The sequence below is a fragment of the Zingiber officinale genome, chromosome 4B (assembly GCF_018446385.1).
Source record: "Zingiber officinale cultivar Zhangliang chromosome 4B, Zo_v1.1, whole genome shotgun sequence".
Taxonomy (NCBI): Eukaryota; Viridiplantae; Streptophyta; class Magnoliopsida; order Zingiberales; family Zingiberaceae; genus Zingiber; species Zingiber officinale.
Genome location: NC_055993.1, coordinates 25,074,549 through 25,146,637, shown reverse-complemented (window position 1 = coordinate 25,146,637; position 72,089 = coordinate 25,074,549).

Below are 72,089 nucleotides of genomic sequence, written 5' to 3'. Positions count from 1 at the left end.
TTAATAAGGAAAAGTTTTATTTTCTTTTCCTTTTTTCCTTTTCTTTTTCTTTATATTTTCTTTATTTTCTTTAAATCCTTCGTTTCTCTCCCTCCTCGCACCCGAGCCCTCCCGACGCCGCCTTCCTTTCTCCTCCTTGCCCTAACCGCCGGCGGCGGTTACTCCTCGAGCGTACAACCCTAGCGCCGGCCACCGCGTGCCCTCGCCGAGCCCTAGGAGCCGACGCCCTTTTCGCACTCCTCACATCAGAGCCGAACCCTCCTTTTTCCCTCATCCCTCGCGACGCCGACCCTCTACACGCCGAGCTCTGCACAGAGCCACCGCCGACCGAGCCCATTCCTGTCCTCTCCTCCGCGCGGGCTGCGCCCCTTACTCCTCTGCCCTAGAACTCGAGCCGCTGCTGTCGACCGAGACTGTTCTGCCCTAGCGCCGGTTGCCACCACCTCTGTGCCAGCCACTGAGCGCCGACGTCTCTGGATCTAGCACCGCCGCTGAGTTTGCTTCGCCGACGCTGTGCCCTAGCATTATCGCCGGCCACAGGTTCGATCCATCACAGAGTGTAGGCTATGTACCCTAGCTTTGATTGGAGTTGGGGTTGTATGATCCGTGATCTTCATTGCTTGAGCTTCTATTTGATCTGTTTTGTTCCAGCAACAATTTATCTTTGCTGGCCGTAAACAACCCTAGTTGGACAGCAACTTTGTGACTTCCAGTAGCGGCTGACTTGAGGTAAGTTTGGGATTGTTGATTTTGTTAGGAAGAGATGTTTTTGAAGGTTGATTAGGATCTTACCCTAGTGGTCGTTGAGATTTTATTTAGCTATTCATTGAGTTCTAGCTAAATAAATGTATGTGTATCAACTGACGCAGGACTTTGACGCGAGACGAGTATCTCGACGTCGGATTGGACCTTTCTATTTTCGGAGGCGGGTACTTTGACTTATGTCTTTTGATATGCATAATAAAGTGTTTAACATATAGCAAGAATTGTGTTTCCATTCGGTTGGTCACTACATGATCTGTTACATGTTGTTTGTTTATTTATTATGCACTGCATGTTATTATTTATCTGACCATACATGCTTTCGGTAGTGACCCAACCATGTGATACATCATGTTTAGGACCTAGGGTTTATATGATACCCTATCTGTTTGTGTACCTTCCATCTGATACATTGACTTGTGGTACACCTTTTATTTATGTATGGATCTTGCTATGCTATTCATGAGATTGCCATGCTTAGTATCATGCATCATGTTTGCATGCTGTGCGATTGTCGGCTCCACTATGGTAGAGCCCATCGCCAGTTACATGTACTGCACACACCACCACCACCCATGGATTAGTGGTATATCAGGCAGGTGTGTGGCGGTTCTGCTGTTTGGCTCCGTTGGTCAGGTGACTCAGCGTGGTAGCCGGCAGTCAGTTCCGCTCTGTTTGGCTCTGTTGGCATTTAGTGTAGCAGCGTGGTAGCCGGCAGATGGTGGACTCTGTTTGGCTCTGTTGGTCAGGAGACTCAGCGTGGTAGCCGGCAGAGATTTTTTTCCTCCCCGTCATTGTGTACCGGGAGATGAGAGCATTGAGCTCCCCCATTTATGATTTGGGGCCAGAGGACAGGAGTACTCTGACAGCATTCCGTCCACTCAGTCACTATCAGGAGCAGTGATGTCCGAGTGCACGATCACCATATGCATTTATTGTATTTTATTGTTTGTGATTGCTGCACTTATATGCTACATTTGTATGGATGCATTTGATTGACATGCATACAGGATTATGATTTCTTCGGTCTGACGACCTGTTACCTTTGTACCTTGATCCCGGTTAGTACAGTTATCTCCTGATTTCGTTTCAGTTGCATTTATTCCTTCTCGTATTCAGGAGACTGTACGCATGATTAGTGTTGTCTGTTATTTGTTTTATTATGCATATCAGTTGTACCTGCTGAGTGTTGGACTCACCCCGCCTCCATTGTTGATATTTTCAGGTTGAGGCTGTCCGGAGCAGTTCCAGTCGCTGGCCCCCATCTGCACGTAGAGCCAGTTCTCTACTAGTTCGTTATTTGTTTTATTTTGGCCTTTTTCTATATCAGACTTTGTTTTAGTATTGTCTTTGGATTTTTCCTATGGATATTGTATGGAGTGATACCTTTTGATGGATTTTTGATATGATATTGGATTTCATTCTACTACGTGCCTGCCTGGACGGCAGAAGAGGTGAGTTCGTTGGATTTGAGCTTTACGAGTGTAGTGGAGTAGGGTGGATTTCGAGTCAGAGTCCTATTGTTATTGATTACTATTATTAACTGCGTGGTTGTGACAGCCAGAGGCTGAATATCTTTATAAACTGCGTGGTGTTTGTTTTTATTTTTGTTATCATTCCAGCCGCCTGTGGCTGATGTATATGTGATATGTAGAAAGTTTCATATTGTCCGCCGGACAGGGGAGATGCTGCCGAAATTTCTTTGGACAGAGACTCCTTTGGGCGTGACAACCGATGTATTGGGGATATAATTCTATCCCACTCCAGGTGCCTGCAACCCTTCCAAGCGCCCCGATCAAGGCTATAAATACAGCCTTGGTCCAGAAGCTAAAGAACAACAAGCATCTTGAGTAACAACACTTGTACGCTTTCAGTTTGCATTTAGCTTCTTCTTTTATGAGCTTTCACTGCTGTAAAGAGGCTTCTCCGTCTGAAGGAGATATTAGTGCATTCCACTTCCTTGGATTAACAATCTCCTTGGTTGTAATCAAGTAAAACTTCCGCTCACCTGAACCCATTTTCCGACCTTCTCCTCGAGCAGGCTTCCGCTTTGGCTTCTCATCCCTTGGATCAACGCGTGCGTCCTTCTCGCACATCGGTGTACTCTTCCACAGTACCTCATCCCTCGAACGCACCGAACCCATTGGCTCTCTCCCGTACCTTCCTTTTCGCTAACTGCGTCTTCCGCTCGACTTCCTGTGCTTCTAAGCTCCTGTACACTTAGACACAGGGTTAAACACCAACAGGACCTAACCATGGGGTTACAACAATCTTCCCCTTTTTAATGTGATCAAACCCAAGTTTAAGTTAGGGTAAAAAAAATTTCTAATTTTTTCAAGTAAAAAAAAATTTACAAGCAAGAATATTTTTCTAAGTAAAAACAATTTAACAAAGAAAATTTTCAAGTAAATAAGTAAAAACAATTTTACAAAGAAAAATTTCAAGCAAAAATGTTTAACCTCTTTGAAAAAAAAATTTCTAAGTAAAATTTTCTAGAGTAATTTTAAAAGATTTTACAAAAAAATTTCAAGTAAAAAATAATTTTAACTTTTCTACAAAAAAAAGTTTTGCCACCCTCTACACTCCCTTCTCCCCCTTTTGATCATATTAAAAATGGGGTTCATTTAAAAGTCTAAGAGTAAAATTAATAAAACCAAAAAGAGATTTCTAACTGTTTTAAAAAGATAAGAAAAAAATATTCAATTAATTTTTAAGGCATTTTTCTAAATTCTTAACAGTTACTCAATTTAATATTTATTTCAATAATTAACTTCCAGGCTGTAGCGAGACACTAGACTTTCTTGGTTATTGGAACAACAACCACTTTCTATACAAAGTCTCTTAAAGAAATTTATTATTTAATTTACTCTGAAAGCCATAATTTAAAGACATTCAATCCAAATATGATTTCGGGACCCAATATAAGTTCCTTCCTATAGGGTTAATTCGAAATTTCTTTGGTATGTATTTCTTTAAAATTTTCCTAATCTGGCCTTTATGGTATTTAATGTACTAATTTAATCCACTATATTTTCTAGTATATTGAATATTTGAGCATGCATGATTTTTCAAATTTTCTATTTCATTTTTCAAACTTTCATTTTCATTTTTTATTTTATCAAAATCTTCTAATAGACAAGATTTAGCTAAAATTGATTTTAATTCCTTAACTTCTTTTTCTAATTTATAGTAATTTTTTGTTAATAATTTAACAAACTAAAATAATTAATCAGGAGAAAGAGACTATACTTGACTTACCTTATTGATCCCGTGATCCGAAGCTCCCCCTGAAGTACTACTTTCTTCCGATATCGCTCCCCCTTCATTGATGCATTCGATGCTCATTTCGGATGAGCTTGCTTCGTCTCCTTCTTCTTGGTGACTTGCCATTAGCGCAAGTCTAGTGATGACTTCAATTTTTGATTCGGACGATGTTTCGTCCCACGCTGCCTTCATATTCTGTACTTGTTCGCTTGGGTCGGCTTCTTGTTCTTGCTTTTTTCCTTGTGTTTCAATTTAGGGCAGTTATCTTTCACATGCCCTTCTTCATCGCAGTGGTAGCATCTTATCTTTCTTTTTCTACCCTGCATTTGATTAAATCTTTTAGTTTTAAATAATTTTTTAAATTTACGTACCATCAATGTTGTTTCACTATCATCAAGAGAAGACTCTGAATCATGTTTGCCCGCCTTTGCCTTTAAGGCAATGTTATGCTCCTTCTTCGGACCTGCACATCTCATTTCATGGACTTCAAAAGCTAAAAATAATTCTTCTAAAGTAGTTGAATCTAGATCCTTAGATATATAATCAACATCTACTAATGATGCCCATTCAGGATTTTTAGGGAATGCATTAAGTGTGTACCTTAGCGAATCTTGGTTGCTTACCTTTTCTCTGAGATTCGTGAGTCCAGTGATGAGCTCCTTGATCCTTGAGTGAAGATATGCAATAGTTTAGCCTTCTTCCAATTTGATATTGCTGATCTAGTTTATGATCAGATCCTATCTTACAAGTTTCACCTCCGAGGTTCCTTCGTGTAGTTCCAGGAATTTCTCCCAGAGCTCCTTCGCAGACTCGTAGGCTCTGATCCAGTTGACTCCTTGTGGCAGTAAAACGCTTAGTAGATGGAATTTTGCTTTGTCGTTTGCCACAGAGTCGATTTGCTCCTTTTTGATCCAGTGGTATTTTTCTTTACCTTCGGGCGTTACAAAATCAAATTTCATTATTAAAATTAATTCAAAATTAGTTTTGAAAAATGCCTCCATCTTCTTCTTCCAGTTGGCGAATTCCCTCTTGAACTTTGGTGGGTGGATGCTTGATCTGACCATCTCGTGTGCTTCGTTCGACGGTTAGTCCTCCTGAAGTGAACCTCGCTTTGATACCACTTGTTGGCCCCGGTAGTAGCCGGCTAAATAGGAGATGAATGACCCTGCAATCAGAGTTGAACCTTCCTTAAACTTTTATAGCAAAATTAAATTAACACTTGCATAAACAAAATTAATAGACTAAATAAAGAAAGAAAGAGGCACAAAGAGTTTATTTGGTTACAACCGAGGAGGTTGTTAATCCAAGGAAGTTGAAAGCGCACTAAAACTCTCCTTTAGGTGGAGAAGCCTCTTTATAGCAATTAACACACTCAATTATAGAATAGAACTCAAGAAGATTTAATTACAAGTGTTGTCTTCTATTTCCTAGGTCTAGGGGTCATTTTATAGCTCCTGGAAAATTTTATCATCGGCTAGAAGGCGCCTTCCATAAGGCTGGAAGGCGCCTCTAACGAGGCGCCAAGGGATAAAATTTTTGTTTGTCCCTTTGGAGGCCGGCAAGAGGGGAGGGGTGAATTGCCTTACAAAAATTAAACCAAAAAACCTTTCTCGGATATTCAACTAATTAATAGACACTTGTAATAAAAAAGAAGAGACTAAATTAAAAGATCAGACACAAGAGGGTTTACTTGGTTTGCAATCAGAGGATTGCTAATCCAAGGCAAAGATGGCGCACTATCTGATTCTCCTCTGGGCGGAGTAGCCTCTTACAGCGTTGACAGTACCAAAGAATAGAAAGCACAGAAAGAAATGAATTATAAGTTAGTTGAATGATCTGTGCAAACCAGTGCTATATTTATAACACTGGTCGGGGCGCCCCGAAGGGGTTCTGGGCGCCCTGGGGGGAAAAAACTTTATCCCCCAACGTTCAGATCGAGTTTGACTCAATCTGGTCAACATCTTCGGTCCGGCCGCCCCGGAGGGGTCCGGGTGCCCCGATCAGCTCTGGGCGCCTCGGACCCCAAAAGTCAACTCTGGTTGACTTTTTCCGTCCGGTCGCTCTGCTTCGGTTCAGCTCGTCTCGGTCCGAGTCTTCAACTCCGGCTCCACTAGTTTGGGTGATCTCGGCCATCTGGAATAGGGCTCACCCTGTAACACCCCACCCTCCTGTCTACTAGTCTGTGAGGGTGGGACGTTACTGTACTATTAACTTTACTTAACTAGTGTTGCTCACATGTTGATAGTTATACTTATAACTCTTTACAAACTCGAAGCATGCAATTTAGTAGCAGCTAAAAATATAAATAACTCATCTAATACATTCTACTCAATTATTTGTTTTCAACTAAAACTATATATATTAATCTGAACATGCTAAAACTATATATTAATCTGAACAAATATGCAACAATAATACAACTCAGATGGCGGGAACTAATGTGCATAGCAAATAAAAGGAAGAATTCTAAAACTTAAAATATTCAATGAACAAATCCAGCAACATAAAAGAATAATCCCAACAGTCTAAATACAAAATCTTAATGAATTCTTAAGCAAAAATCCCAAGGCTTCCATAGTCCAGACATCACACATCCATCTCACATCTCCTTGTTGCCTTCCTTCACTATAGCTTTCCCTTCCCTTTATCTGCAGTAAGAGGAAAATGCAACTATAAGCAGAATGTTTAGTAAGCGCTATCTAACTCACAAAACTCGGATATGCATATGAACAGGAAGAAATCTAAGAACTGAATGCTTTAAAAGAAATACTACTCATGCTCATCTAATAGCAAGGAAATCAAAACAGACTGAAATGCTAAACATGTAAAACTGCTCATGCTCATCTAATAGCAATAAGAAAATCTAAACATGTAAGAATAAAAGAAACTAAGCTTGCTGATTTTTTTAAACTTATGGGAAGCTTATTCCATTCGTTCAAAACTTATACTTTTATACTCAAAATAATAATCTCTTGGGCCCAGGGTTAGTACCATTGCATGCTCCCTAATAGAAATTGAGGTAGCGAGCCACCAGTCCTACGAGGGAAAAGGCCTTGGTCTTACCAGGGTCGAGACCTCGGAACCGGTCACCTGGATTTGTTTAACAACAACCTCGGAAGTCAGGTACTAGCCTTCTCAAATAAAATACTTATTACTTGTTAATACTTATGATAAAAGACTGCCTCATACAAAACTGCAATACTTAAACAAATTCTAAAACTACCACGCTTAAACAATTCTAAAACTGTAATACTTAACAAAATCTGCACTATGATACTTAACAAAAATCTACACCATGATACTTAACAAAATCTACACTGTAAGCTTAACAAAATCTGCACTATAATACTTAACAAAATCTGCACTGTAAGCTTAACAAAAATCTGCACTATAAGCTTAACAAAAATCTACACTATAAGCTCTAAAGGGGCTGTTCGTGCCCCTTTTACAGCACAAAACAAAATTGAAACTTGTTGGAATTAAAGCCTATGTGAAGCTTGCTGCAATTTTAAACAAAACCCATGTAAAACTTGTTCAAAGCTTTACAGAGCAACAGAAATCCTTTAGCATGCTACAGCAGGAATGCTAGGAGAAAGCAAATCTCGGATCTACTCTAAAATCCCTAGCAACCACAATTCTTTACAACATAATCCGAAAGCCAAAAGAAGACCATTCATACTAAGCAAATCAACAACAAGTTTTAAAGCGGATACGAAATTCATGGCTATTCTAGTTCAAATTTAATAGGTAATCTGTGGCAGGAATACTATACTACATACAATGAATCCAAAATTTCATGTATAAGAAAACTAATAACAAAAGATCCATAACGAAAACTTAAACAAACTGGAATGCTAAACCACATGCCCAATCTAAACAATTCCCTTTTCATTTTCTTCATGAGACTCACGACAACAAGCTACAAAACACCAATCTTTACAGCATGCTTCGAAACCAAGAAGAAACAAGGTCCAAAACTACTCCTACTGCAGGTGAGAAGCACTTACCTTCTTCTTGGACTTACAACCGAACAAAAAAAATGACTTCTAGGGTTTCAAAGATTGCAAGTTTCGGCCTCTTCTTCGTGCCCTCGGGTTCTCCTCGACGAGAGAATCGTGAGGATGTGAAGAACTCATGGAATCGAACCTTGGCCGGCCACCAGAGAGGAACCCTAGTTCCGGCTTTGTTTCCGCCCGAGCAGAGACGCCGTCGCATGCGAGAGAGGAGAGAAAAGTTTAGGTCACGAAAATAAATCTCATTCCTCTCTTAACTCATCCCTTTTAATACCTAATATTTCTGTTAACTACTATTGCATAAATTAATTTCGCTATCTATTTGATCAGCACGACGCTGCTGGGTTCCTGGTCATCAGAAACAACTTAAGGCTTTGCTTAACCAGAGGTCTCCGGTTCGAACCTTGACTCAACCTCTTTATTTTTTTGCAACTTGTTTCTTTTGGTAAAAATATCAAACGAACTCCGAAAATTACATAAAAATACTATAAAAATTTCTAAAAATCTCTAGAATATTTCTAAAGCATTTCTAAATATTTTTAAATACTATTAGGACTCTAAATGAGGAAATTTGGGTTGTTACAATTTTCCATACCTTATAAAAAATTTGTCCTCGAACTTAGAATAATTCTGGATACCTCTGTCTCATACTGTCCTCACACTCCCAAGTAGTTTACTCGCACTTCTGATTTTGCCAAATGACCTTCACTAGTGGTACTTCTTTGTTACTTAGTCTCTTAATTTCTCTATCCACTATCTGTGTAGGTCTGCTCTCATAGCTAAGATCCTCCTGGATCTGCACTGACTGAGGTTGAATCACTTGGCTGGGTCGTGAAGACACTTCTTTAGCATGGAGACATGAAATACGTTATATATTGCTGACATGTCTTGTGGTAAGTCTATCTTGTAAGCTACTTTCCCAATCCTCTCTGTGATCGGGTAGGGTCCTACGTAGTGAGGACTTAACTTGCCCTTTTTGCCAAATCTCATCACTCCCTTCATAGGAGCAACTTTGAGAAAAACTGAATCCCCTACTTGGAATTCAAGTGACCTACGTCGTGTGTCAACATAACTTTTCTGTCTGCTCTGGGCAGTCTCAATTCTCTGTCTGATCTTCTGGATAGCCTGAGTGGTCTCATCTATCATCTCTGTCTGAATGCCCAACTCCACTTCCATTTCTTTCCTTTCACCTGCTTCTTGCCAGTAAATGGGTGATCTACACTTTCGACCAAACAATGCCTCGTAAGGTGCCATCTTGATAGTGGCCTGGTAGTTATAGTTGTAGGCGAATTCAGCTAAGTACAGATACTTGCACCAACTATCCTTAAAATCTAATGCACAAGCCCTGAGCATGTCTTCTAAAATCTGATTTACTCGTTCTATCTGTCCATCAGTCTAGGGATGGAAGGCTATGCTGAACTTGAGTTTGGTGCCCAATGCATTCTGAACACACTCCTAAAAATGAGAGGTGAAGCGCCCATCCCTATCGGAAACAATCAACTTCGGGACTCCATGAAGTTTGATCACCTCCTTAACATATAGCTGTGCCAACTGCTCTATAGAGTGAGACACCTTGATGGCTAGAAAATGGGCAGACTTGGTCAATCTATCCACTATTACCCATATCGCATCATATCCATTTGTAGTTCTTGGAAGACCTATTATAAAGTCCATGGATATTTCTTCCCACTTCCACTCTGGTATTGGAAGGGGTTGTAGGACTCCTCTTGGTATCTGGTACTCCGCTTTGACTCTCTGGCATGTCAGGTAGGTACTAACATATTTTGCAACATCTCTCTTGAGTCCAGACCACCAGAATCTCTGTTTCAAATCTTGATACATCTTGGTGGAACCAGGATGCATGGAGTATGGTGTACTATGAGCCTCTTCTAGAATCTTCTTTCTCAATTCCTCATCATTGGGAACACAAAGACGGCTCCCCTGATAGAGGATTCCACTGTCTGATACCCGAACTCTGAATTTTCTTCTTTTTGTATCCCTTGCTTGATCTTCTGGATATCTGGATCTTCACTTTGCTTTCTCTGTATATCCTCAAGCAGGGTTGACTCTAAGGTCAATGCAGAGAGTTGCCCATCAATAATTTCAACTCCAAAGTCAGACAATTCCTTTTGCAGTGGCAGTGCTAATGATGCCAAGTGTATCAGGGTTGCACTGGATTTTCGGCTTAGTGTGTCCGCCACTTTGTTAGCTTTACCTAGGTGGTAGAGGATTTTATAGTCATAATCTTTAACCAACTCAGCCACCTGCGCTGTCTCATGTTTAAGTCTTTCTGGGTAAAGAAATACTTCAAGCTCTGATGGTCTGTGAAGATTCTGCACTGGACTCCATACAAATAATGTCGCCAGAGTTTTAGTGCAAAGACTATGACTGCCAGCTCTAGATCATGAGTGGGGTAGTTCTTCTCATAATCCTTGAGTTGTCTGGAAGCATAAGCTATAACTTTCCCCTCTTGCATGAGAACAACTCCGAGACCCATCTTGGAAGCATCACTGTATATGTCAAAACTCTTGTCGCCCTCTGGAACAGTCAAAATAGGAGCACTGGGCAGTCTTTTCTTCAATGCTTGGAAACTTTGCTCACATTTGTCTGACCATTCAAACTTCTTATTCTTCCTAGTTAGGGCTGTTAGTGGAGAGGCTATCCTGGAAAAGTCCTCCACGAACTTTCTGTAATATCCATCTAAACCAAGGAAGCTTCTGATTTCCCTGGCGTTCTTGGGTCTACTCCAGTTGTTAACCGCTTCTATTTTGGCAGGATCCACCTGGATACCTTCTTTAGAAATGATGTGACCTAGAAACGCCACCTGCTCTAACTAGAACTCGCACTTTGAGAATTTGGCATAAAGCTGCTTTTGCCGAAGGGTCTGCAGTACTATTCTCAAGTGCGTGTCATGCTCCTCTGGGGTTCTTGAATAGATCAAAATGTCGTCGATGAACACGATGACAAATTTGTCAAGGTATTCTCTGAACACTTTGTTCATTAAGTCCATGAAAACCGCAGGTGCATTAGTCACACCAAAAGGAATGACTACAAACTCGTAGTGTCCATATCTGGTCCTGAAAGCTGTTCTGGATATATTACTTTCTTTCACTTTCAACTGATGGTATCCAGAGCGCAGGTCTATCTCAGAGAACACTGTTGCCCCCTTTAACTGATCAAATAGATCATCTATTCTGGGAAGAGGGTACTTGTTCTTAATTGTCACTTTGTTCAACGCTCTGTAATCTATGCACATTCGCATAGATCCATCTTTCTTCTTAACGAACAACACTGGAGCTCCCCATGGTGAATGACTAGGGCGAATGAAACCTTTGTCAAGCAGCTCCTGGAGTTGTTCTTGTAGCTCTTTTAGCTCTGCTGGAGACATCCGGTACGGAGCTTTTGAAATTGGACTGGTGCCAGGAACCAACTCAATTTCAAACTCCACTTCTCGGTTGGGAGGTAGTCCAGGTAGCTCTTCTGGAAATACCTCCGGATACTCACAGACTACCCGAACATCTTCCTACTTGGGTCCTTTTTGTTCTTCTGTATTCACAATGTGTGCAAGAAAACTAGCACACCCTTTAGCTAACATTTGTTGAGCTGTTAGGGAAGAGAGGAATTTCTGGGTCTTCCTCTTCGGCACTCTCGTAAACTCAAAGGATGGTTCACCTTCTGAGCTGAAAATCACTTTCCTTCTGCGGCAGTCCACCGAAGCACTGTACTTACTGAGGAAATCCATACCCAAAATAACGTCAAAATCCTGCATCGCAAGGACTACTAAATTAACATATAGCTCTCTGTTTGAAATTTTGATTGGTACAGCCCGAAGCCACTTATCGGATTCCATGACTTCCCCGGAAGGTAGGGTTGTCAAGAACTTGGAGTTCATGATCTCTGTAGGCACCTGAAATTCCTTGGCAAAGGGTACTAATACAAAAGAATGGGTCGCCCCAGTATCAAATAGTACAGTAGCTACATGCTGAAAAATAACTACTTGACCTATTATGACCGTGGAGGCACTAGCAGCTTCCTCTTTAGTGAGGGAGAATACTCTGGCACTGGCTGAAACTGGTGGGGCTTCCAATCTCCCTTGACTGAGCTGAGGTCCGTCCAGAGTTGCAGGCATGTAGTGTAACTGAGGCTTGTTCCCGTATTGCGCTGTCTGTTGCTGAGGTGCTTTGAGCTTGTTAGGACATGCCTTAGCTATATTCCCTTCTTGACCACATGAATAACATCCAGTCATACACAAAAGACAGGCTCCTGGATGTACTCTCCCATATTTAGGATAGGGAGGGAACTTGGCCTGCTTGTTTGTTGAACCTCCCTTTTGGTTGCCTCCTGTATTCCATCGTTTCCTTTTGTTATCTTTGCCCTTCCAGTTCTGCTTGCTTGCCTGGGGTTTCTGACTCCCTGCTATCATGTCCTCTATCTTGACCGGCTTGAGTTGCGTTTGTTGTGCCTTGATGCTATTCAAATAGTGCTCAGCGACTAATGCCCTGCTGACTAGCTCTTCACCAGTCTGGGGTCGGTGAGTTCCACTACTCACGTTAAGTGCTATTTCTGGCCTCAGCATTCGGAGCATCAGTCTGACTCGTTCTTTCTCTGTACTTACTAGCTCTGGGCAGAGACGAGCTAGCCTGTTGAATCTCTTGACTGCTTCTTCTACTGGTAGGTCACCCTGTCTGAATTCTATAAACTCCTCATAATGTTTATTAGTGATCCGTTGATGGAAGAATTCTTCGTAAAACTCTGTCTCGAAGTCAGCCCAGCTCATCTGGTTGGCTGCTCTCTTGCTCTTCACTCTTTCCCACCACATACGAGCATCTCCAGATAGGCAGAAAGAGGCACACTTGACCTTCTCAACTTCTGGCCAGTCAAGAAGATCCATTGTGCTCTCCAGTGTCTTGAACCAAGCCTGGGCATCCCAGGGCTCAGTCGTGCCTGAAAAACTTTCTAGCTTCAGGTGCTGTGGCGACTTCCAGGGCAGCTGGTGGAACTTCAGTCACCACTGGGGTCTCTACATTGATAGTTGGGGGAGTGGGAGGGACTGGCTGCCGATTAGCCATCAGATTGACAATCACTTGTTGCTGCTCCGCCACTTATCTCTGGAGTTGAGCAACAACTTCAGAAAGATTTGGTTCAGTTGCTCTGGGCTCTTCGTTCTCCTATGCTTGGCCCTCAGTACGAGCGGTACGGGGACGTCCTCTTCTTGACATCTAGTCATGTACAGAGAGAAAACCTAAAATTATCTCTATACTCTCTAGACATATATATAAAACATAGAAAGACAAACAAGAACTTTTATCTAGCTTAAGCACATATAAGCAAATATTTCTAAGGATTTCTCTATACTACAAATAACAAGGAAAAGCATACTAAATAAAAGAATTTAAGTACATTCCTACTTGAAGACGGCAAGGCTGATGCTGATGTGTGTGTGATGCTGGAGAATGGGGACTGCTCTGATACCAACATGTAACACCCCACCCTCCTCTCTACTAGTCTGTGAGGGTGGGACGTTACTGTACTATTAACTTTACTAGTCTTCTCAAATAAAATACTCATTACTTGTTAATACTTATGATAAAAGACTGCCTCATACAAAACTGCAATACTTAAACAAATTCTAAAACTGCCACGCTTAAACAATTCTAAAACTGTAATACTTAACAAAATCTGCACTATGATACTTAAAAAAAATCTGCACCATGATACTTAACAAAATCTACACTGTAAGCTTAACAAAATATGCACTATAATACTTAATAAAATTTGCACTGTAAGCTTAACAAAAATCTGCACTATAAGCTTAACAAAAATTTGCACTATAAGCTCTAAAGGGGCTGTTCGTGCCCCTTTTACAGCACAAAACAAAATTGAAACTTGTTGGAATTAAAACCTATGTGAAGCTTGCTGGAATTTTAAACAAAACCCATGTAAAACTTGTTCAAAGCTTATATCTTTACAGAGCAACAGAAATCCTTTAGCATGCTACAGCAGGAATGCTAGGAGAAAGCAAATCTCGGATCTACTCTAAAATCCCTAGCAACCACAATTCTTTACAACATAATCCGAAAGCCAAAAGAAGACCATTCATACTAAGCAAATCAACAACAAGTTTTAAAGCGGATATGAAATTCATGGCTGTTCTGGTTCGGATTTAACAGGTAATCTGTGGCAGGAATACTATACTACATACAATGAATCCAAAATTTCATGTATAAGAAAACTAATAACAAAAGATCCATAACAAAAACTTAAACAAACTGGAATGCTAAACCACATGCCCAATCTAAACAATTCCCTTTTCATTTTCTTCATGAGACTCACGGCAGCAAGCTACAAAACACCAATCTTTACAGCATGCTTCAAAATCAAGAAGAAACAAGGTCCGAAACTACTCCTACTGCAGGTGAGAAGCACTTACCTTCTTCTTGGACTTACAACCGAACAAAAAAAAGGACTTCTAGGGTTTCGGCCTCTTCTTCGTGCCCTCGGGTTCTCCTCGATGAGAGAATCGTGAGGATGTGAAGAACTCACGGAATCGAACCTTGGCCGGCCACCGGAGAGGAACCCTAGTTCCGGATTTGTTTCCGCCCGAGCAGAGACGCCGTCGCACGCGAGAGAGGAGAGAAAAGTTTAGGTCACGAAAATAAATCTCATTCCTCTCTTAACTCATCCCTTTTAATACCTAATATTTCTGTTAACTACTATTGCTTAAATTAATTTCGCTATCTATTTTATCAGCACGGCCCTGCTGGTTCCTGGTCATCAGAAACAACTTAAGGCTTTGCTTAACTAGAGGTCTCCGGTTCGAACCTCGGCTCAACCTCTTTATTTTTTTGCAACTTGTTTCTTTTGGTAAAAATACCAAACGAACTCCAAAAATTACAAAAAAATACTCTAAAAATTTCTAAAAATCTCTAGAATATTTCTAAATCATTTCTAAATATTTTTAAATACTATTAGGACTCTAAATGAGGAAATTTGGGTTGTTACACACCCGAACCCAAGTTTCGGCCTTCTCCTCGAGCAGCCTTCCTTCCCGGTTTCTCGTCCCTTGAACACCGCGCACGTTCTTCTCGTCCACCGGTGTACTCTTCTGCGGTCACCTCGTCCCTCGGACGCACCGAGCCCGTCGGCTCTCTCCCTGTGTCGTCCTTTTCGCTAGCCGCGTGTTCCGCTCGACTTTTTGTGTTCCTAAGCTCCTGCACACTTAGACACAAGGGTTAAACAAACGCAGGACCTAACTTAGCTTGTTTGATCACATCAAAATATCTTGGGGTTCCAACAATCTCCCTCTTTTTGATGTGAGCAATCCAAGTTAAGTTAGGGTAAACATATGCAATAAAAATAATTTATATTCAAATAAGTCCAAATATTTTTCAATTGAAAAATTATATTACCTCCCCCTAGAGTTAACATACTTCTCCCCCTTTGATCACATAAAATTGGGGTAATAAACAAGTTTAAGGTAAAAAAAATTGAGTGTAAAAATTTTTAAAAATGTCTAAGTAAAAACACTCTTCAGAATTTTTCTTTCGAAGAAAAAAAAAATTTAAGTAAAACATTTTTCAAAAAAAAAAAACAGTCATAAGTGTTAACAAAAATTTTCTAAAATTTTAAGTTAGAAACTTATTTCAATATTTCCTAAAAAATTTTTTTTCTAATTTTTAGAAAAAATTTTCTAAGTTAATATTTATAAGAAACAATTCTAAGTCAATTTTTTTAAAAAAATTCTAAGGCAATATTATCATAAAAATTCTTAGTCAAAATTTTTAAAAAAATCTTATGGCAAAAAAAAATATATTCTAAGTTAACTTTCATAAACAATTTCTAAGGTAATTTTAAAAAAATTTCTAACTCAAGTTAAAAAAAAATTTAAATATTTTCTAACACAAATTGAATAACTCTTTTAAAGCATTAAGTAATTTAAATTAATGCTTTTTTAGTTAGTCAATTAAACTTTTCATTTCGATACTTGGCTTCCAGGTCGTGGCGAGGCACTAGGCCTTCTTGGTTATTGGAGCAACAACCACTTCCTTAGACAAAGCCTCATAATGAAATTAGTTGTTTAATTTCCTTGCTGAAAATGCTAAGTCTAATTTTAATTTTAAATTAAACAGGTTTTTGGAACCCAGTAGAGGTTCCTACCTACAGGATTAACCAAGTATTTCCTAGGTACATAGATTTTTGATATATTTCTAATTTGACTTTGATGAAATCTATAATACCAATTTAAACCTCTATAATTTCTAAAAGTAGAAATATTTGGACCATTAGATTTTTTCAATCTTTCTATTTCTTCTTTTAGTTTTTCATTTTCAATTTTTAATTTTTCAAAATCCTCTATAAGACATGATTTTGCCAAAATTCTTTTTATTTCTAAAATTTCATTTTCTAATTTGGTATTTTTATTTTCTAATTTATACATGGATTTTGCCATTGCCTTAATACCAAAGTAAAGTTCATCAGGGGGTAAGAGGCATACCTCACTTACCATATCAATCTTGAAGCCAGAATCTCCCCCTGCTTCGCTACTTCCATCTGAGGTTGCTCCCCCTTCATCGATGCTGGGTTCTGATGTACTCTGTCCTTCGTAGCTTGCCATCAGTGTTATCCCGACATATTCTTGAATCTCGGACTCAAATAAAGAAGTGTCGTCCCAAGTAGCTTTTAGGTTCTTGTGCTTCTTAGGAATCTTGCCTTTGTCCTTCTTTAGTTCTGGGTAGTCTTCTTTTAGGTGTCCTTCCTTTTGACACTGGTAGCAACGCATCCTTCTTCTATTTCTTGGATTCTTTTTATTATGCATTTCTTTAAATTTATTAGCTCTAAACTTTTTTTTAAAGTTTCTTACCATGTACGCTTCCTAATCATCCTCTGAGTCTGACTCGGGTTCATCCCTTTTGGTTGCGTTTAGCGCAATCATCTGGCTTGATTCCTTTGTTCCTGTACACTTGGTTTCATGCAAATCAAGATTGGAGAACAGTTCTTCCAAACTACTTACCTCCAGGTCTTTCGAAATGTAGTAGGCGTCGATGATTGATGTCCATTATGAAGTTCTGGGAAACATATTGAGTGCGTAGCGTATTGTGTCCCGATTTGTAACCGTTTCTCCGAGGTTCTCGAGACCAGTAACTAGTTCTTTTACCTTTGCGTGTAAATTGGCTACCTTCTCACCTTTTTCCAGACGTATGTTCATCAGCTTGTTCCGGAGGATGTCTCTTCTAGCGAGCTTTGCTTCAGACGTGCCTTTGTGGAGTTCCAGGAACTTCTCCCAGAGTTCTTTAGTGGATGAATAGCTTCCGATGCTTCAAGTCTGCGAAGTCCCCCTCGAATTTTGGTGGAACGATGCTTGGTCCGACCATCTTGTTGCTTCGATCGACGATTAGTCCTCCTGAAGCGCCTTGCTCTGATACCACTTGTTGGTCCCTTTGGAGGCCGGCAAGAGGGGAGGGGTGAATTGCCCTACAAAAATTAAATCAAAAAACCTTTCTCGGATATTCAACTAATTAACAGACACTTGTAATAAAAAAGAAGAGACTAAATTAAAAGATCAGACATAAGAGGGTTTACTTGGTTTGCAATCAGAGGATTGCTAATCCAAGGCAAAGATGGCGCACTATCTGATTCTCCTCTGGGCAGAGTAGCCTCTTACAGCGTTGACAGTACAAAAGAATAGAAAGCACAGAAAGAAATGAATTACAAGTTAGTTGAATGATCTATGCAAACCAGTGCTATATTTATAACACTGGTTGGGGCGCACTGGGGGGATAAAACTTTATCCCCCAACGTTCAGATCGAGTTTGACTCGATCTGGTCAACATCTTCGGTCCGGGCGCCCAGGAGGGTTCCGGGCGCCCCGGAGGGTTCCGGGCGCCCCGAAGGGGTCTGGGCGCCTCGGTCAGCTTCGGGCGCCCCGGACCCCAAAAGTCAACTCTGGTTGACTTTTTCCGTCCTATCGCTCTGCTTCGGTTCAGCTCGTCTCGGTCCGGGTCTTCAACTCCGGCTTCGCTAGCTTGGGTGATCTCGGCCATCCGGAATAGGGCTCACCCGAACCCAAGTTCCGGCCTTCTCCTTGAGCATCCTTCCTTCCCGGTTTCTCGTCCCTCGAACGCCGCGCACGTTCTTCTCGTCCACTGGTGTACTCTTCCGCGGTCACCTCGTCCCTCGGACGCACCGAGCCCGTCGGCTCTCTCCCCGTGTCGTCCTTCTCGCTAGCCGCGTCTTCCGCTCGACTTCCTGTGTTCCTAAGCTCCTGCACACTTAGACACAAGGGTTAAACAAACGCAGGACCTAACTTAGCTTGTTTGATCGCATCAAAACACCTTGGGGTTCCAACAATTTTATGCCTTGGTAACGAAAAACTTTGTCTGTCGAAGGCGCCTTCCATAAGGTTGGAAGGTACCTTCGTACTGTTCATCAAAGGCACCTTCTGCAGTGATGTGCAGAGGCACAACGTAGATGCCTTGGAGGTGCCTTCAATTCCCTTTGAAGGCACCTCCAGTAGCATATATAGCCTCCTTTCGCTTTTCTACTGCTCCAATCGCATACATTAGGCTCCCTACAACCGAAGCATAAGGAACTGCCTTCATGTCCTCTATCTTCTTTGATGTCTTAGGAGACATCTCTTATAGATAAAGGTACACCATGCCGAAAAGGTATAAAACCTTTTTTGGAGTTTTGCATGCTAAAACGAGCAATGATAGTATTGATATACGAAGCTTGGGATAAGCACAACATCTTTTTCTTGTGATCTCTTATTACCTTGATCCCAAGAATATGTCCACATTCTCCCAAGTCCTTCATATCAAATTGCTTAGACAACCATACCCTTGTTAGAGTGTATACTAAAAGTCAAGCTTTTGTATAAATATTTATTTAGAAATAAAGAATCACAGTGGTCAATATCTACATTTATTTGTTAAATGTAATTTGTTCAATTAATTTATATAGTAGACAACATGGTGTGTGGTGTCACACACAGAAGATCATGTTGTCGGTTCTTTATAAATTATAAATAGTTGCTCGCGAGTAAGATGGAAAGGAACAAACCGTTGAAGTAGTCGTAGTGTAATTAAGTATTAGTTTATCTTAACTAATAAATTACACTGATACACTCCAAGTGTATTGAGTATGACCATTTTAGGTAAGTACTTTTGTACTGACTTTATAAAAGAACTAAACCTTAGTTATTATGGAAGTGTGTGCTCTTAATCCTAATATAATAATAAACACATATATTTAGTATTTATTTCTTTGACTTATCAATGGGTGAGATTTAACTCGATAAGTCAATAAGCCCGATAAGTTGAGAAATGATATTACTTATAGTGTGTGTTGTTGATTATAGAAATAAACTGTGTCCTAGTTATCTAGGTTGAGAATGTCCCCAAGAGGTGCTCATAAGGATTGTTATGTTAAACCCTGCAGGTGAACTTAGTCTGACATGATAATGAAGTTGAGTGGTACTACTCTCGGAGATAGATATTAATTAAGTGAGTTGTCAGTAACTTACTTAATTAGTGGACATTCGTTATCTTAAACACAGGAAGACTAACACACTCATGATAAAAAGGAGCCCATAATGTAATTTGGGATTGGTGCGGTAGTACGATAATAACTCTCTAGTGGAATGAGTTATTGTCGATGAACTTGAGTTGTGTGTTCGGGGCGAACACGGGATACTCAAGCTCATCAGAAGGCCAAAACTAATTTCTCCTCTAGGTCCCTATCGTAACCTCATTAAAGCCTCAAGTCCATCCAAATATAAGCCCATCTTGGTGTCCAAGAAGGGGGCCGACTCAATGCTTGGTGACCAAGAAAGGGCCGGCCACATTGTCCTCTTAAGGGGCCGGCCCCTTGCTTGGTGCCCAAGCAAGAGGGGGCCGGCCACAATAATTCAAACAAGGAGGGGTGTTTTTAAATTTTTAAATTCTTCTCTTTGTAGAAAACTACAAGTTTTAAAAGAGAGATTTTAAATTTAAAAACATTCCTTATTTGAATTTGGCCACATGTTTTAAAAGAAAGTTTAAAAGTTTTAAAACTTTCCTTTTTTAAACCATCCTCATGGTTTAAAAAAAAAAGGAAGAGAAGTTTTAAAATTTAAATTTTCTATCACCATGTTAAAAAAGGAAATTTTATAAGAGCAGTTTTAAATTTTAAAACATGATTTTAATTTTTAAAACTTTCTTTTTTTAACTCCTACTTTAGGAAATTGAAAGAGAGCTTGTAAAATTTTATAAGAGGATTTTTTCTTGTAAAATTTTATAAAAAAAAAATATATTTTCTTCCTTATAGGGGCCGGCCACCCTTGCTTGGTGCCCAAGCAAGGGGCCGGCCAATAGGATTAAATCATCATCCAATCAAATTAAACCTAATTTATGATTGGTGATTGATTCAATCAAGAGGAAAGAAAAGGAAAAATAAAAAGGGAAAAGGAAAAACATGAAGAAGATTTTAATTTTTGTAAAATTTTTTTCCTTATTTGCCTTGGGCAAGTATATAAAAGAAGGGGAGGAGAGGCTTCATGGGTTAATGAATTCTTTTTCTCTCTTCTCTCTAGTCTCCTCCTTAGGGCCGGCCCCTAGCTCTTTATCATGCTAGGGCTGGCCACACATATTGCTTGTGGTTCCTTTAAGTGGCCGGATACAAGAAGAAGGAGAAGAAGAAGAAGAAGAAGAAGAAGAAGAAGGAGGCATCTAATTCTAGTCTCTTGCTTGTGCTCTCTCATGATGACCGGATCTCTCCCCTTCCCTTTCCCTTGCTCTCTTTGGTTCCTAAATTGGTGGGGGTGGCCGAATTTTAGAAGAGGAAGAAGAAAGCTCTTTGGGTGATGTTCATCTTGGAGGATCGTCGCCCACACGACGTCCAAGGCGAGGCGAGGAATACGACAGAAGATCTCGAGGTCATTGTTTACAATGAGAAGGTATAATTAGCAATTGTTTTCTGCATCATGCTAGTTATTTCTTTTTGTAAGAATTCCAAACACAAGAGGCATTATATCTAGTTTTTCGAGTTTGTGTTTTCTTTGTTTTTCGAATTTGTGATTCGATTGTTCTTTTTGGTTAACCTAGAGTTATTTAAGGAAATTAAATATTAGCTTTCCTTAAAAGGCTTTGTCTAGGCGGTGGTGGTTGCTCCCATATCCAAGAAGGTCATGTGCCTCGCCATGCAGTCCTGGAAGCTAATTTTGAAAATTAATATTTAATGGAATTAATAACATAGGCGGATTTTAATCAATAGTGTTAAGTTACACTTGCAATTCAAATCTAAACCATTAAGAACAGATAAGTTAAATTTGGAATCAATGATGTTAAGTTCCGTCTGTGATTCCTAATTTAATTTCTAAAGAACATAATAGGTTATTTAAGGAAAGGTTTGATACTTATACAAAAAAATTTTGTACAGTGGAACCGGTATGTTTTCCTAGGACTAACCAATAATTGGTATCAGAGTGAGGTTTGCCTCTGTGTGTTTAGAATTCAAATAGGTTATGCACATGTCATACATAATTTAGGCAGGATAATAGTAGGATGTGCTAACTTTTTAGTTGCAGGCTCCAACTATTATGGCTTATAGATGTTGTGTGTGATTGGACCCTTGGACATGTCAAGGGCATTATTGTGTGTGTGCATGATTGTATGTAACTAATACAGTAGGAGCTGTATTAGCCCTAGGATTTTAGAATTTTATTTTCGATCTAGATTTCATGTACATTCCCTCGTGGAATATAGGATCGACACATGTAACATTCTATTTTTATCGTGGATCGGATGCTTGCGAGGCGTGGTACTTTTGAAGCACCAGAGGCGCAGTGGAATAAGAAGCAAGATGGATGCGACGTCTCGATCCGATGGCAGTGGCTAAAGGTGGCAGTAGCTAGGGTTGGAGCACACGGAGGACAGTGATGGAAAAGGCCATAATAGTTGGAAAAATAATTTCCATATTTATTGCTTTTATTTACTGTGATGTGTATGTTTGCATGTGATGTATGCTAGGATAGTTTAAAATTCCTCACTTTAAATAACTAAGTGGGAGAGGGATTTATTTTAATAAATTCCACGGTCTCCATTACTAGTTTGTAAGTGATGCAAACAAACTTGCGCATTGGCTCTGAGTGCCTTCCTCCATATCGGATGAGTTTGTTTGTGGATCACTAGACCAAACTTCCATTTAGGATGACTATAGGAAATTAATTAAGAGCATGTGATCTTCCCCATCGGAAGGGGCACAATCTTATTAATGGACTTAGTGTCAAGTAATGATATACACTTAGGTACGTCTAATAGTATCCTCCCCATCAGAGTCATTTCTATTATTTGTGTGACCAAAGGAAAATCAACTATTAATTTTTCAAAAAGATAAGTTGATAAGATAATAAAATTAAAACCCCCTCTTACAAATGTTTGGTTTTGTATACGTCCATACTATCGTGGCATACAAAATTCACGGTGTTTGAGGTAATTTTATTTGTCAGAGAGATTTATTGACAAGATAATTAATGGGTAAAACCCTCCTCTTACAAATGTTTGAATTTGTATACGTCCACACTATCGTGGCATGCAAAATTCCCGGTGTTTGAGGTGTTGGTGAATTTAAATAATATTGTTTGAGGAATCAATGTTATTTTAAATTCAAAGTTTTGACCAAAATATTTGATCAAAGATAGACCAACTATTAATTTTATTTGTCATGAAGATAGGATGACAAAATAATAAAATTAATGGATAAAATCTCCTTTTTGAGTTTGTATACGTCCACACTATCGTGGCATACAAAATTCACGGAGATTTTAAAGTGTTGGTCTTGACCAAAATTTTTTTGTGATTCTTAGGATTTTAAATGTTTGTCAATCCCCTAGTTGTTATACTATAGAAAAGACTTAGTAGTCCCAATTATAATGATAGGACTTGGACATTAAGGTAGACTGTCCTCTTAGAACTAGAAACAATATAGGTGTATTTAATTCAATAGTTGTTGAAACATGTTTAGTGGTGTTGTCTACCAGTACCTGGAGTGTAGATACAGATGCCACTAATCATGTCTGCAATTCATTGCAGGGTTCCAGGAAACCCGACAGCTATATGAAAAGGAAAACACCGTCTACATAGGCACTACTGCAAAAGTAGCAGCTGTTGCAGTGGGAGATGTTTATCCTCTGATAGGAATAAAATATGGATTTTCAAAAATTGTCTTTACGTACTAAGTTTAGAAAGAACCTGATTTCAGTTTCTAAACTATTAAAGAATAGATATTCTGTCTATTTTGATAACAAACTTGTTATAAAGAAAAATAGGGAAGTTATCTGTTCTGGTACGTTGATTGACAATTTATAATCCAATAACTCCCACGATGCAATAAATGGAAATTAATAACACATTTTCTAACTTTAATAAGAGAAAGTAACCTTCGGAAATGAACCAATCATATTTTTGGCATCTAAAGCTAGGTTATATTAACTTTAGTAGGATTCAAAGGATAATAACCAATAAACTCTTGGGTTCATTGATAGTGGAAATCTTTTCAACCTGCGAGTCTTACTTGGAAGGAAAAATAACCAAGAAGTTTTTAAGTCTAAGGGGTATGGAGCCAAAGATATGTTGGAATTGGTTCATTCTGATTTGTGTAGACCTTTGACTATCCAGGCAAGAGGTTGTTTCGAATATTTCGTCTCTTTTATAGACGACTATTCGAGATAAGGATACATTTACTTGATGCGCCACAAGTCTAAGTGCTTTGATTAGTTCAAAGAGTACTAGGCTGATGTGGAGTAACGTCAAAGTAAAAGTATCAAGACACTACAATGAAATCGTAGTAACGAGTACCTCTTAGGAGAGTTTAGGGGTCACTTATCAGAAGTCGGGATTTAATCCCAACTAACTGCACCCGGTACACCCCAACAGAATGGTGTAGTAGAAAGAAGGTATAATGCTCTTATGGAATAATTAGATCGATGATGAGTTATTAAGAAAATTACCAAATTTGTTTTAAGGATATACACTGGAAACGGAAGTGAATATAGTACCTTCTAAGTCAGAACTCTCTACTCCCATAGAATTGCAGAATGGGGGTAAGTCTAGTCTGAAGCATATTCGGATTTAGGTGGTCTAGCACATGAGAGACGCTGATAAGTTGGACATGAGTTCACTTGTTTGTGAGTTATCCTGGAAAAACGAAAAGAGGTTTATAGTTCTTAAAATCAGAAGGTCATTGTTGGCACCAATGCCCGATTTTAGAAAAGGACTATACTGTGAACCACAAGCCCATGAGTAAAAAATTGTTCTTAAGGAAATTAAAGGACACGTCAAATCTAGTACCAACTGTACAAGATGAAATATCACAAGAAACTGCAACACGTACCACAAATGATACACAATTGCAGAATGTGTCTCGTCGTAGCGGGAGGGTTGTTAGGCAACCTAAAAGATTCATGTTTTGGGAGAGTCTTTGAACTTGATTCCTGGTGGACATGAACCTGATCCCCGGACATATGACGAAGCACTCCAAGATAAAGATGCAGCATCTTTGCAAAGAGCAATAAATACAGAATTAGAGTATATGTATTCTAATAAAGTCTGGGAGCTTATAAAATCACCAAATGGTGTAAAAGTCATTGGGTGAAAATAAGTCTACAATAGGAAAAGAGGGATAGACAGGAATGTAGAAACTTTCAAAGCAAGGCTTGTTGAAAAAGGAAACTTTTTCACCGGTAGCCATTCTTAAGTCTATCCAGATTCTTTTATCTATTACTTCTCATATGGACTTTGAGATTTATCAAGTGGATGTTAAGACAGCTTTCCTTAATGGAAGTCTTGAAGAAAACATCCATATATAGCAACCAGAAGGGTTCATTGCAAAGAGCATCTTGTGTGTAAGGTCAATCAGTCTATGGACTGAAGTAAAGGTTCAAGGTCTTGGAACATCCGGTTTAATAAAGTAATCCAGACCTATGGATTTATTTTATAACCGAATGAGTCTTGTGTATACAAGAAGTGTGATGGAAACGTGGTGGTATTTTTTGTACTATACGTAGATAACATTTTTGGTAGTTGGAAACAATATCAAAGTGTTGTCAGAAGTAAGGGTACGGTTGTCCAAACAATTCGATATGAAGGACTTGGGAGAATGCATATATTCTTGGGATCAAAGGGATCGCAAGAAAAGAATATTTTACTTATCCCAAGCTTCATATATCAAAACATTCCTTGATCGTTTTAAGCATGCAAAACTCCAAGAAAGATTTTTTACCTTTTCAGCATGGAGTAGCTTTATCTAAAGAGATGTCTCCGAAGACATCAAAGGAGATAGAGGAAATGAAGGCAGTTCCTTATGCTTCGGCTGTCAGAAGCCTAATGTATGCTATACACGAGATCATAAATCTATTTTGCCGAGGGCATAGTTAGCAGGTATCAAAGTAACCCTAGACAAGGATATTAGACTACAGTAAAGCATATATTGAAGTACCTTAGAGACACTTGAGATTATATGCTAGCTTACAAGGCCATTAATTTGGTCCTTGTGGGTTACACAGATTTTGACTTCCAATCGGATAGGGACAATAGTAAGTCGACCTTGGGGTTTTGTGTTTACTTTAGGAGGTGAAGTCATAACTATGAAAGAGTGATAAGCAAAGGTGTTTTTCGGACTCCACCATAGAAGTTGAGTAAGTGGCAGCCTCTAAGGCAGTCATAGAAGTTGTATGGCTCAGATACTTCATGATGGACTTAGACATGTTTTCTGGTTTGCCCAAAAATTATTACAATTTATTGTAATAATAATGGTGCAATAGCAAACTCAAAGAAACCATAAGTCCATAAGGCAAGTAAATACAATAGAGCGCAAGTACCACCCAATACGAGAAAACGTATAAACGAGGAGAAGTTGTTGCCGCCTAGATTGCATCAGGTGATGACCTGTAGATCCTTTTACTAAGGTCCTTAAGGCAAGAGCTTTTGATGGGCATGTTGAAGGGTTGGGAATCAGATGTATGGCAGCATAGTCTTTTAGTATAAGTGGAAGATTGTTAGAGTGTATACTAAAAGCCTAACTTTTGTATAAACATTTATTTAGAAATAAAGAATCACAGTGGTCAATATCTACATTTATTTGTTAAATGTAATTTGTTCAATTAATTTATATAGTAGACAACATGGTGTGTGGTGTCACACACAGAAGATCATGTTGTCGGTTCTTTATAAATTATAAACAGTTGCTTGCGACTAAGATGGAAAGGAACAAATCGTTGAAGTAGTCGTAGTGTAATTAAGTATTAGATTATCTTAACTAATAAATTACACTGATACACTCCAAGTGTATTGAGTAGGACCATTTTAGGTAAGTACTTTTTGTACTGACTTTATAAAAGAACTAAACCTTAGTTATTATGGAAGTGTGTTATCTTAATCCTAATATAATATTTAGTATTTATTTCTTTGATTTATCAATGGGTGAGATTTAACTCGATAAGTCAATAAGCCCGATAAGTTGGGAAATGATATTACTTATAGTGTGTGTTATTGATTATAGAAGGAAACTGTGTCCTAGTTATCTAGGTTGAGAATGTCCCCAAGAGGAGCTCATAAGGATTTTCATGTTAAACCCTGCAGGTGGATTTAGTCCGACATGATAATGAAGTTGAGTGGTACTACTCTCGGAGATAGATATTAATTAAGTGAGTTGTCAATAACTTAATTAATGGGCATTCGTTATCTTAAATATAGGGAGACTAACACACTCATGATAAGAAGGAGCTCATAATATAATTTGGGATTGGTGCGGTAGTGCAATAATAACTCTTTAGTGGAATGAGTTATTATCGATGAACTTGAGTTGTGTGTTCAGGGCGAACATGGGATACTCAAGCTCATCGGAAGTCCAAAACCAATTTCTCCTCTAGGTCCCTATCATAGCCTCATTAAAGCCTCAAGTCCATCCAAATATAAGCACATCTTGGTGTCCAAGAAGGGGGCGGCTCAATGCTTGGTGACCAAGCAAGGGTCGGCCACATTGTCCTCTTAAGGGGCCGACCCCTTGCTTGGTGCCCAAGCAAGAGGGGGCCGACCACAATAATTCAAACAAGGAGGGGTGTTTTTGAATTTTTAAAATCTTCTCTTTGTAGAAAACTACAAATTTTAAAAGAGAGATTTTAAATTTAAAAACTTTCCTTATTTGAATTTGACCACATGTTTTAAAAGAAAGTTTAAAAGTTTTAAAACTTTCCTTTTTTAAACCATCCTCATGGTTTTAAAAAAAAAGGAAGAGAAGTTTTAAAATTTAAATTTTCTATCACCATGTTAAAAAAGGAAATTTTATAAGAGAAGTTTTAAATTTTAAAACATGGTTTTAATTTTTAAAACTTTCCTTTTTTAACTCCTACTTTAGGAAATTGAAAGAGAGCTTGTAAAATTTTATAAGAGGATTTCTTCTTATAAAATTTTATAAAAAAATATATATTTCCTTCCTTATAGGGGCCGGCCACCCTTGCTTGGTGGCCAAGAAAGGGGCCGACCAATAGGATTAAATCATCATCCAATCAAATTAAAACTAATTTATGATTGGTGATTGATTCAATCAAGAGGAAAGAAAAGGAAAAAGAAAAAGGGAAAAGAAAAAACATGAAGAAGATTTTAATTTTTGTAAAAAGTTTTTCCTTATTTGCCTTGGGCAAGTGTTATAAAAGAAGGGGAGGAGAGACTTCATGAGTTAATGAATTCTTTTTCTCTCTTCTCTCTAGTCTCCTCCTTAGGGCTGGCCCCTAGCTCTTTATCATGCTAGGGCCGGCCACACATATTGCTTGTGGTTCCTTTAAGTGGCCGGATACAAGAAGAAGGAGAAGAAGAAAAAGAAGAAGAAGAAGAAGGAGGAGGAGGCATCTAATTCTAGTCTCTTGCTTGTGCTCTCTCATGATGGCTGGATCTCTCCCCTTCCCTTTCCCTTGCTCTCTTTGGTTCCTAAATTGGTGGTGGTGGCTGGATTTTAGAAGAGGAAGAAGAAAGCTCTTTGGGTGGTGTTCATCTTGGAGGATCGTCGCCCACACGACGTCCAAGGCGAGGCGAGGAATACGGCAGAAGATCTCGAGGTCATTAGTTTACAAAGAGAAGGTATAATTAGCAATTGTTTTCCGCATCATACTAGTTATTTCTTTTTGTAAGAATTCCAAATACAAGAGGCATTAGATCTAGTATTTCGAATTAGTTTTTCGAGTTTGTGTTTTCTTTGTTTTTTGAATTTGTGATTCGATTGTTCTTTTTGGTTAACCTAGAGTTATTTAAGGAAATTAAATATTAGCTTTCCTTAAAAGGCTTTGTCTAGGCGGTGGTGGTTGCTCCCATATCCAAGAAGGCCATGTGCTTCGCCATGCAGTCCTGGAAGTCAATTTTGAAAATGAATATTTAATGGAATTAATAACATAGGCGGATTTGAATCAATAGTGTTAAGTTCCGCTTGCGATTCAAATCTAAACCATTAAGAACAGATAAGTTAAATTTGGAATCAATGATGTTAAGTTCCGTTTGCGATTCCTAATTTAATTTCAAAAGAACGCAATATGTTATTTAAGGAAAGGTTCGACACTTGTACAAAAAATTTTTGTACAGTGGAACCGGTACGTTTTCCTAGGACTAACCAACAACCCTTACGTCTGACAACACTTTGACATTGTTGCCAATGAGCAAAATGTCATCTACGTACAGTACAAGAAATACTACCACGTTTCCGTCACTTTTCTTATATACACAAGACTCATCCTGACACTGAATAAATCCATAAGACTGGATTACTTCATTAAACCGGATGTTCCAAGATCTCGAAGCTTGCTTTAGTCCATAGATAGACTGTTTGAGCTTACATACAAGATGCTCTTTGCCCTTTGCAATGAATCCCTCTGGTTGCTTAATATCGATGTTTTCTTCAAGACTTCCATTAAGGAAAGCTGTCTTGACATCTATTTGTCAAACCTCATAATCCATATGAGCAACAATGGATAAAAGAATCCGGATAGACTTAAGCATGGCTACCGGCGAAAAAGTTTCCTCATAATCGATTCCCTCTTTCTGAGTATACCCTTTTGCAACAAGCCTTGCTTTGAAGGTTTACACCTTCCCATCTGTTAGTTAGAGCCCTAGAGCCAATCATTTGATGATTGTATTATGGACTTGTTATATCATATTCTTATATAAATAAAGACATGTGTTTTGGTTATTATACTTACTTGTATTGGTGCCAAATAAACTAAGTATAATAGCGTCCTTGAGTAGAAGGTTCTCACCTATATCAATCAGTTAGTTGAACCGATAGTGAGATGATATATGGAATACTACTCTTAATCATTCCTAGTCGAGTATTAACATTTAGGGACAATGTTAATGCAATAAGACTAGCATGTAGGTCAACTCGATGACTTGATCTCACAAGTCATGGATATAGAGATATCGAGTTGACACATGGGTATGCATTGGAGAATGTATACTGAATGACCCGCCATGAGAAAGTATCATGGATCGTTATATGAGTGTCATATACTTTCTCATGTGGCTATTAGTATGACTACTAGTCCTTGGACCTGAAGTCACCATGGATCCCTACATAAGGAGCTATGTACTTTGGTTTCGTCAAACGTCACCCGTAACTGGGTGGACTATAAAGGCGATTACTAGGTATGTAACGAATTATGCAGAGGGATGTGAGTGATGTAGATGGGATCTATCCCTCCTATATGACGGGAGCGACATCGATATTCTTGATAGAGTGAGACCACGAAGTGCATGGTCATGCCCAGATGAGTCAATATGAGATATTGAGCTCATTTGATTTAGTGAGTCTACTTGGAGTTCAAGATTTAGATTGGTCAGAGGATGACACGGTCTATGCCTCACATTGGTCAATCTAGATGTCTAGGATAGAAGGACACTTGTCATATTTTGTGAGGAGTCAAAATTAGTAGTCACAAGGTAATGTCGGATCTCAACATTCTTGTAACTTGGGTAGTAATGATGTGTTGCTAGATACCGCTCATTACTTATGCTCCTAAATGGGTTTAGGGGCATTGCCAACGTTACAAGAACCTATAGGGTCACACACTAAGGACAATTAGATGGAGATTAGTTCATATGATGAACCAAGAGGATTAGATTCATTTGATGAATCAAATTGGATTAAGAGTAATCCTAATTGGGCTAATTGAGTTGGACTCAAGTTAATTCATGTGTTCAATGAGTCTAATTTAGATTATGACTCATTGAATCAATTTAATTAAATGAATTAGATTCATTATATTAAATTGGCTTGAATTAAATGGTTGGATTAGATCAACCATGAGAGAGATTAAGTCAAGTTTGACTTGACTTGAGAGGAAGAGGAAGAGTCAAGTTTGACTTGACTTTATGCCACATCATTTGTGACTTGGCATTAAGTGGCCAATGATGAGGTGCCACATCATCATGTTTAGCACATGTGTGTGCCACCTCATGGAGGTTACAAATCTCTTTAATGGCCACACTTAATGCAAAAATGGGGGTTACAACTCCATGAATGTGGCCGACCACTTTTGATGGGAAAGAATGAATTTTTCATTCAATTGTATTCATTCACATCTTCTTCCTCCTAGTGCTCTCTCTTCTTACTCTTCCTCTCCTCATCTCGCCGAACCCTACTAAGGTGCTAGCACACTTTAGTTTTGTGATCTCCTTCTTGTGTTCGTGTGGATACTTCTAGAGGGTAGTCTACTTTGACAATCTCGAGATCCGGCAAACCGTTGGACTAGCGGGATAGCGAAGGGCATCGCATCGAGGGTAACACTCTTATCTAGTGTAGATCTAGAGTTTGTAAACTCATACTCGTAATGTTTTTCGAAGTTTTATTCTTCGCACGGATCCGGTGGCGGGGCTTTCGGGGTTTCCGCGACGTGAAAAAGCGGTTTTCGCAGCCCAAAAAACCCAACAGTGGTATCAGAGCCACGTGCGAAGACTTGTACGAGTTTAATTTGATTTTTTATGAAAAATATAGCTTCTGTGATTTTCTGTAAATTTAATTTTTTTTATGTTTTTTATGAGTAATTTTCTCGTAGAAGCGAAGCACAAGTGTTTATACACTTGTAGGCTTCGACTATCGAGAAGATTTTTCCGAAACGGCAAGGTTTCGCCCCAAAAATTTTTGGGACAGCGGGCTAAGGTGCTGTAGGATCGCTTAGGGACACTCGCGATGGTTAGATCGCGGGTAGGGGCGCTGCCCCTGGCCCCGCAAGGGGATTCGTTCCGTGATTGCGCCCGAAAACGGCTAAACGGGACCGCCGGGAAATTTTACTCGTAAAAATTAGTATTAAAATTATAGAAAATTATGGAAATTACATAATTTATAATTATGTATAATTTTTGATAGTCATGGCCCAAAAAAACCCAATCTGATTGGATTTGTGTTGTAATTCATATTACGGCCTACGCACCGTCATTTGTGTTGTGCGTGTTGTACATTTGATTCGCGACCTGCGTGTCGTGCCTTTCTCTATTTTGTATTCTTGTTGTAAATTAGTTTAGACTCGAATGTAACTCAAGTTTCAAAATTGTAATGTACAAAATTGGAGCCGTGGAAGGTCCACACGAGACGGAGTTAAGAGGAGGGCGCGAGCAACACAAGGTGGTCAAAGGGAGGAGCTTGAGAAGCTGTTGACCCTAGGTTGACCATCCGATCTTCTCATTGGCTTGAGAAGATCATAGTAGGGCCATGACTAATCACAAATAAATTTAATTAATTGCCTGTGTATATGTGATACATGATTAGTAATTAATTAGTGCCTAACGATTAGATTAGATCTAAATCGTGTACAAGATGCACCCTTTCGATTAGATTAGATCTATCGCATATTTGATACACATCGACGATTAGATTAGATCTAAATCGCGTCAACTCTAATGCCTACCGTGCCGTGATACCTATCACTACCTCGATCACATGTGTTGTTGAATCTGCCAAAGCGGAGCAACACATATTATCTTGGTAGGATATGGAGGGACAATCTTGGTCCCGCTTATCAAAGCATGGGCGAGTACAAACTCAATTAGATTAAGTATTCCTAGTTAACTCGGTTGGATCGAGTATAACTACAGGCATTCTTCCAATGGTTGGAAAGATAGGACATAAATCACATTTATATTAATTCTTGGGCGTATTAGCCAAAGCTAACTCAAGTTTTAATATAACTGCGGATAATGAGCCTATAAACAAGAGTTGCATAGAGATGTAATTGGTAAATTGTTACCTACCGATCATACTAAATCTTGGGTGATTTAGCCAAAGCTAACTCAAGGCGTAGTATGATGTGGATCTTGTCCCACATGAATTATAGAATTCAGTGGGAGCATCATTTAGTTAAAGGCCTAATTAAATGATTTAAAAGAATATGATATTTATTTCTGTATTTTTCTGTTGTAGATAACCATGACGTCGAATACGAACACCTTCTCTCTGTGTTCTGTCCTTGAGAAGGACAAGCTCAACGGAGCAAATTTCTTGGACTGGTACAGGAATTTGAGAATAGTTCTCACCCAGGAACGTAAACTGTACGTTTTGGAGCAGCCCATTCTGGAGGCTCCTCCTGCCAATGCCACGCGAGCAGATAAAGATGCTTACAAGAAGCATCAAGATGACGCATTAGATGTGTCCTGTCTAATGCTTGCGACCATAAACTCTGAGCTTCAGAAGCAACACGAGTTGATGGGTGCTTACGATATGGTTGAACATCTTCGTCAACTGTATCAAGGACAAGCGAGGCATGAGAGATTTGAGATCTCAAGGGCACTATTTCAGTGTAAGATGTCAGATGGGGCTCCCGTAGGTCCATATGTACTCAAAATGATTGGGTACATAGAAAACCTACAGAGGTTGGGATTCCCGCTTGGCCAAGAGCTGGCCACTGACCTGATCTTGCAATCCTTGCCGGATAGCTATAGTCAATTCGTTCTAAACTACAATATGAACGAAATTGATAAGCCACTGCCCGAGTTGCTTAGCATGTTAAGAACTGTTGAGCTGAACCTTAAGAAGGCTAAGCCCCACTCTGTTCTGATGGTTCAGAAACACAAGGGCAAGGGCAAGCCCAAAGGCAAGGGAAAGTCTCAAGCCAAGGGTAAAGGCAAGGCACTGAAGCCTAAAGGAGGGGTCGCCAAGGATGCTACCTGCTTCCACTCGGTCAGACCGGGCACTGGAAGAGGAATTGCAAGGTGTACCTGGAAGATCTTAATAAGAAGCGAAGTGAGACTTCCACTTCAGGTATATATGTTATAGAAGTCAATCTATCTATTTCTTCATCATGGGTATTAGATACCGGATGTGCATCTCACATTTGTACTAATGTGCAGGCGCTGAGAAATAGCAGGGCATTGGCGAAGGGCTAGGTCCTATGCAACACGGGTTGCTGCTGTTGCTGTAGGGACTTATTTTCTATCTCTGCCCTCTGGGCTTGTATTAAAGTTGGATAATTATTGTTATGTGCCTGCATTAACTAAGAACATAATTTCAGTTTCTTGTTTGGACAAGAAAGGTTTCTCTTTTATAATTAAGGACAAATGTTGTTCTGTTTATTTAAAAGATATGTTCTATTGTAGTGCACCTCTGATGAATGGACTCTACATTCTAGACCTTGAAAGCCCTATCTATAACATAAATACCAAGTGGTTCAAGTCAAATAACCTGATCCAAACCTATCTCTAGCATTGTCGCTTAGGTCATATAAATGACAAGCGCTTATCCCAGCTCCATAAGGATGGTATGCTGGACTCATTTGATTTTGAATCTTATGAGACGTGCGAGTCATGCCTACTAGGAAAGATGACCAAGACTCCCTTTAATGGGCACAATGAGAGAGCGACTGACTTGTTAGGTCTTATACATAGTGATGTATGTGACCCTTTCAATGTCGCTGCTAGAGACGGTTATAGGTACTTCATCACATTTACTGATGACTTCAGTAGATATGGTTATGTGTACTTGATGACACATAAGTCTGAATCCTTTTAAAAGTTCAAAGAATTCAAGAATGAAGTACAGAACCAGCTTGGCAAGATTATTAAGATACTTCGAACAGATCGAGGTGGAGAATACCTTAACCATGAGTTTTGTGACTACCTAGCTGAGTGTGGAATTCTATCCCAACTCACTCCTCCTGGAACACCACAGTGGAATGGTGTATCCGAAAGGAGGAATCGTACCCTATTAGATATGGTACGATCTATGATGAGTCACACAGATCTTCCGTCATTCCTTTGGGGCTATGCTTTATATACGGCAACTTTTATACTCAACCGAGTTCCATCCAAGGCCATGATAAAGACACCATATAGGATATGAACTGAGAGAGATGCCCAGGTGTCTTTTATAAGGATTTGGGATTGTGAGGCTTACGTTAGACGTCAAGTCTCAGACAAATTAGGACCCAAATCCGACAAGTGCTACTTTATTGGATATCCCAAGGAAACTAAGGGATATTACTTCTACATTCCCAGTCAGCACAAGGTAGTTGTGGCAAAGACTGAGGTCGTTCTAGAAAGGGACTTTGTTTCTAGAAAGACTAGTGGAAACACGTTCGATCTTGAAGAAGTTCAAGATGCGAACAATAGCACTGAAGCCTCGATGGAAGTTGAACTGGAACCACAAAGTGTTGTGGATGATGTTGTTCCACAAAGAGTTGAGGAAAAACAACCAGTTCAAGTAGACATACCTCTTCGCAGGTCTGATAGGGTACGTCGTCAGCCTGAGAGATACTCATTTCTCTTGTCTGACTATGATGACGTTGTGCTCATAGAGGATGAGCCTACCACCTATCAGGAAGCTGTGATGAGACCAGATTCCGAGAAATGGCTAGAGGCCATGAGATCCGATATGGAATCCATGTACACCAACCAAGTATGGACTTTGGTTGATCCACCTGAAGGGGTAAAACCCATAGGGTATAAGTGGGTCTTTAAGAGAAAGACTGACATGGATGGACTTATCTATAAGGGTCGCTTGGTAGCTAAGGGTTTCAAGCAGATTCATGGTATTGACTATGATGAAACCTTTTCTCCAGTAGCGATGTTTAAGTCCATTCGGATAATACTTGCCATTGCATCATACCATGACTATGAGATATGGCAGATGGATGTCAAAACCGCGTTTCTGAATGGAAACCTGCTCGAGGATGTGTACATGACACAACCTGAGGGTTTTGTAGATCCACAGCATACTAGCAGAGTATGTAAGTTGCATAGGTCCATTTATGGACTAAAGCAAGCTTCTTGGAGCTGGAATCTTCGATTCGATGATGCAATCAAACAGTTTGGTTTCATCAAGAACGAAGATGAGCCTTGTGTCTACAAGAAGGTTGTAGGGGATATAGTTATCTTCCTCATATTATATGTGGATGACATACTACTCATTGGGAAGGACATCCCTTTGCTTCAGTCTATCAAGACCTGGCTAGGGAGTTGCTTCTCAATGAAGGACTTAGGTGAGGCATCCCGCATTCTAGGGATACAGATCTATAGAGATAGATCTAAGAGATTGCTTGGCCTAAGTCAGAGTACATATATTGACAAGGTACTCCTTCGGTTTGCAATGCAGAATTCCAAGAAGGGATTTCTGCCGATGTCACATGGTGTGAGTCTTTCGAAGACTCAAGGCCCCTCTTCTAGAGAGGAGAGAGACCGCATGGATCAGATCCCTTATGCCTCAGCCATAGGATCTATCATGTACGTTATGCTATGTACTCGACCTGATGTCTTGTATGCTTTGAGCATGACGAGCAGATACCAGTCAGATCCAGGTGAAAGTCACTGGATAGCGGTCAAAAATATTCTTAAGTACTTAAGAAGGACTAAAGAATATTTCTTGATATATGGAGGCGATGATGAGCTAACTGTAAAGGGTTACAGTGATGATAGCTTCCAGACCGATCAGGATGATTATCGATCACAGTCAGGGTTCGTATTTTTGCATAAATGGTGGTGCTGTGAGCTGGAAGAGTTCGAAGCAGGACACAGTAGCTGATTCTACGACAGAGGCCGAGTACATTGCTGCATCAGAGGCAGCAAAGGAGGCAGTTTGGATCCGCAAGTTCATCACTGAACTTGGGGTGGTTCCTAGCATCGCTGACCCTATTGAGCTCTATTGTGACAACAATAGAGCTATAGCACAGGCGAAGGAACCTCGCTCACACCAGCGGACTAAACACATACTACGACGCTTCCATCTCATTCGAGAGATTATCGAGAGAGGAGATGTGAAGATATGCAGAGTACCTACAGAGGCTAACATCGCAGATCCCTTGACCAAGGCTTTGGCACAGAGGAAGCATGATGGTTACACTAGGTCATTGGGGCTTAGAGCCTACACTGATTGGCACTAGTGCTAGTGGGAGATTGTTAGTTAGAGCCCTAGAGCCAATCATTTGATGATTGTATTATGGACTTGTTGTATCATATTCTTATATAAATAAAGGCATGTGTTTTGGTTATTATACTTAAATAAACTAAGTATAATAGCGTCCTTGAGTAGAAGGTTCTCACCTATATCAATCGGTTAGTTGAACCGATAGTGAGATGATATAGGGAACACTACTGTTAATCATTCTTAGTCGAGTATTAACATTCAGAGACAATGTTAATGCAATAAGACTAGCATGTAGGTCAACTCGATGACTTGATCTCACAAGTCATGGATATAGAGATATCAAGTTGACACATGGGTATGCATTGGAGAATGTATACTGAATGACCCGCCATGAGAAAGTATCATGGATCGTTATATAAGTGTCATATACTTTCTCATGTGGCTATTAGTATGACTACTAGTCCTTGGACCTGAAGTCACCATGGATCCCTACATAAGGAGTTATGTACTTTGGTTTCGTCAAATGTCACCCGTAACTGGGTGGACTATAAAGGCGATTACTAGGTATGTAACGAATTATGTAGAGGGATGTGAGTGATGTAGATGGGATCTATCCTGTTGGTGCGGGTAGCACTAACGGTCTAACCTAGGTTTTGATGAATGATAAATAGGTTAAGTTAGGTTTATTGTTGATCTAACACTTTGATCGAGTGTGCAGGATAAGTCCAGACAGGTCGACGGGCTGACCGGATGTCTGGCACGAAGCCCAGCTAGGTCGACGGGCTGACCGGATAGCTGGCACGAAGTCCAAGCGGGTCGACGGGCTGACCGGACGCTTAGGCATGAAGCCCGGCTTGGTCGACGGGCTGACCGAATAGCTGGCACGAAGTCTAGACGGGTCGACGGGCTGACCGGACGTCTGGCAGGTAAGTGAGGTAAGTCACTGGAGGGGAGTGACTGCGAGGACGCGTTCGCAGGAAGGGAACATTAGGTGTCGATCCGGCTTAGATCCATTTCGGATATCTAAGTCGAGATCGTGACTAGAGTCCGGTCTCGGAAAGATGGAATCTAAGTCATACTTTTTCTATCAATTCATACTTTATAAATTGTGCTAACAATCTGTGTTGCAGGATATATTTTGCCTCAGACTAACCTTATTTTGCAGGAGAAGGAATCTCTGGAAAAAGGTGGTCCGGGCGCCCGGAGGGGATCCGGGCGCCCGGAAGGGATCCGGGCGCCCGGAGGCAACTTTTATCCTCTGCGTCGCCTCGCCACGTGGAGCATCCTGACTGGACTTGCCACGTCGCACCAGGGCGCCCGGAAGGGATCCAGGCGCCCGGAGCAGCATATAAAAGAAGCCCCAGGGGTGGAGCTTCAATATCATCTCAGAATTCCCAGATTGCTTTGCTGCTCTGTGCTCCAGCGACGCTAACAAAGCTCCGACAACGCGACCTTGCTCTTTAAAGCTTTCCTTTCTGTCGGTATAGCTTTGTGTTTTGTTTCATTAGCATTTCTTGCACTCTTTTTGTAATCTCATTCGAATTGCTAGTGATTGCCCAACGAAAGTGGTCAAGGACCACGGGCCTTCAAGTAGGAGTCGTCACAGGCTCCGAACGAAGTAAAATCAATTGTGTTCATTTACTTTTCCGCTGCGTACTTTTACACTCGAGTTTTCAAATCGATATTCACCCCCCCTCTATCGAACGATCACGGTCCTACAAGTGGTATCAGAGCAGGTACCGCTCTGATTTGGTGCAACCACCAATCAGACAGGGGGTGAAAAATTAATTTTTTTTTTCAGTTTTCAGTTTTACGTTTAATTTCAAACTGGTATTATTACCTATTTTGAATTTTTTTTTCAATTAAATCTAAATTAGTGCAACACCAATTTAGATACTTCTATTATTTTTCCTTCCGCACTACTAATCCAAGACCAAGTCTTGGGATTTTTTTTCTTTTCTTTCTTCTGTGCGCAGGACTAAAATGTCTCAGACAGAAGGATTCAGCACAGTACGACCTCCACTCTTCAACGGGGACGATTTTCCGTACTGGAAGAAGCGCATGGAGGTTTACCTCAAAACAGACTTCGACCAGTGGATGAGCGTTACGAGACCCTATAAAATTCCAGCGGACACCTCCGGGAATATACTAGATCCTCAGCTGATTTGAAGAAAAGGCGTCAACCGAAAATAAAGCGATCAACACTCTACGATGCGGATTAACAAGAGAAGAATCGAGCAGTCGGTCCACACAAAAACGCTAAAGAGCTGTGGGACAAATTGATCGAGCTGCACGAGGGAACGAGTGACGCCAAGGTAATAAAATGAGACCTGCTTTTAAATAAAATTTTTAATATAAAAATGCAGGAAGGTGAAACGGCGAATCAGCTCCACGCAAGGATCAAGGACATCCTCAACGGGCTTCATGCGATAGGCCACCAGATGGAAAATAGAGACTTAATAAGGTACGCATTAAATGCTTTTCCATGTAATAGTTTGTGGGCATCAATCGTAGATGCCTACAAAATTTCTAAAAATCTTTCCAAGTTAAAATTAGACGAGCTTTTCTGTGAATTAGAATTACATGAACAAACTAATGCTGGAGCCGAGAAAGGTATAGCTTTATTTGTAGGTTCCTCCAAAGAAAAGAAGGGCAAGCCTGAATATGAAGAAGATTCCGACCAAGACTCCGAAGATGAAGAACACCTGGTGAACTTGGTAAGAAAAATGTTCACCAGGAGAAAAAGGAGCTTCAGCAAAAAGGACCTTCAAAAGATCAGTTCTCCCTCAGAACAAAAGAACGTGACTTGCTTCGGCTGCAATAAAAAGGGACACTACAAGAATGAATGCCCAAAATTGAAGTTCGACAAACTGAAGCCAACCAAAAAGAAGGCCCTCAAAGCAACGTGGGATGATTCCTCGGACGAATCGGAGGAAGAAGAGCAGAAACATCAGAGCCACCTCGCACTGATGGCCCGCGAAGCTGAAACAGAAGACGAGTCGGAAGATGAAGACGGGTCTGAACCCGAAACAAGCCACGAGTCCGTACTCGTTTCCGAAGGCCCGAATGAGATAGATTTTAATTTAAACAAATTTTTTTTAGAATTATTTCCTGTTTAAATAGTAAATTAATTAAAATAGAAAATGAAAACAAATCACTTCTTGAGGAAAATCAAAACCTCAAGGAACAAATCAAAAATTCAAATCCAACTCAAGATCTAACACTTGAGGAGGAGAATTTATCATTAAAAAATGAGATTAACAATTTAAAAGAAATGTTAAAAAAATTCACAACAAGATCAAAAAATCTAGACTTAATCCTAAATAATCAAAAAGCATGCTATAATAAAACCAGACTAGGATATAAGTTGAATTCAAATAAAACCTTCAAATCATTAATAACCCAATACAAATCAACCAATCTAGCTTGGGTTCCGAAAGCGTGCTGAACCACGCAAATAGGACTTAATCAATATTATATACCTAAAGAAAAAATACATTATATAAAATCGAATAAACCAAACCAAAATCCAAAATACAAACCTAAATCAAATTCAAAATCTAAACACTTTAAAAATCAACAAAATTATCACCAAGTTAACTATAACTATAAAAGGAATCGACACAAACCTAAAACCAAAATTTAAATTAATGGCCAATAATTCAGGGGGAGGCCCGAATAGGTGGCACCTCCAAAACTAACTTACCGGGGTAACCTAAAACAAACTAACCCTGCAGGGTAATTAGGCTTAGAGACCAAGTTTAACTTGAATCATGGTCGTGAAGTTTTGGATGATAGTACGTTAGGGAAACTTGGGCATCGCATGTCTAGAAAGATATGGTTTCGATCTGGTGCATTTGGCCAAGTGGAACTGACCGAAGCTACCCTTAAATGAATCCTAACCAGTTAGACCAAGGTTTAGTACTAAGCTCCGTGGATAGGACTATTCGGAAAACCTTGAAAGGTTGGTTACTTCTAATGACGTCCATGTGACTCACCAAGTTTAGAAGTTTATCCGAACAATGCCTGTCTGTAGAGACCAAAGCTAAACCTAAATCTAATACAAGTTAAACCAAGACTCCATAATTAAAATCTAATTTCATCTCACAAAATCGTAGGATTCCCTGATTGATAATATAGATCGGGTGAGATGAATAAGGCTTAAATTTGCTTAATTAAAATTTTAATTTTAAACTTAAAAATTAATTTCAAAATTTTAATTTCAAACTTAAAAATTAATTTCAAAATTTTAATTTCAAACTTAAAAATTAATTTCAAAATCTTAATTTCAAACTTAAAAATTAATTTCAAAATTTTAACTTCAAACTTAAAAATTAATTTCAAAATTTTAATTTTAAAATTTAATTTCAAAATTTTAATTTTAAACTTAAAAATTAATTTTAAAATTTTAATTTTAAATTTAAAAATTATTTTCAAACTTAAAAATTTATTTCAAAATCTTAATTTCAAACTTAAAAATTAATTTCAAAATTTTAATTTTAAACTTAAAAATTAATCTCAAAATTTTAATTTTTAAACTTAAAAATTAATTTCAAAATTTTAATTTTAAACTTACTTAAAAATTATTTGAAACCTGAACATACAATGTTTGCTTAAAAATAATTCTAAAAGACTAACCTAATTCCTACTTATTATAGGAAACTAAGTGGATTCTGGACAGTGGTTGCTCCAAACATATGACTGGAGATCACACCAAGTTCACTCAACTCACTTACAAAAGCTTAGGAACAGTTGCCTTCGGAAATAATGGCAAACTCAAGGTAATTGGCATAGGTAATATTGAATTAAAAATAGATTTTATAATTACAAATGTTCTACTTGTCGAAAATTTTAAATATAATCTCCTAAGTATAAGTCAATTGTGTGATACTAGATATAAGGTTAAATTTCTATCTACAGAATGTTTAATCAAACATTTAGATAATCCTACTATAAGCTTAAAAGGCTTTAGAAAAGACAACATCTATGCTATCAACTTAACCACTTCTTCAATTAAATGTTATTTAACACTAAAAGAAGAAACTTGGTTATGACATAGGAGGATGTCTCACACCAACTTTAGAAATATAAGTAAACTAAATAGACTTGTGAGAGGCTTACCAAAATTACCTAACTTAGATTCAACCATATGTAATGCTTGTCAACAAGGTAAACAAACTAAATCCACTCACAAACGAACAAATCAGCCACAAACTAACTCAATATTAGAACTTCTACATTTAGACCTTTTTGACTCCCATGGAGTCAAATCTATAAATGGAAACTTATATTGTTTAGTAATTATAGATGATTATTCTAGGTTTACTTGGGTAAAATTCTTAAAACATAAAGATGAAACTTTTGAAATCTTTATAAATTTCTGCAAACAAATTGAAAACGAAAAAGATCTTAAAATTAAAAGAATTAGGAGTGACAACGGGGGAGAATTTAAAAATCACAACTTTAACAGATTTTGTCTTGAAAATGGTTACCATCATGAATTTTCATGCCCTAAAACCCCCCAACAAAATGGGATTGTAGAAAGAAAAAATAGAACCTTACTTGAAGCTTCTAGAACAATGTTAAATGAATATAACCTACCTAAATATTTTTGGGCAGAAGCTGTTAGTACAGCCTGCTATGTACAAAACAGAACAACAATAAATAAAACCCATAACAAAACCTTCTTCGAAATGTTTTATAATAAACAACCCAATATAAAATATTTTAAAGTATTTGGGTGCCCAGTTTTCATCTTAAATACAAGAGAACACTTAGGAAAATTCTCCTCTAAAATTGAAAATGAAATTTTTGTAGGATATTCACTAAATAATAGAGGCTATAGAATCTATAATAAGGTTACCTTAAAAATTGAAGAAACTACTAATGTAAAATTTGAAGAAACTAAACAAACCTTAGAACGTACACAACCACTTGAATTTGTTCCAGAAACCAACCAAACTCTAAGTCATGAAGAAGAGGAACAACATCAAGAGAGTCAACCCCCTAGAACAATAAGGGTTAACCCAAATCACCCAACTGATCAAATAATTGGTGACTCAGACTTGAGAGTTCAAACCATATCATCCTTTAGAAACCTAAGTCAAATTTCTCTAATTTCAAAAATTGAACCCAAAACTGTGGATGAATCCCTACTAGACCCAGACTGGATTATAGCTATGCAAGAAGAACTAGCCCAATTTGAGCGTAATGAAGTTTGAGACCTAGTACCACCACCTAAGAATAAGAAAATAATAGAAACAAAATGGGTATTCAGAAACAAATTAAGTGAAATTGGGGGAAATCACTAGAAATAAGGCTAGACTAGTTGCCAAAGGGTTTAGTCAGGTTGAAGGACTTGACTATGATGAGACCTATGCCCCAGTAGCCAGATTAGAATCCATTAGAATGTTACTAAGTTATGCAGACCACAAGGGATTCAAACTATACCAAATGGATGTTAAGTCTGCCTTTCTTAATGGACTAATTAAAGAAGAGGTTTATGTAGGTCAGCCTCCTGGGTTTGAAAGTCTAGAACACCCTGATTATGTTTTTAAGTTAAAGAAAGCATTATATGGACTTAAACAAGCACCCAGGGCATGGTATGAAAGGCTAACATCTTACTTAACATCTAAAGGATTCAACCAAGGTCAAATTGACCCAACCTTGTTTGTTAAATCATTAAATACAGACATATTTATTGCACAAATATATGTAGATGATATAATATTTGGTTCAACAAACTCAGAATTTTTAGAAGAATTTATTAATCTAATGGAAAAAGAATTTGAAATGAGCTTAGTAGGAAAATTAACTTATTTCTTAGGATTACAAATCAAACAAACAAATGAAGGAAATTATATTTATCAACACAAATACACTAAAGAATTACTTAAAATATTTGGAATGGAAAATACAAAAGAAATAAAAATACCTATGGCAGTAAACACAATCTTAGATAATGACCCAAATGGAAAACCAGTTGATTTAAAATATTATAGGAGTAGCCTACTGTACTTAACTGCAAGCCGACCTGATATTTTATTTGCAGTTAGTATGTGTGCTAGATACCAAACTTGTGCTAAGGAATCCCATTTAACACAAGTTAAAAGAATTTTTAGATATCTTAAGGGAACAACAAATGTAGGAATTTGGTATCCTAGGACCAATAATTTTGAACTAATAGGGTATTCTGACTCAGATTATGCTGGATGTAAATTAGACCGCAAAAGCACAAGTGGTTGATGCCAATTATTAGGTTCATCACTTGTCAGCTGGTTTAGTAGAAAGCAACATTGTGTTGCTCTATCTACCACTGAGTCAGAATACATAGCTATAGGCGAATGTGTTGCACAATTATTATGGATGATGCATACTCTAAAAGACTTCAACTTAAATATCACAAATGTAAAAGTATTAATTGACAACATAAGTTCAATTAACTTAACCAAGAACCCAGTGCATCATTCAAGAACCAAACATATTGAAATTAGGCACCACTTTATCAGGGATCATGTTACTAAAGGTGATATTGAACTCAAATACATTGAGTCCAAATCAAATTTAGCTGACATTTTCACAAAACCACTCCCTGAAAGTGAATTTAGCAACTTACGTCGAAAATTAGGGATGTGCTTAATAGACTAGGATTTTTCAAAATCATTTTCAAAAATTGTTTTCAGATTATAAGTTAAACCTGTTAGCTTTCAAAACTTTCCATTTTTAGATTTTCAAAAATAGTTTTGGCCTTAGACTAGTTTTGAATCCTTAGAAAGCATGTACCCATAGGACTAGTTTTTGAGCATCTCACCACACCTTAGGTTTACCTTGCTTGTGTTTGACAAACATAGAAAGGGATGAGATGCATAGGCCACCTGCCTGGACTTAAGATGCTTATTTCAGTGCATCAGCATAAGTCTGGACGTTAAATACAAATCAGACATTAATCAGATTAAGTTCATCAGTCAAGTCAAACACTGACTGCTTAGAATCAACTTAATCTGTAACGACCCGCCTCCTACTGACTAGGCTGCGAGGCCGATCGTTACGTAATGCTGTGCTAAATTACTATTGCGGAAAATCTGGATTGATTAAAATTTTTACTAAACTAATTACTGTAAACTGAACTTAATATTCTAGGTGTACCTAGGAGTCGTACACATGCTAGGGGAGATATTCTATGCCTTTCGGATGTCCTGCTAGCTGTAATCAGGCATTTCAATCGATCCATGGATCGATTGGGCTGTCGGATCGATCCCGTGATCGATCCAACTTGATACTGGCACGGAAGAAGGCTCTGGATCGGTCTGCTGACCGATCCAGAAGCTGTATCGCCTCTGTATGCGGCTGGATCGGTCTACCGACCGATCCAGGAGTACACTGATCGGTCGGTAGACCGATCCAGTAGCTTACTGATCGGTCGGCTGACCGATCAGTGAACCTCTGTACTCACTGTTCGCCTCTGGATCGGTCGGCTGACCGATCCATAAACTCTCTGTTCGCGCTTGGATCGGTCAGCTGACCGATCCAGCGGCACAACTCGGCTCTGATCGGTCTGCAGACCGATCTGGGTTCTGAATCTCACACTGAAACTCTGATTTCAGTACTCTGGCGTGCCAAAACCTCACACAACAATTCTAAAATCAATTGGAATATATTCTAGCAACTATTAACTAGCATTCTAACATAATTACTAACAAACTAAATAAATCTCCCATGGTTTAAACATTCTAAGGTCTAAAAATGCATGAAAGAAGAAATACTAAGGATTCAACTATTTAAGCTTGCTAAAACCCCTGAGGATCTTTTATTCCAGTTCCTGCCACACACACCATCTTTGCATTGAACTCCAGCTTCCTCTGCTAGTCCATTTTCCCTTTAACTTTATCTGCAGTATAAGGAAAGTAGAATCTGTAAGCTTAAAGCTTAGTAAGAAACCAACTACCTCACTAAAACATGCAACGATGCAAACATGCTTTTAAAGAATGCTATTTGAAAACATGTACTGGCATGGCATACTATTGTTGCAAGCATAAACTGAAATAACTGAACATGTTATCATACATAATCATAAAAAAATAGAACTAAGCATAAACTGAGCTAACTCAAGCTAATCTGAAACTCAACTAACATAACTATTTTATGAGTTTTAAAACTAATAGCATAGTAGATCAAAATAATAATCATGTCTATTGGGCCCGGCAACTGTACTGTTATGCGCGCATCCTAACTAAACCCGGGTTTGCAAGTCCCGAATTTAGTAGGGTTTACTAGGTTATCTGAACCTAGGGACGACTGTGGGAGTCCAACCCAATGGATATCTAATCCGGTACAGTGCCAACTGAAAAGTAAAATACTGACTATAGCTAAACTGTTCTAATTTGCTGTTTCTAGGTTATCTGAACCTAGAGCTAGGTTGTCTGAACCCAGAGGTGACTGTGGGAGCCCACCCATTGGACCGTAGTCCCATATAAGCTAGAATAAACTAATTTACTGATTTAGATGCTTCTAATGCATTCAACTGAGCTGTTAAAATGCCTAGTTTGCATTTTTACTGAACTAGCTATTTTATCGAACACTTAGTGTGCCCCAACTCTCCTCTCTATTTGGGAGACCACTTCTAGGCACTCGACATCGTCTAGAAACCCCCACTGAAGAGGGATTACGTGTCCGGCCCATCTAGAAGTGCTCACTAAATCCCTAAACCTGCGAGGAGGGTCAATTTCACGCTATGCGTTGATAAAAATCTGCATATACCTAAACTAATGCGTAGAAAACCCAAAAAGAGCTACTTATACTACAGGTGAGGGGGTTCTTACCTCGTAAGCTAATTTCCTTACAATTCTATTCGCTAGAATTCTGGTGGAGATGACTTCTCGACGATCTTCTCGCGTCTAAGCGTTCCCCTCGCGAAGGAGAGTGTCCTCGTGCCGGAGTTATCGCCGGAAGATGTCCTTGGGGCCCTAGGGAGAGAACCCTAGGTCTTCCTTGTGGTTGGCGCCGAGAGAAGGAGAGAAGAAGGGTGTTCGGCGTGAGGGTTTGGAGGGGAGGAGTTTGCCGAACCAAACAAAAACAAACCAAACCCCACTTAAACTTTCTATTTATATTAAGTGGGTAACTCGACCCAACTTAAATATAAATATAATTGATTCTCCTTTCTTTCAGCACGGCCCTGCTGGGTTCAACTGGTTACTTAAGCGGTCTAAAGGTTTAGCGGACCCGAGAGGTCCCGGGTTCGATTCCCGCTTAAGCTATTTTACTTTTCTAATTATTTTTGTTACTTCCGCTACTCTAAAAATTCCGGAAAAATATCTAAAAATTCCAGAATAATTATAGAATATTTCTAATATAGTTTTGAGAATTTTTCGGGCGTTACAATCCCCCATACATTATAAAAAGTTCGTCCTCGAACTTAGAATAATTCTGGGTACTTCTGTCTCATGCTGGATTCTGTCTCCCAAGTTGCCTCTTCTGCTGTGTGACTGTGCCAAATGACTTTGACTAATGGTACTTCCTTGTTCCGCAATATCTTAACTGCTCGATCTATTATCTGAATAGGCCGACTATCATAGCTGAGGTCTTCGCGGACTGGGGCTCAATCACCTGGGTGGCATCTGGGGTATGCTTCTTCAGCATAGAGACATGAAATACGTTGTGGACAGCCGACATTTCCTGGGGTAGCTCTAGCTCATATGCTACCTTGCCCACTCTTCTGCTGATAAGGTATGGTCCCACATATCTGGGACTTAGCTTGCCCTTCTTCCCAAAACGCATTACTCCCTTCATGGGAGCTACTCTGAGGAACACTGAATCCCCGACTGAAAACTCTAAGGGTCTGCGCCGTGTATCAGCATAGCTCTTCTGGCGGCTCTGAGCTGTCTCTATCCTCTGGCGGATCTGCTGTATAGCTGCTGTGGTATCTGCTACTAGATCTGTCTGAAGCTCTAGTTCTTTCTGTTCACCACTCTCATACCAGCAGATTGGAGATCTACACCTCCACCCGTAGAGAGCCTCGTAAGGTGTCATACCGATAGTGGCCTGATAGCTGTTGTTGTATGCAAACTCTGCTAAGCTCAGTATTTGCACCAACTTCCCTTGAAGTCTAGGGCACATGCTCGGAGCATATCTTCGAGTACCTGATTTACTCGCTCCGTCTGACCATCTGTCTGAGGATGGAAAGCTGTGCTAAATTTTAACTTCGTGCCCAAAGCTGTTTGTACACACTCCCAGAAGTGTGATGTGAACCTACTGTCTCTGTCTGAAATAATGGTTCGTGGGACTCCATGTAGCCTGACGATCTCCTTGAGATACAACTGAGCTAACTGCTCCATGGAATAGGATATTCTGATAGCTAGGAAGTGGGCTGATTTAGTCAACCTGTCGACTATTACCCAGATGGTGTCGAAACCATTCGTGGTTATGGGTAGTCCCACTATAAAATCCATAGAAATATCTTCCCACTTCCATTCTGGAATTTGAATGGGCTGCAAAACTCCTCCTGGTCTCTGATATTCTGCCTTAACCCTCTGACAGGTTAGGCAGGAGCTGACATATCGAGCGATGCTCCTCTTCATCCCAGGCCACCAAAAACGTTTCTTCAAGTCCTGGTACATTTTGGTGGAGCCGGGATGCATCACATAGGAAGTCTTGTGAGCCTCATCTAGGATTTTCCTCTGTAGTTCCTCCTGATCTGGAACACATAGCCTGTCACCGAAATACAACACCCCACTATCTGATATTCTGAACTCTCCACCTTCTGATTCTGCTATACCTTGCTTGATTCTCTGAATTTCAGGATCCTGCTCCTGAGCTGTCTGGATGTCCCCAAGCAAGGTAGACTCTAATGTCATAGTAGAGAGCTGTCCGACTATGAGTTCGAGATCGAAATCTGAGATCTCCTTCTGTAGGGGCGGTGACATGGCTGCTAAAGATAATAGGGTAACGCTAGACTTTCTGCTGAGGGCGTCTGCTACCCTATTTGCTTTTCCTGGATGGTAGAGGATATCTATGTCATAGTCTTTGACCAGTTCTAGCCATCTGCGCTGTCGCATATTCAGATCCTTCTGAGTGAAGAAATACTTCAGACTCTGATGATCTGTATACACCCTGCACTGAGCTCCATACAAGTAATGTCTCCAAATCTTGAGAGCGAACACTACTGCTGCAAGCTCAAGGTCATGGGTAGGATAATTCCTCTCATAATCCTTGAGTTGCCTGGAGGCATAGGTGATCACCTTGCCATCTTGCATCAGCACTGCTCCTAGTCCCAACTTCGAGGCATCACTATATATGTCAAAGCTATCTGCGTTCTCTGGCAGAGTCAGAATAGGTGCACTGGTCAATCTCCTTTTCAGCTCGCTGAAGCTGTTCTCGCAGTCCTCTATGTTCTTTCTGGTAAGAGCTGTCAGTGGGAGGCTATCTTGGAGAAGTCCTCTACGAATTTCCTGTAGTAACCTGCTAATCCCAGAAAGCTTCTGATCTCATTGGCGTTCTTGGGTCTTTTCCAATTGCTCACAGCTTCTATCTTACTGGGGTCTACCATGATACCATCCTTTGAGATGATGTGACCCAGGAAGGACACCTGATCTAGCCAAAATTCACATTTCGTGAACTTGGCGTACAGCTGATTCTGCTGAAGGGTCTGCAATACTGTCCTCAGGTGCTCTGCATTGTTCTTCCTGAGTTCTGGAATAGATAAGGATGTCGTCGATGAACACGATAACAAACTTATCTAAATATTCCCTGAATACCCTGTTCATGAGGTCCATGAAAGTAGCTGGAGCATTTGTCATGCCAAAGGGCATGACTACGAACTCATAATGTCCGTATCTGGTCCTGAATGCTGTCTTGGGTATATCCCATTCTTTAACCTTCACCTGATGATAACCTGATCTGAGGTCTATTTTAGAGAACACTGCTGCTCCCTTTAGCTGATCGAACAGGTCATCTATTCTGGGAAGAGGATACCTGTTCTTGATTGTGACTTGGTTCAGTGCCCGGTAGTCTATACACAGGCGCATGCTCCCGTCTTTCTTCTTCACGAACAATACAGGTGCTCCCCATGGTGAGTGACTAGGGCGTATAAAGCCTTTGTCAAGCAGTTCCTGTAATTGCTCATGAAGTTCCTTCAGTTCTGCTGGAGCCATGCGGTACGGCGCTTTGGAGATAGGATTTGTACCGGGAATGAGTTCTATCTCGAATTTAATCTCCCTGTCTAGTGCTAAGCCTGGTAACTCTTCAGGGAAGACTGCTGGGTAGTCACATACGACTCGGACCTCCGCTAGCTGTTGGTCCTTATCCTGACTGGTATTGACTACATGTGTTAAAAATCACGTACATCTTGAATCCATTAATCTCTGTGCCTTCATAGCTGAGAGAAATTTCTTGGCCTTCCTCCTTGGTTCCCCGATGTATTCAAACTGTGCTTCTGCTTCGGGTTGGAATACGACTTTCTGTTTACGGCACTCTATGGAAGCACCGTATCTGATCAGGAAGTCCATTCCAAAGATGACATCGTAGTCGGTCATATCTAGCACTATCAGATCACAAAAGAGTTCTCTGTCTGCTATAGTGACTGATACTGCTCTGAGCCAGTGCGTAGATGCCATAATTCCTCCCGAAGGTAATGTCGTCAGAAACTGACTACTGAGTACCTCTGGAGGTATTGCTAACTTGTTTGCGAATGCCCTGGCTATATAAGAATGGGTTGCCCCAGTATCGAATAAGACAGTTGCTATTTGCTGAAAAATACTAATCTGACCTGTAACAACTGTCGAGGCATTTGCTACGTCCTCTCTGGTGAGTGAGTAGATCCTCGCATTGGTCATAGCTGGAGGGGCTTCTAATCTTCCCTGGCTGATGTGTGGACCATCTAGAGTGGCCTGCATCTGATATAACTGAGCTGGCTGGCCTCCATACTGAATTGGCTGCGGTGGAGGAAGACTGGTCTTGTTTGGGCACTGCTTAGCCATGTGCCCTTCTTGTCCACATTCAAAGCATCCTCGTGTGCCCTTACGACATACTCCAGGATGGAATTTCCCACAAGTAGCACACTTTGGATAACCGCTGAGTTCGGTCCTCCTTTGGGTAACTCCACGGTTTGCGCTTGTTCGGGGTTCCCTTTCCGTTAGAGCCCGAGGCCGTGGCCTGCATACGGGTACCGAGCCTCCTTGACCCTTAGGTTCGAGGATTCTGCTGCTTGATACTATTCTAGTAGTGCTCGGTGGTCAAGGCGCTAACTAGTTCTTCGGTGGTTTGCGGCTGTGGATGCCGCCACCATTGCTATTTCCGGCCTCGGCATCTTGAGCATCAACCGACTCGTTCTTTTTCTGTGCTTCTGGGTATAGACGAGCCAACCTGTTGAATTTCTTCACGGCTTCCTCCACTGAAAGGTTGCCCTGACGAAACTCTGTGAACTCGTCGTAGTGGCGGTACGTAACCCGCATGTGAAAGAATTCTTCAAAGAACTCCTTCTCGAAGTCAGCCCATAACATCTGGTTCACTGGGCGCTTCGCTCTGATTCTCTCCCACCACATGCGTGCATCCCCTGTCAGGCAGAAGGAGGCACACTTCACCTTCTCATGTTCTGGCCAGTCCAGAAGCTCCATCGTACTCTCCAGTGTTTTGAACCAGGCTTGTGCATCCCATGGTTCACTAGTGCCTGAGAAGTTCTCTGGCTTGACTCTCTACCACTGGATCAGATAAGCTTCTCTCCTTGCCTTAGGTACTGGGGCTACTGGTGCTGTAGGCTGGACTGGTGGAACCTCTAAGACCACAGGTGTTGCTATGTTCGGTTCCGGGGTGACTGTGGGAGTATTCTGCTGGTTAACCTTTAAGGTGGCTATTTCCTGTTGTTGTTCAGCTAGTTGCTGCTGTAACTGAGCCACTAACGCTGTAAGGTCTGGGGGAGGCACTGAACTGCCTGCCTCATGTTGGTGCTCAGTAGTTGGTGTCCTTCTACTATCACATACTAACATGCATTAGTTATCTATAAACATGAACTATAACAAGAAAGCAAGGAACATAAATAAAGTAGAGGTATTCTTACTTGGAAGCTACAGGTTCAATGCTGATGTGTGTGTAGGAAGTATGGAACTTGGCTCTGATACCACTCTATAACGACCCGCCTCCTACTGACTAAGTTGCGAGGCCGATCGTTACGTAATGCTGTGCTAAATTACTATTGCGGAAAATCTGGATTGATTAACAGTTTTACTAAACTAATTACTGTAAACTGAACTTAATATTCTAGGTGTACCTAGGAGTCGTACACATGTATGCCTTTCGGATGTCCTGCTAGCTGTAATCAGGCATTTCAATCGATCCATGGATCGATTGGGCTGTCGGATCGATCCCGTGATCGATCCAGCTTGATACTTGCACGGAAGAAGGCTCTGGATCGGTCGGCTGACCGATCCGGTCGCACTGCTCAGAGCTGATCGGTCTGGACCGATCCAGAGTACACCGATCGGTCGGTGAACCGATCCGATGCTTTCTTGATCGGTCGGTGGCCGATCGGTGAACCTCTATACTCAGCCTCGGATCGATCGGTGACCGATCCATAAACTCTGTTCGCTTGGATCGGTCACGGTGGCCGATCCAACTTCGGCTCGATCGTCCGCACCGATCCGGGTTCCGAATCTCACATCGAAACTCGATTTCACTGCGTGCCAAAACCTCACACAACAATTCTAAAATCAATTGAAATATATTCTAGCAACTATTAACCAGCATTCTAACATAATTACTAACAAACTAAATAAATCTCCCATGGTTTAAACATTCTAAGGTCTAAAAATGCATGAAAGAAGAAATACTAAGGATTCAACTATTTAAGCTTGCTAAAACCCCTGAGGATCTTTTATTCCAGTTCCTGCCACACACACCATCTTTGCATTGAACTCCAGCTTCCTCTGCTAGTCCATTTTCCCTTTACCTTTATCTGCAGTATAAGGAAAGTAGAATCTGTAAGCTTAAAGCTTAGTAAGAAACCAACTACCTCACTAAAACATGCAACGATGCAAATATGCTTTTAAAGAATGCTATTTGAAAACATGTACTGGCATGGCATACTATGGTTGCAAGCATAAACTGAAATAACTGAACATGTAAGCTGAAGCATGACATAGCAGGCTAATCATATAGAACAATAATAGAGAACTAAGCTAACTGAAGCTAACCTGAAGCTAAAATCAAACTCAACTAACATAACTGATTTTATGAGTTTTGAAAACTAATAGCATAGTAGATCAAAATAATAATCATGTGCTGTTGGACCCGGCAACTGTACTTACTGTGCGCGCATCCCTAACTAAACCCGGGTTTGCAAGTCCCGAATTTAGTAGGGGTTTCTAGGTTATCTGAACCTAGGGACGACTATGGGTGTCTAACCCAATGGATATCTAATCCGGTACAGTGCCAACTGAAAAGTAAAATACTGACTATAGCTAAACTGTTCTAATTTGCTGTTACTAGGTTATCTAAACCTAGAGCTAGGTTGTCTGAACCCAGAGGCGACTGTGGGAGCCCACCCATTGGACCGTAGTCCCATATAAGCTAGAATAAAATGATTTACTGATTTATATGCTTCTAATGCATTCAACTGAGCTGTTAAAATGCCTAGTTTGCATTTTTATTGAACTAGCTATTTTATCGAACACTTAGTGTGCCCCAACTCTCCTCTCTATTAGGGAGACCACTTCTAGGCACCCGACATCGTCTAGAAACCCCCACTGAAGAGGGATTACATGTCCGACCCATCTAGAAGTGCTCACTAAATCCCTAAACCTGCGAGGAGGGTCAATTTCACGCTATGCGTTGATAAAAATCTACATATAGCTAAACTAATGCGTAGAAAACCCAAACGGAGCTACTTATACTGCAGGTGAGGGGTTTCTTTCCTCGTATGCTAATTTCCTTACAATTCTATTCGCTAGAATTCCGGTGGAGACGACTTCTCGACGATCTTCTCGCGTCTAAGCGTTCCCCTCGCGAAGGAGAGCGTCCTCGTGCCTGAGTTATCGCCGGAAGATGTCCTTGGGGCCCTAGGGAGAGAACCCTAGGTCTTCCTTGTGGTTGGCGCCGAGAGAAGGAGAGAAGAAGGGTGTTCGGCGTGAGGGTTTGGAGGGGAGGAGTTTGCCGAACCAAACAAAAACAAACCAAACCCCACTTAAACTTTCTATTTATATTAAGTGGGTAACTCGGCCCAACTTAAATATAAATATAATTGATTCCCCTTTCTTTCAGCACGACCCTGCTGGGTTCAACTAGTTACTTAAGCGGTCTAAAGGTTTAGCGGACCCGAGAGGTCCCGGGTTCGATTCCCGCTTAAGCTATTTTACTTTTCTAATTATTTTTGTTACTTCCGCTACTCTAAAAATTCCGGAAAAATATCTAAAAATTTTAGAATAATTATAGAATATTTCTAATATAGTTTTGAGAATTTTTCGGGCGTTACATAATCTGACTAACCAAGTGAAAGCTACTATCTTCTGATAGTTAGTTAGTACCTAATTGGTTAGACAGCTGTTTAATTTTAAGTGTCAAGTTCAGGGGGAGAAATTAATTAAAATTTTGTATATTTTTGTACATCTATTTTAAAACTAACTCATTTTTGAACACCAGTCTTCAAAAAATTAAATTTAACTGAGTGTTTAAAAAATTGGAAGTTTAAAAATCCCACCTAATTTTTAAACTTGATTTTAAAGTTGAAAATTATTACTTATTCGGTTTTGTAACATATGCTTGAAAATTAAACTTTCCAAACTTAGCTTTTATAAAATTAGCCTTAACAAATTTATTTTGGCTAAAATTTTACTTGTTTTTTGAAAAATTAAAATTTTTTGCTTTGTTTTGAAAAATCAAATTTAAAAACTAGATTCAACTTAGTGTTTGAAAATTGGAATTTGAAAATTAGAATTTACCTTTTGAAAAGTAAATGTTACTTAAAATCTAAAGTTGAAAAACCTGATTTGAAAAATTTTACACGTTTGAAAAGTTAAACTTGATTAACTTTAAGCTTATACTTTTTAAAATTCAACTTGACTCCCCCAAGTCAACTTGACTATCTTTAACTTGGTTTTAAAAATTGTACTTTTATCAGCATCTTTGAATTTTGAATCAAACTTAGATATTTTCCAAAATTAGCTGTTTCTTAATGAATTTTTACAGTAACTCTACACTATGCTTGTTTACCCTTGCCTATTTTTGATGAATGCCAAAGGGGGAGGGTTAGGTGGTTAAAGTTAGCTAAACCAAATTGAAAACACTAAAAACTAACTTTAAAAACCATGTACCTGTTTTAATTATTTTTGCGTCTTTTCACTAACTTAACCAGGTTGTCATTCTATCAAAAAGGGGGAGATTGTTGGTGCGGGTAGCACTAACGGTCTAACCTAGGTTTTGATGAATGACAAATAGGTTAAGTTAGGTTTATTGTTGATCTAACACTCTGATTGAGTGTACAGGATAAGTCCAGACAGGTCGACGGGCTTGCCGGATGTCTGGCACGAAGCCCAGCTAGGTCGACGGGCTGACCGGATAGCTGGCACGAAGTCCAAGCGGGTCGACGGGCTGACCGGACACTTAGGCACGAAGCCCAGCTAGGTCGACGGGCTGACCGGATTGTTAGGACCAAAAGTAGCTAGAGGGGGGGGGGGGGGGTGAATAGCTCGTCGCGTTCGCTCGTTGCTCGGCGTTGCTTGTTTCTTCAAAGATGTGCAGCGGAAATACAAAGAAACAATCACACAACGCTAACACGTACGGTTGGTTTACTTGGTATCCACCTCACAAGAGGTGACTAGTCCAAGGATCCACACCACGCACGCACCCTCCACTATGAAAACACTCCTTTTCGGTAACTACCGAGGGCGGAGAAGCCCTACAAGACTCTCAGTACAAGAAGAAAGGAAAGGGAAACAAAATACAAGCGCAAAGCTTACAATGAGTACGGAAAACCCTAACCCTAGCTTCTCTTCTTGCCTTTGATCCGCCTCTTGACTTGGAAAGCTTCCAAGATCCTTCAAGAGCTGGCGCTCTGTGAGAGCTGTGGAGGAGTTGGCGAAACTGGAGTGAATCGGAGAAGAGATGCCGCAGCCATCGCACGCCTTGACGCCAACGGTGGAACCCGATCGATTCAAATGTTCCAATCGATCGGGAGGCTTTGGATCGATCCACGGATGATCCAGCGCCCGCGATAAGCGCTGGATCGATCCACGGATCGATCCGGCGCTTATCGCGACATCGTCCCAATCGATCCACCGATCGATTGGGACATCTGAATCGATCCAGGACTCGATTGATTGGAAAGCCGGATCGATCCACCGATCGATCCAGCTCCTGGATCGATCCCCTGATCGATCCAGCACTTGGTTTTTGCCCAAAACCAAGTTCCAAGACTCCCAAACCAACATCCGGTCATCCTTGACCTGTTGGTACATCATGCCTAGCATCTGGTCACTCCCTTGACCTGCCAGGACTTCCCACCAAGTGTCCGGTCAATTCCTTTGACCCACTTGGACTTTTCTCGTCATGCCAAGTATCTGGTCACTCCCTTGACCTACTTGGACTTTCCTATTCAGATGTCTGGTCAATCCCTTTGACCTATCTGTATTTCCTCGTGCCAAGTATCCAGTCAATCCTTTGACCTACTTGGACTTCCCAACACCAGATGTCCGATCATCCTTGATCCATCTGGATTTTGCCTTCCCTCACCAGATTTCTCACCTTCATCCACTGGGTTTTCCATTGCCTAGCTTCACTCACTAGGTCTTTCACCTGGCTTCACTCACCAGGACTTTCACCTAGCTTCACTCACTAGGGTTTTCCATCTGCCTAGCTTCACTCACTAGGTCTTTCACCTGGCTTCACTCACCAGGATTTTCCTTCTGCCTAACATCCCAGTTAGGACTTCCCAGTCAAGTATTCGGTCAACCTTGACCTACTTGACTCTTCTTCAATTAACATCTTATTGTCAAACATCTAAACTCAAACCAAGACTCAGCTTGGTCAACCAGGTCAACCTTGACCTGAGGGATGTTGCACCAACAATCTCCCCCTTTTTGATGTTTGACAATACCACAATAACACTTACAATACCACATGTAAGTTAGGCTAATCCCATAGCCTCATTCTTCATGCCACTAGGTAATGAAAGCATAAGTTAAGCTCTTCATTCTCCCCCTAAGAGGGCAAACTCCCTCTTAGATAATGAAAGCATAAGTTAAGCTCTTCATTCTCCCCCTAAGAGGGCAAACTCCCTCTTAGTTAATGAAAGCCTAACTGACTCCCTTTCACTAGTCTTTTCATTCTCCCCCTATTGGCACACATCAAACTCCCCTGTAGGGCACACTCAACCCATCTTCAGGCACACATCAACCCATGCCTCAATTTCGGGTATACTTCAACAAATCCATTGTTGAAAGACTCTCCCCCTGAAGAGTTGCTCATCGTTGTTCACAACATCACTCGTTGTGATCTACACGATAAAGAAGGTCCCATACCCTTCATTCATCCATAACTTCTCCCTCATTGTAGACAAATACTCAACCCTGAGCATTTTCTAACCACGTGAGTTCCCACTTGAACTAATGAGGATATCCACTCCCCATTTCAAGTTCAAAAGCTCATACATGAGCATTTTCCTTAAAAAAAGGTTAACCACCTTCCAAGGTTCATGAAAAGATAATTTTTCATGTCTTTAAAGAGTCCCTCCCCCTAAAGACATGGTGGTAACTTCTGTCATTGCACCAACAATGACTTGGAATCCCTAAACCTTTAGGAAACCCAAATTTAGAAGTTTTGAGGTTCAAATATTCAAAATTTGAAACAAACCTCAACCTAAACTTCAACTTAGCCTTCCTTAACCAATCCATCCTTGTTTTCACATGAAAACACCCGTTTTATGTATACAAATGTATTTTTAGGGGTTTGGAATGGTTACCTAGACTAAAATAGGTTTAGACTGCTGAAATCAGGCCTTCTCAGCCAAAATCAGCATCCTGGATCGATTGGAGTTGGGTTCCAATCGATTCAACCTATTTGAATCGATCCACTGATCGATTGGGACGATCGATCCAGCGAGCTTCTGTTCGCAAGAGTTGCCTTCTGAATCGATCCACGGATCGATTCAGGAACTCCAATCGATCCACGGATCGATCGGAGCCTCTGATAGTTGCTGAATTTCAAATTCAGCCAACTTCAGAAACCCCTAGAAAATTCTATAAAAATCCAAAAATCATGAAATTTTGTGTAGACATTATTTAGGGCATACTTAGTCATGGAAAAATAGTTTTCTATGAAAATACATCATATTTTCAAAGATTGACACAAACTTGAAAACTTGCAAAAACTTTAGTGTTTTCTTCAAGTTTGTGTCTAACTATTCAATGGTGATTACTATCAAAGGACAGCCTTCACCAAGGTTTTCCAAAAACATTTAAAAACATTTTCAAAACCAATATCCCATCATGTTCCTTGGGCATAATGTACATGACTTGTACATTAGCTTTCCCAATGATGGGAAAACACATAACTATGTGTTTTGATGAACCTAAAACTCAAAAGAATGCACTAAATCAACATCTTGAGTTTTGTTCATCTTCCTAACATCTCACTTGTATCTAATGTACACTAAAACACGTACAAGTCACCTTATAGTCCTTGTGAGATGTGAGATTTTGGTTTTGCCCTAATCTAGGGATCATGCATATCTATCTAGGCATTCTAGAGATATTAGACATCCACCTAGGATGTCACTTGTCAATAATTGTTGTTAAATGCCATTTGTCCTTAATTACAAGGAAATAAACTAATGCATGATAATGTTATGGCATACATCAAAATAAAATAACTTTCAAAAGAAAGATTCCTATAACTACATGATGTATGAATGTCATGACATGGTATTTTTGGATTTTGCATAATAAAACATGAATGCAAAAATAGACATGATGTCATGGCATATGATGGGCAAACAATCATGGCAAGATTTAGCATAAATAAAGTATTCCTAGATTAACTATCTAAGTATCCTTAAAATCTTAGCTAAACTTACAACTTAAACCTAGATTGCCCTAAAGTGCTTCAAGAAAATGCCAAAGCCTAAATTGGCATTTCTAATTCCATTGATTAATGTATGCCAATTGAATGTAAGCATATCCTCAAATGTTGGCATATTTCATTTTTCCACAAGAGTAGCACTTTTAAATTTAGGCCCGGATTGCCTTAAATTTCCTAAGAACATACCAAAATCCCAACTTGGTAGTTCTTATGAATTTCCCAATATGTGCCATTTAAGACTAAAATCAATTCTTCCACCATTAGGCACATTTTACTCTTTCAAGGAGTAAATAATAATTCCATTTCATTTTCAAGGGTTAACAAAAACCTTGAAAATGCTCCTTGAGTGTCAATTTCCTCAAAGTTGGGTTAACTACCCTTCTAATCGGAGTTGACACTCTCTAACCGATCTATAGGGTAGAGAAGATGCTCCTAGGAACCCAACACCTATTGGTGCTCCTTGGATGCTCTAGGTATTCACTAGGGATAACTTCCCTAGATACCTTCCTAGTGACCTTGTTTGGCTTCTTGGAGGCCTTGGTCACACTTTCTAGGTCAACTCTAGGGACAGCCTCCCTTGTGACCTTGTTTGTGACTTTCTTAGACTTCTTAGAAGCCTTAGTCACATTTATTGCAAAAATACTCTTAGGGATGACTTCCCTAGTATTTTTGGCTTGACCACTAGGCCTAGGGTTTGTTCCATAACTATATGGAACTCTATGGTAAGAGGGCACATCCTTCTTAGCCTTTGGTTTGTATCCCAAACCTCTATGGCCATTTGATGGCTTTTGTACCCCTAAACCTAGGTTATGCTCATTTTGCCCTAATAGGATATTTTCCATCCTTTTTAGGGTCTTTTCCATTTTATCAAGTCTTGACCTCAAGACTTGATTTTCCATCACTAAGTCCTTAGTTTTTGGTTTTCCATTAAGTTCATGAGCATTTTTGTTTCTAGGCTTGTAGCTACAATCCTTAGAGTTCTTGCCTAGACTTTTACCTACACTCCTAGCCTTAGGTGTAGTAGTTTTTGCATGTAGGGCCACATGCTTTTCCTTAAAGCCCTCATGCTTCCTATTCTTATGGTAAATCGCATTAAAATGATAAAAGTTAGAACTATCATGCTTTTTACCATAATGTAAAGGGGTAGGCTCAATAAATGTTACCTTCCTTTTTACCTTAGAGGCTCCCCCTTGATTTGAGCTTCCTCCTTGAGCCTTGACCACCTTCTTCCCCTTGGGGCATTGACTTCGGTAATGCCCCTTTTGATTGCAAGAGAAGCATAGAATATGCTCCTTGCTCTTCTTTGTGTTGGGGATGATCTCCTTGGGCTTCACCTTGCCTTTTTGTGCCACTTGGCCCTTCTTCTTGGTCAATTTAGGGCACTTGCTCTTGTAGTGCCCATGTTCCCTACACTCAAAGCATATAATATGATTTTTATTATTAGTTGAAATATTTATACCTTTGCTTGTAGGGGTGGCATCTTTTCCTTTGGATCCGGAGGTAGAAGCTTCCTCTTGATCGGACCTTGATTCTCCTCCATTTGATTTTTCTTGACTTGTGGAGGTAGAATCTTCTTCCTCCTCTTCGTCTCTTGACCCGGATGTAGAAACTTCTCCTTCTTCTTGATCCGGCGTCACCAAGGATTGCCCCCCCTCAATCCTAGAGGTGGAGGCTTCATCATCTTGAATATGAAACAAGGAGTATGCTCCCTCCTTGTTCCCTTCGTTGCATTCCTTTGAGGATGAAGCTTCTTGGATTTCCTCTTCTTCGGAGGTTGAGCATCTCTCAACCTCGGAGTCCTCCTCTTGGTCTTGCTCCAAAGAGTCACCCTCTCTGGATACTTCTTGCTCTTGTACAGTGGAGGGGATCTCTTCATGAAGCTTGGCCAATTTGCTCCATAATTCCTTTGCATCTTCAAATTCTCCAATTTTGCAAAGGATGGTGCTTGGCAATAAATTGACCAAAAGCTTGGTCACTTTGTCATTTGCATCGCACCTTTGGACTTGCTCCGAGCTCCATTTGCTTTTCTTGAGAAGCTTTCCCTTGGAGTTTGTTGGAGCTTCAAATCCTTCCATTAGAGCAAACCATTGCTCTATCTCCATCATAAGAAAGTTTTCGATTCTTGATTTCCAAGAATCGAAGCTCGTGGAAGTGTACGGTGGAGCCACCCTTGTGTCAAATCCAAGTCCATCTTGGAATTGCATCTTGAAGTTGAGCTTCTTGAAATCTTTGACTTTTGATGAATTTGCTTCAACTTCTTCACCCTCTAGCTTTTCTTGTTATGCTTGACCCTTCCGGCGATGATTCCGGTGAAGAGCGGCCTTGCTCTGATACCACTTGTTAGGACCAAAAGTAGCTAGAGGGGGGGGGTGAATAGCTCGTCGCGTTCGCTCGTTGCTCGGCGTTGCTTGTTTCTTCAAAGATGTGCAGCGGAAATACAAAGAAACAATCACACAACGCTAACACGGTTGGTTTACTTGGTATCCACCTCACAAGAGGTGACTAGTCCAAGGATCCACACCACGCACGCACCCTCCACTATGAAAACACTCCTTTTCGGTAACTACCGAGGGCGGAGAAGCCCTACAAGACTCTCAGTACAAGAAGAAAGGAAAGGGAAACAAAATACAAGCGCAAAGCTTACAATGAGTACGGAAAACCCTAACCCTAGCTTCTCTTCTTGCCTTTGATCCGCCTCTTGACTTGGAAAGCTTCCAAGATCCTTCAAGAACTGGCGATCTGATCTTTGAGAGCGCTGTGGAGGAGTTAGCGAGAAATCTGGAGTGAATCGGAGAAGAGATGCCGCAGCCATCGCACGCCTGCAGCTTAAATTGACGCCAACGGTCGGAACCCGATCGATTCAAATGTTCCCAATCGATCGGGGAGGCTTTAGATCGATCCAAGGATCGATCCAGAGCGCCTCTGTGCTCTAGGAAAAATGCCTGGATCGATCCACGGATCGATCCAGCGCTTATCGCGCGAAGCAGTCGCGTCCCAATCGATCCACTGATCGATTGGGACATCTGGATCGATCCAGAGGCTTTCTGTTCGCTGGGAAAAGCCTGGATCGATCCACTGATCGATCCAGATCCTGGATCGATCCCCTGATCGATCCAGCACTTGGTTTTTGCCCAAAACCAAGTTCCAAGACTCCCAAACCAACATCCGGTCATCCTTGACCTGTTGGTACATCATGCCTAGCATCTGGTCACTCCCTTGACTTGCCAGGACTTCCCACCAAGTGTCCGGTCAATTCCTTTGACCCACTTGGACTTTTCTCGTCATGCCAAGTATCTGGTCACTCCCTTGACCTACTTGGACTTTCCTATTCAGATGTCTGGTCAATCCCTTTGACCTATCTGTATTTCCTCGTGCCAAGTATCCAGTCAATCCTTTGACCTACTTGGACTTCCCAACACCAGATGTCCGATCATCCTTGATCCATCTGGATTTTCCCTTGCCTGGCTTCACTCACCAGGACTTTCACCTAGCTTCACTCACTAGGGTTTTCCATCTGCCTAGCTTCACTCACTAGGTCTTTCACCTGGCTTCACTTACCAGGACTTTCACCTAGCTTCACTCACTAGGGTTTTCCATCTGCCTAGCTTCACTCACTAGGTCTTTCACCTGGCTTCACTCACCAGGATTTTCCTTCTGCCTAACATCCCAGTTAGGACTTCCCAGTCAAGTATTCGGTCAACCTTGACCTACTTGACTCTTCTTCAATTAACATCTTATTGTCAAACATCTAAACTCAAACCAAGACTCAGCTTGGTCAACCAGGTCAACCTTGACCTGAGGGATGTTGCACCAACACGGATAACTGGCACGAAGTCTAGACGAGTCGACGGGCTGACCGGACGTCTGGCAGGTAAGTGAGGTAAGTCACTGGAGGGGAGTGACTACGAGGACGCGCTCCCAGGAAGGGAACATTAGGCGTCGATCCGGCTTAGATCCATTTCGGATATCTAAGTCGAGATCGTGACTAGATTCCGGTCTCGGAAAGACGAAATCTAAGTCATACTTTTTCTATTAATTCATACTTTATAAATTGTGCTAACAATCTGTGTTGCAGAATATATTTTGCCTCGGACTAACCTTGTTTTTCAGGAGAAGGAATCTCTGGAAAAAGGTGGTCCGGGCGCCCGGAGGGGATCCGGGCGCCCGGAGGCAACTTTTATCCTCTGCGTCGCCTCGCCACGTGGAGCATCCTGACTGGACTTGCCACGTCGCACCAGGGCGCCCGGAAGGGATCCAGGCGCCCGGAGCAGCATATAAAAGAAGCCCCAGGGGTGGAGCTTCAATATCATCTCAGAATTCCCAGATTGCTTTGCTGCTCTGTGCTCCAGCGACGCTAACAAAGCTCCGACAACGCGACCTTGCTCTTTAAAGCTTTCCTTTCTGTCGGTATAGCTTTGTGTTTTGTTTCATTAGCATTTCTTGCACTCTTTTTGTAATCTCATTCGAATTGCTAGTGATTGCCCAACGAAAGTGGTCAAGGACCACGGGCCTTCGAGTAGGAGTCGTCACAGGCTCCGAACGAAGTAAAATCAATTGTGTTCATTTACTTTTCCGTTGAGTACTTTTACAATCGAGTTTTCGAATCGATATTCACCCCCCCTCTATCGAACGATCACGGTCCTATATATCCCTCCTATATGACAGGAGCGACATCGATATTCTTGATAGAGTGAGACCACGAAGTGCATGGCCATGCCCAAATGAGTCAATATGAGATATTGAGCTCATTTGATTTAGTGAGTCTACTTGGAGTTCAAGATTTAGATTGGTCAGAGGATGACACGGTCTATGCTTCACATTGATCAATCTAGATGTCTAGGATAGAAGGAAACTTGTCATATTTTGTGAGGAGTCACAATTAGTAGTCACAAGGTGATGTTGGATCTCAACATTCTTGTAACTTGGGTAGTAATGATGTGTTGCTAGATACCGCTCATTACTTATGCTCCTAAATGGGTTTAGGGGCATTGTCAACGTTACAAGAACCTATAGGGTCACACACTAAGGATAATTAGATGGAGATTAGGTTCATATGATGAACCAAGAGGATTAGATTCATTTGATGAATCAAATTGGATTAAGAGTCATCCTAATTAGGCTAATTAAGTTGGACTCAAGTTAATTCATGTGTTCAATGAGTCTAATTTAGATTATGACTCATTGAATCAATTTAATTAAATGAATTAGATTCATTATATTAAATTGGCTTGAATTAAATGGTTGGATTAGATCAACCATGAGAGAGATTAAGTCAAGTTTGACTTGACTTGAGAGGAAGAGGAAGAGTCAAGTTTGACTTGACTTTATGCCACATCATTTGTGACTTGGTATTAAGTGGCCAATGATGAGGTGTCACATCATCATGTTTAGCACATGTGTGTGCCACCTCATGGAGGTTACAAATCTCTTTAATGGCCACACTTAATGTAAAAATGGGGGTTATAACTCCATGAATGTGGCCGACCACTTTTGATGGGAAAGAATGAATTTTTTCATTCAATTGTATTCATTCACATCTTCTTCCTCCTAGTGCTCTCTCTTCTTACTCTTCCTCTCCTCATCTTGCCGAACCCTACTAAGGTGTTAGCACACTTTAGTTTGGTGATCTCCTTCTTGTGTTTGTGTGGATACTTCTAGAGGGTTGTCTACTTTGACAATCTCGAGATCCGGCAAACCGTTGGACTAGCGGGATAGCGAAGGGCATCGCATCGAGGGTAACACTCTTATCTAGTGTAGATCTAGAGTTTGTAAACTCATACTCGTAATGTTTTTCGAAGTTTTATTCTTCGCACAGATCCGGTGGCGGGGCTTTCGGTGTTTCCGCGACGCGAAAAAGCGATTTTCACGGTCCGAAAAACCCAACACCATCTGCCCCTCTTTTTCTTTTGTAGACCCATTTACATCCAATGGATTTTACACCATTTGGTGGTTCTACAAGCTCCCATACATGATTAGAATACATAGATTCTATTTCAGAGTTCATTGCACTTTGCCAAGATGCTGCATCTTTATCTTGGAGTGCTTCATCATATGTCCAGGGATCAAGTTCATGTTCACCAGGGATCAAGTCGGAAGACTCTCCCAAAAACATGAATCTATCAGGTTGCCTAACAACCCTTCCACTATGACGAGACACTTCTTGTAATCGTGCATCATTTGTGACACGTGTTGTAGTTTTTTGTGGTATCTCATCTTGTACAGTTGGTACTAAATTAGAGGTGCCTTCTCTAATTTTCTCAAGAATAATTTTACTCATGGGCTTGTGGTTCATTACATAGTCTTCTTTTAAAAATCGGGCATTGGTGCTAACAATGACCTTCTGATCTTTAGGATTATAAAATAAACCACTTTTCGTTCCTTTAGGATAACCCACAAACAAGCGAACTTCTGTACGTGATTCCAACTTATCAGTGTCTCCCTTCAACACATGTGCTGGACTACCCCAAATCTGAATATGCTTCAGATTAAGCTTTCGCCCATTCCATAATTCTATAGGAGTAGAGGATACTGACTTAGAATGTACCATATTCAGAATATACACTACTATTTCCAGAGCATATCCCCAAAATGAATTTGGTAATTCTGAATAACTCATCATTAATCTAACAATTTCCATAAGAGTCATATTCCTTCGTTATGCCACACCATTCTGTTGGAGTGTACCAGGTGTAGACAGCTGGAATTGAATCCCGACCTCTGATAAGTAACTCCTAAACTCTCCTAAGAGGTACTCGCCACCATGATCAGACCGTAGTGTCTTGATACTTTTACCATGATGTTTCTCCACATTAGCCTTGTACTCTTTAAACTTATCAAAGCACTCAGACTTGCGGCGCATCAAGTAAATGTACCTGCATCTCGAATAGTCGTCTATAAAAGAGACAAAATATTCGAAACCACCCCTTTCCTGGATAGTCATAGGTCCACATAAATCAGAATGAACCAATTCCAACACATCTTTGGCTCTATACCCCTTAGCCTTAAAAGGTCTCTTGGTTATTTTTCCTTCCAAGCAAGACTCGCAGGTTGGAAAGTTTTTCACCACCAATGAACCCAAAAGTCCATCGGCTATTAACTTTTGAATCCTACTCAAGTTAATATGACCTAGCCTTAGATGCCAAAGATATGTTTGGTTCATTTCCGAAAGCTGCTTTCTCTTATTTGAATTAGAAGATGTGTTATTAATTTCCATTTATTGCATCATGGGAGTTATTTGATTTAGAGTATATAAATTGCCAACTAATGTACCAGAACAGATAACCACTCTATTTTTCTTGACAACCACTTTGTCATCAAAAGAAACAGAATATCCATCCTCAAATAGTTTAGAAATTGAAATCAAATTTTTTCTAAAACTTGGTACATAAAGGTAATTTCTCAAAATCAATGTTTTATTCCTATCGAAGGCTAAATAAACATCTCCCACTGCCATAGCCGCCACTTTCATAGCATTGCCCATGTAAATAGTGATTTCTCCTTCATGTACTCGTCGGGTTTCCTGGAACCCCTGCAATGAATTGCATATATGATCAGTGGCTCTCGTATCTACACACCAGGTACCGGTAGATAACACCACTAAATATGTTTCAACAACTAATGAATAAGATACACCTTTATTGTTTTCATTTCTGAGAGAACAACCCACCTTAGTGTCCAAGTTTTATTTCCAATCATTATAATTGGGACTAGTAAGTCTATTCTCTTTTAATATAACATCAAGGGGATTGAAGGTCATCCTAAGAATCATAAAACATTTGGTCAAGACTTTAGAATTTAAAATAATATTGATTCCTCAAACAATATCATTTAAATTCACCAACACCTCAAACATCGTGAATTTTGTATGCCACGTTAGTGTGGATGTATAAAAAATCAAACATTTGTAAGAGGAGGGTTTTACCCAATAATTATCTTGTTAACCTAACTTTATGACAAATAAAATTACCTCAAACACCGTAAATTTTATATGTCACGTTAGTGTGGACGTATACAAATTAAAACATTTGTTAGAGGGGTTTTACCCATTAATTTTATTATCTTGTCAACCTAACTTATGACAAATAAAATTACCTTAAACACCATGAATTTTGTACACCACGTTAGTGTGAACGTATACAAATCCAAACATTTATTAGAGGGGTTTTACCCATTAATTTTATTATCTTGTCAACCTAACATTATGACAAATAAAACTACCTCAAACACCATGAATTTTGTATGCCACGTTAGTGTGGACATATACAAAATCAAACATTTGTTAGAGGGGGTTTTACCCATTAATTTTATTATCTTGTCAACCTAACTTTATGATAAATTAATAGTTGAGTTTTCTTTGGTCACACAAATAATAGCAGTAACTTTGATAGGGAGGATACTATTAAATGTGCCTAAGTGTATACCATTACTTGATACTTAGTTCATTAAATAGGATTGTGCCCCTTTAATTGGAGAAGATCACACACTCCTAAATAATTTCTTATAACCATCCAGTAAGGAAGTTTGATCTAGTGATCCGCAAACAAACTCATCCGATGTGGAGGAAGGTACTCAGGGCCAACGCACAAGTTTGAATGCATCACTTACAAACCAGTAATGGAGACAGTGGAATTTAATTAATTACTCTCCCACTTAATTATTTAGAAATGAGAAATTTTAACATGCACTCAAGCATACAACTACAGCACACACATCACAACATAAAAAAGCAATAAATATGAAAACTAATTTTATAATTATTATAGCCTCATCTAATGTTGTCCTCCGTATGCCACCAGCCCTAGCTACCACCAAAGGGTTTACGTCATCATGTCCATCATGCTTCCTATTTTACTGCGCCTCCGGTGCTCAAAATGTACCACGCCTCGTAAGGAAACGATCCACGAGAAAAATAAAATTTTACATTTATCGATCCTATATTCCATAAAGGAATGTACATGTAATCTAGATCGAACAAAAATGTAAAATCCTAAATCAAATACAGCTCCAGTTGTATTTAATAATTACAATCATGCACACACATAAAATTCCCTCGACATGTCCGAGGGTCCAATCACACACAAAACACAATAGGGCCATAATAGTTGGATCTAGGATGACTGCAACCACAGAGTTAGTCTATTTGCACATCCTACTATTATCCTGCCTAAATTATGTATGACTTGTGCATAATTAAACTGAAAACCAAACACACAGAGGCAAAAACCGAGCTCTAATACCAATTGTTGGTTGCTACTCAGAATACCGTTCTAGTTCCTCTGTACAAAAATTTGTACAAGCATAGAACTATCCTAGCTACCCATGTGCTCTACTGAAGTTAAATATGAATTGCAAACGATGCTTAACATTATTAATCCAAATTATCCTTCAGAAGTTAAACTTGGATTGGAAACGACACTTAACATTTTTACTCTAAGTTTAACCGATGTGTTCTTCATAAGTTAAACCTGTTGTTGCAGTGGGGACCGACAAGTGGGGGGGGGGGGGTGAATTTCCTGCAATAAAAAGTAGACCCTCCTCAAGGCTTTCAACTCGAAAATAAAAGCAACAAGAATAATAAACGTGATTAACAGGAAAGAAAAGAAACGACTCAGCAGTTTGACTTGGTTACAACCAAGACAGTTGTTAATCCAAGGCGGTGGAAAGACGCACTAAAAGAGTCTCCTTCTCTGAAGGTAGAGAAGCCTTTTACACTTTGAACGCTCTTACAAGTTGTTTGGAAAATGAGTTACGGAGTTGATTTCGTATAGCTGTTCGAGACCCCTTTATATCGGGGTTCCAAGACTTATCACATCACCTGATCTTCGGGATCAGGTTTTGACTCGAGAGGGATCAGTCGACCGATCCCCAGGTTCAGTCGACCGAACCTGCTGTACCTGCCCAGTCTTTCATCCAGGTGCAGTCTCTCTGGATCGAGCTTAGGTTCAGTCGACCGATCCTTGTGTTCGGTCGACCGATCAGCCAACGGTATCCACTCGATCTGACCCGATCAAAGCGCTCGACCAAGTCTCTGATTATCTTCGGTTCGGTCGACCGATCAGAAGGTTCGGTTGACCGATCAACCATCTGCTGGATGCTGACGTGGCTGGAACGTCTGTCTTCTGAAGATAGGGGTTCGGTTGACCGATTATGGCGTTCGGTCGACCGAACACTTGTCAAGTCAACTCCCGGTTGACTTGCTCTGGTTCGGTTTGCATGGGTGATTTCGGCCAACCTGAATAGAGCTCACCCGAACCCAATTCCCGACCTTCTCCTCGAGTAGTCTTCCGTCCCGGCTTTACATCCCTCGAACGCCGCCACGTTCTTCACGCCCACCAGTGTACTCTTCCGCAGCTTTCTCGTCCTTCGGACGCACCAAGCCTATCGACTCCCTTCCCGTGTTGTCCTTCTTGCTAGCTGTGTCTTCCGCTCGACTTCCTGCGCTCCTAAGCTCCTGCACACTTAGACACAGGGATCAGACAAATAGGATCTAACCTAAACTTGGTTGACCACATCAAAACCACCACGGGGTCCAACAATCTCCCCCTTTTTGATGTGCATCAACCCAAGTTTAAGTTAGGGTAAAAAACAAACAAATAGTAATTTTAAGAAAATTACTAAACTAACATTTTAGGTAAAAAAAGAATGTAAATAAAAAATTTAATTTTCCTAACTCCCCCTAAACTTGTTACTTAATTCTCCCCCTTTGATCACATTAAAAACGGGGTTAAAAAAAATTTCTAAAGCATTTTTAAAAACTTTGCTAAGTGAAAATCTAATATTATTTTTAAAAAAACTTAGCTTAGATAAATCTAATTTCAGAAAGGTCTTAATTAAAGAGATATGAGAATTTTTCTAAGTAAAACTTTTAAGAAATATTTTTTTTAAAAAAAATATTTTTGAAGAATTTCTAAGACAATGTTTAAAAAAAAACTTTTCAAAGCATTATTTAATTCTAATTTTAATGCTTTTATTAGAAAGTTAATTAAACATTTTATTTCGATATTTCGGCTTCCAGGTCGTGGCGAGGCACTAGGCCTTTTTGGTTATTGGAGCAACAACCACTTCCTTAGACAAAGCTTCCATAAAGAAACTCATTGTAAGCTTTTAACAAAAAAAATTTAAACTAGCAAAGATTTTGGAACCCAGTAAAGGTTCCTTCCTATAGGGTTGGTCAAAAACTTAGGAGGTACATATGCTTTAGGTATTCTTCTAAGTTGACCCTGATATTTTCTAATATACCAGTTTAATTTTCCATATACATTAATTTTTGATTTTTGAAAAGCATTAGTTTTTAAACCTGAATTTTCAATTATTAATTTTTCAATTTCCAAATTTAATTTCTCATTTTCTAAATTCAAATTTTCTAACATTGTTTTTAAATTGGCAATTTCTTTTTCTGATTTTACTAAGTCTTTAGTAAGTACTTTGATAAACTTAAAAGACTGAGAAGGAGTGAGGTCACGTACTTTACTTACCTCAACTGGTGATGCTCTCCCTTCATCGTAGCTTTCTTCTTCTGATTCTCCCCCTTGATCAATGCTCATCTCTGAGTCCGAGTCATCTTCGAAGAGGTGGTAGGCCACCAGTGCTAGTCCCGAGAAAGCTTCGGCTTCTGACTCGGAGGATGAAGAATCATCCCATGTAGACTTCAGGCTCCTGTGTGTAGAGGACATCGGTTTTTTAGGCTTCTCTTTGTTCTTGTTCTTCAGTTTGGGGCAGTCATCCTTGATGTGCCCTTCCTCATTGCAGTTGTAGCATCGGACCGTCCTTCTGTTGCGTTGATGCTTTCTCGACTGCGATTTAAATTTAATAGTTTTAACAAATTTATTTAGCTTTCTTACCAATAATGCTGCTTCGTTTTCATCGATCGATGCTTCAGAGTCGAGATCTTCCTTTTCGACTTGTAGGGCAATGTTGAGGTTCGACTTCTCTACTGGTTTCTTTGCAAGTCGAGACTCGTGAAGTTCGAAGGTAGAAAATAAGTTTTCTAAACTGCTTACCTCAAGGTCCTTAGAGATGTAGTATGCATCTACTAAGGACGCCCACTCTAGAGTTCTTGGGAAGGCGTTGAGCGCATACCGGATGGAATCTCGGTTTGTTACCGTTTCGCCGAGATTTGTTAGTTGCGTTATCAGCTCTTTGATCCTCGCTTGGAGTTGCGCAACCTTCTCGCCGTTGTTCATCCGAAGATTTGTTAGTTGTGCCTAGAGGACGTCGCGCTTTGCTAGCTTCACTTCTGAGGTGCCCTCGTGGACCTCCAGGAATTTATCCCAGAGGTCTTTGGCGGAGTCGTAGCTTCCGATCCGACTTACCTCCTGGGGTGGCAGAACACTGAGCAGGTGAAATTCGGCATTTCCGTTGGCCATGCAATCAACCTGCTTCTTCTTCGTCCAGTTGCACTCTTCTTTATCTTTTGGCGCTACATATCCATACTTCATTATTAAAAGCATATCAAATTCAATTTTAAAGAATACCTCCATTTTTCGCTTCCATGTAGCGAAATATCTATCGAACTTTGGGGGATGAATGTTCGCGCCGGCCATTGTCCTGATCTTTGTGCTTCAGATGGCGGTTAGTCCTTCTGAGGCTGTTGGGCTCTGATACCACTTGTTGTTGCAGCCGGGGCTGGCAAGAGGGGGGTGAATTTTCTGCAATAAAAAGTAGACCCTCCTCAAGGCTTTCAACTCGAAAATAAAAGCAACAAGAATAATAAACGTGATTAAGAGGAAAGAAAAGAAACGACTCAGCAGTTTGACTTGGTTACAACCAAGACAGTTGTTAATCCAAGGCGGTGGAAAGACGCACTAAAAGAGTCTCCTTCTATGAAGGAAGAGAAGCCTTTTTACACTTTGAACGCTCTTACAAGTTGTTTGGAAAATGAGTTACGGAGTTGATTTCGTATAGCTGTTCGAGACCCCTTTATATAGGGGTTCCAAGACTTATCACATCACCTGATCTTCGGGATCAGGTTTTGACTCGAGAGGGATCGATCGACCGATCCCCAGGTTCGGTCGACTGAACCTGCTGTACCTACCCAGTCTTTCATCCAGGTGTAGTCTCTCTGGATCGAGCTTAGGTTCGGTTGACCGATCCTTGTGTTCCGTCGACCGATCAGCCAACGGTCTCCACTCGATCTGACCCGATCAAAGTGCTCGACCAAGTCTCTGATTATCTTCGGTTCGATCGACCGATCAGAAGGTTCGGTCGACCGATCAACCATCGGCTGGATGCTGACGTGGCTGCAACATCTGTCTTCTGAAGATAGGGGTTCGGTCGACCGATTATGGCATTCAGTCGACCGAACACTTGTCAAGTCAACTCCCGGTTGACTTGCTCTGGTTCGATTTGCATGGGTGATTTCGGCCAACCAGAATAGGGCTCACCCGAACCCAATTCCCGACCTTCTCCTCGAGTAGTCATCTGTCCCGGCTTTACATCCCTCGAATGCCGCCACGTTCTTCACGCCCACCGGTGTACTCTTCCGCATCTTTCTCGTACTTCGGACGCACCAAGCCTGTCGACTACCATCCCGTGTTGTCCTTCTCGCTAGTTGTGTCTTCCGCTCGACTTCCTGCGCTCCTAAGCTCCTGCACACTTAGACACAGGGATCAGACAAACATGACCTAACCTAAA